This window comes from Lathyrus oleraceus, chromosome 7 (genome assembly GCF_024323335.1).
Source record: "Lathyrus oleraceus cultivar Zhongwan6 chromosome 7, CAAS_Psat_ZW6_1.0, whole genome shotgun sequence".
Classification (NCBI taxonomy): domain Eukaryota; kingdom Viridiplantae; phylum Streptophyta; class Magnoliopsida; order Fabales; family Fabaceae; genus Lathyrus; species Lathyrus oleraceus.
Genome location: NC_066585.1, coordinates 512355982 through 512428070, shown reverse-complemented (window position 1 = coordinate 512428070; position 72089 = coordinate 512355982). Strand labels below are relative to the sequence as shown.

General features: G+C 33.8%; 2 protein-coding genes across 3 annotated transcripts; one reads left to right on the top strand and one right to left on the bottom strand.

Moving 5' to 3' along the window:
* Positions 1 to 27068: 27068 nt before the first annotated feature.
* Positions 27069 to 42298, bottom strand: LOC127101074 (non-specific lipid-transfer protein 2). Of its 2 annotated transcripts, none has more exons than XM_051038403.1 (2): positions 41891 to 42298; positions 27069 to 27271 (listed from the first exon to the last, which is right to left on the bottom strand). In XM_051038403.1, the coding sequence occupies exons 1-2, from the start codon at positions 42238 to 42240 to the stop codon at positions 27259 to 27261; spliced, it is 363 nt and encodes a 120-aa protein (XP_050894360.1). In that variant the 5' UTR covers positions 42241 to 42298; the 3' UTR covers positions 27069 to 27258. The 2 variants fall into 2 exon arrangements, with proteins under 2 accessions (XP_050894360.1, NP_001413934.1); NM_001427005.1 differs by lacking the exon at positions 27069 to 27271 and adding an exon at positions 41528 to 41781 and having other exon boundaries at positions 41891 to 42288.
* LOC127108262 (uncharacterized) lies at positions 35264 to 39390 on the top strand. The gene is made up of 15 exons (XM_051045700.1): positions 35264 to 35464; positions 35575 to 35643; positions 35736 to 35832; positions 36028 to 36234; positions 36332 to 36447; positions 36523 to 36627; positions 36708 to 36880; positions 36957 to 37130; positions 37481 to 37791; positions 37932 to 38002; positions 38150 to 38340; positions 38589 to 38722; positions 38841 to 38938; positions 39031 to 39126; positions 39217 to 39390. Exons 1-15 carry the CDS (start codon positions 35264 to 35266, stop codon positions 39388 to 39390), a joined length of 2217 nt encoding a protein of 738 aa, XP_050901657.1.
* Positions 42299 to 72089: the final 29791 nt, after the last annotated feature.

Below are 72089 nucleotides of genomic sequence, written 5' to 3'. Positions count from 1 at the left end.
AAGATTGGGGCACTCCTGGAAGAGTCTGTTAAGAAGGGGTTGATTGAATTGCTACGAGAATATGTTGACGTGTTTGACTGGTCATATGAAGACATGCCTGGTCTAGATACTGATATTGTGCAACATTTCCTACCTTTGAAACCTGAGTGCGTACCTGTAAAGCAGAAGCTCAGAAGAACTCATCCTGATATGGCAGTGAAGATCAAAGAGGAAGTTCAGAAGCAAATTGATGCGGGGTTTCTGGTGACTTCTACATATCCTCAATGGGTGGCCAATATTGTGCCTGTGCCTAAGAAAGATGGAAAAGTCCGAATGTGTGTGGACTATAGAGACTTGAATAAGGCTAGTCCGAAAGATGATTTCCCTCTACCACATATTGATATGTTGGTAGATAATACAGCTAAATTCAATGTCTTCTCATTTATGGATGGATTTTCTGGATATAATCAGATTAAAATGGCACCCGAGGATATGGAGAAGACAACATTCATCACACCTTGGGGAACATTCTGTTTTCGAGTGATGCCCTTCGGTTTGAAGAACGCCGGAGCCACGTATCAACGAGCTATGACTACCTTGTTTCATGATATGATGCACAAGGAGATCGAGGTATATGTCGATGATATGATTGCAAAGTCAAGAACGGAAGTTGAACATGCAGAGCACCTGTTGATGCTTTTTCAGCGTTTGAGGTAGTTTAAGCTTCGTCTGAATCCCAACAAGTGTACATTTGGAGTCCGTTCCGGTAAGTTATTGGGCTTTATTGTTAGTGAAAGAGGTATTGAGGTTGATCCTGCAAAGGTCAAAGCAATACAAGAGATGCCTGCGCCCAAAACTGAGAAGCAAGTTCGAGGTTTTCTTGGCCGCTTGAATTACATTTCCAGATTCATATCCCACATGACTGCCACATGTGCGCCGATATTCAAGCTCCTCCGGAAAGATCAGTCCCATGATTGGACCGAGGATTGCCAGAAAGCTTTTGACAGTATTAAAGAGTATCTGTCTGAGCCTCCGATTCTATCTCCGCCCGTGGAAGGAAGACCATGGATTATGTATTTAACTGTTCTTGAAGACTCGATGGGTTGTGTCCTTGGTCAGCAAGACGACTCAGGAAAGAAAGAATATGTTATTTACTACTTGAGCAAGAAGTTCACTGATTGTGAGTCTCGATACTCAATGCTTGAGAAAACATGTTGTGCTTTGGCTTGGGCTGCTAAGCGCTTATGCCAGTATATGTTAAATCATACGACTTGGTTGATATCCAGAATGGATCCAATCAAGTACATCTTCGATAAGCCTGCTTTAACAGGGAGGATTGCCCGTTGGCAGATGTTGTTATCCGAGTATGATATTGAGTATCGAGCTCAGAAGGCTATTAAAGGTAGTATCTTGGTTGACCACTTGGCACATCAGCCGATTGAGGATTATCAGTCAGTACAGTATGACTTCCAAGATGAGGAAATTCTGTATTTGAAAATGAAAGATTGTGATGAGCCTACGCTCGATGAAGGGCCAGAACCTGGTTCCCGTTGGAGCATGGTATTTGATGACACTGTAAATCAATATGGAAATGGTATTGGGGCAATGATTATTACTCCTCAGGGTACACACATTCCTTTTACAGCAAGGCTAACTTTCAAATGCACGAATAATATGGCTGAGTATGAGGCCTGTATTATGGGGTTGGAGGAATGCATTGATCTAAGGATCAAGCATATTGATGTGTATGGTGATTCGGCCCTCGTTGTTAATCAGATTAAGGGTGAATGGGAAACGCGTCAACGCGGCCTCATTCCATATAGGGATTATGCGAGGAGGATTTCAACGTTCTTTACTGAGGTTGACTTCCATCATATTCCTCGAGACGAGAATCGGATGGCAGATGCTCTTGCTACACTTGCTTCAATGATTGTGGTTAGACTTTGGAATGAAGTTCCCAATATCACTGTGATGCGCTTGGACAGACCAGCTCATGTATTTGCAGTTGAAGAAGTGAAAGATGATAAACCGTGGTATTATGATATCAAATGTTTTCTTCAGAGCCAGATTTATCCGCCTGGGGCATCTATGAAAGATAGGAAGACTCTGAGGAGATTGTCAAGAAGTTTCTACCTCAATGGTGATGTACTTTATAAGAGAAATTTTGACATGGTGCTGCTCAGATGCGTGGATAGACACGAAGAAGACCTGTTGATGACTAAGGTCCATGAGGGTTCATTTGGTACTCATTCCAATGGACATGCCATGGCTAGAATGATGTTGAGAGCAGGTTACTATTGGCTGACGATGGAGTCTGACTGTTGCAAATATGTGAAGAAATTCCATAAGTGTCAGATTTATGCGGATAAGATTCATATTCCCCCGACACTTTTGAATGTGATTTCATCACCATGGCCTTTCTCTATGTGGGGAATTGACATGATTGGCATGATAGAGCCAAAAGCGTCCAATGGACATAGATTTATTCTCATAGCAATTGATTACTTCACTAAGTGGGTTGAAGCAGCATCATATGCTAATGTGACCAGGCAGGTGGTCGTGAAGTTTATCAAGAATCAACTCATATGCCGATATGGTGTGCCAGATAAGATCATTACTGATAATGGATCTAACTTGAACAACAAAATGATGAAAGAGCTGTGTAGATCGTGCATCATAATTCCTCTCCTTACAGACCCAAGATGAACGGGGCTGTTGAAGCTGCTAATAAGAATATCAAGAAGATTATCCAGAAGATGGTTGTCACGTATAAAGATTGGCATGAGATGCTGCCATTTGCTTTGCATGGATATCGTACATTTGTCCGCACTTCAACAGGGGCAACCCCTTTCTCTCTCGTTTATGGCATGGAGGTTGTGCTCCCAGTAGAGGTGGAGATCCCATCAATGAGAGTCCTGATGGAAGCCAAGTTGACTGATGCTGAATGGGTTCAGAGTCGTTATGACCAACTGAATTTGATAGAAGAAAAGAGATTGACTGCCTTGTGCCACGGTCAATTATATCAGCAAAGAATGAAGAAAGCCTTTGATAAGAAGGTCAAGCCTCGTGTGTTTCGAGAAGGTGACCTCGTGCTCAAGAAAGTCTTGTCTTTCGCGCCCGATTCCAGGGGCAAGTGGACTCCAAACTATGAAGGTCCACATATTGTTAAGAGAGCCTTTTCAGGCGGTGCTTTGATACTTACAACTATGGATGGGGAGGATTTCACTCGTCATGTGAACTCAGATGCAGTCAAGAAATACTTCGCCTAAAATAAAAACAGAATTGCTCGCTAAGTTGAAAACCTGAAACGGCGGCTTAGGCAAAAATGAGCGTCTCGGTGGATTGAAAACCCGAAAGGGCGATCCAGGAAAAAGTTAGAGACATGAAAAAAATGAATATATGTATCCCGCTAGAATGAGTACCCCATCCTGGGGCAATCTAGGCAAAAATTAGGGATTTGGCAAGTAACTGCATCCTGACAAGACTTTGTTCTACAACTGTCATCCGTCAGAGATTCTCGCTCATTCATCATTCAACCAAAGCTTCAAATACATCGAATTCAGAATTGGTGGAGAAATGGTCATTATGTTCAATGTAGCCCTTTTCCAATATATATCACCAATTTCAAATTTGTAAAGATCTATGGAGTCTTGCCATTTGCAGACTACCATTCCATCAAATAAATTTGAGCCTTTTATCCAATTATTTGCACTCTTATTTGTTTCTATCCAACAAATGTTTTACATGTTTTAATTGAAAAAAATATATCATTGTTTTGAATAATCGAATTTTTCATAATTTGTTTTAAACAAAGTGAACATTCACAATGATGAAAGGATACTTAGGAGGTCTTCAGTGCTCTCCCAAAGATGGTATGATCCCCAGCAGGGTGAGACATTGGTTCATATTCCTGGCATGCTTCTATCCTCTCCCTCCGGAGCCTTGTATGGTTTTTCTACCGAGCAGAGTGTGTGGTAAGATATTCATCCCTCTTTCCTCCTCAGCAGTTGTGATCTTTGGTGGTACGATATTTGGAAGATTCCTTTTTGGTGGTTGTTCCCCATAGATTTCCCTTACCTCCTCTGATTGATTCCCCGGTAGAGTTGCTTATACGGCGGATTTTATATGTGCAATAACTCTTGTCCCCAGTTGGAATGACTGATGTTCATTCCCCTGCAGAGATCTTTGCTTCCTGGTATCTCTTGCCCTCATCAGATTGGATACTCTCTAGTGGGCCTGGCCTTCTCTCTTGAGATGTGGTACCAGATGTTTGTGAACTTATTCTTTGGAGTTGTTTGTGTTAGGAATGTCTGTTTGTCAGCATTCATCATACATAAACCACGGATGTATGCATATAGTTTTCAAACATTCAGATATTCATGATTGCATTCTTTGCCATATATCTTTGTTTGTTATCCCCTGCTAGTTGGTAATACATTTCCCCGAGCAGATGTCGGTGTCTGATCTCCCCATATAGAGTCAGCCCTGTAAGCAGAAAGTGTTATCCCCGATGGAGTCTGTGGTTTTCTACCCTTATACCGGTAGTTGTAAACCCTATTTCATCCCCTTGCAGAGTTAACCTCTTGTTCATCCTAATCAATGACGGTTACCTTTCCGTGGTTTTCTACCCAGTATCCGGTAGATGTAATCCCCAGGCAGTTTATCCCCAGCGAGTCATCTTTCATATACCGATTGTCGGTAACGATTGTTGCTCCCCTTGATTGGTCATCATTATATACCTAGTTTCGTTATCCCGATGCCTTTCTTTGTTGGTCGATTTATCCTTTATTAACCCAGTAACCGGTTGTGGATAATCTTCCATGCGAGTATATTATCTATGTTCTGACGGTAATAGATAATATATCTCATGCACTCTTTGGTCGAAGACTTTTGTTCTTCCCCAGTTGAGTAAGTTTCGTATCCCTTTTTGGAATCGAATGTCCATCCCATAATCGAGTTTGCTTTTAGCCCTCTTTTGGATGATGAGTGTCTTGGGAATATTCCCCAATTCACGCTTTGGTTGGTCACCTATTATATGCCCAGTAACCGGCATCCCTGGTGTTCTTTCCTTCTACTCCCTATTATGACTTTTTGTCCCCTGTGGAGTCAGATTTCCTGAGTTGAAATATACCTTCTAGGTCTTCCTCAGATGATTTGGTTGATTGATATCTCTCACCCTTATACCGGTCTTAGATATTCATTCTCCCCGAGCGTGTTGTTTTCTCACCCTTATACCGGTGTTTGGATCGCATGTCTCTTTGAGCTTATTACCCAGTAACCGGTAATACCTCATTTGTTATTTCCTCAGCTGAGTCCTTAGTGGACATCCCCATCTGAGTCCGAATTTTCATCCGGAGTATCCTTTGTGGATAACTTTGTTGTATTGGCATATTCCCCAATACATGCATCCCAGAGTCTCTGTCCCGTCGAGTGTATTACTCACATGGATTGTCAGTTCTCCTAATTTCTTTTCTCTTTGTGAACATATATCTCCACAGAGTATTACCTTCTGCATACATACATTTGCATCATGAGGTCTCTTAGGGACCAAAATTTGTCTCTTTGTGATTATTTAAGCCCATTCTATCTCGTCGAGACGAAGATTTTAACCTTCACTTCTCCGGCTAGAATGACCTTAAATAGGGGCATCTGTAAGACCCCAATTTTGGCCCTAAGATCCCTCATGGCATCATAACATTGCATTTGCATTGCCTCAAGGATCATAAGCATCTTGGTTTCCCTTACCTTTGGATGGGATCTCTTGAGAGTTGGTTTGAGATCACCAAGCATGCTTGAATTGTATATTATTGCTTTTCTTATTTTGTTCACTAACTAAAAGCACAAAAATATGTCACTAACATCTTTTGTTTGTAGCTTGAGCAATCACAAGGTCAAAAGCTTCAAGGAGATCATTGGTGCAAAGATATGGCCAAGAGAAGAGGAAAGCAAGCATGGTAATGGTTCCCAAAGCTCTCCTCCATCAAATATTCCTTCCTAGCATCTCAATTCACCATTTTTGATCAAAGCAAGTCAAAGGGTTTAAGGTTTGTCTCCCAAGGAAACCCTAGTTCATCTGTGCACCTACAATGCCTTGCTCTTGAAGCAACCTCAGCCCATGATCAAATACAATCAAGGGAAGTTCTTTAATTCATCATTTCATGCATATTTGAACTTATTTGAGTGTCCTCAATCATCAATTCATCAAGATATGAGTCATGGACTTGAGAAGTTGATCAGTCAATTCATATGACTATTTTGAAATGCACTGAGATCTAACTTTTTATGTGTTGGTCAAATGGAGATGATCCCAAACGCAAAAATGCTCTTAAGGACAATATGAACAACTTTCATGTTCATCCAAAATTGATTTGAAGCTTGGAAGGTCATCATCCATTCCAAGAGATTATAGGTCATTTTGACTGAAACCCTAATTTTGGGTCAACTTCCCAAGAACATAACTCATTCATTGTTTATGATTTTGAGGTGGGATCAAATGCATTGGAAAGCTTAAGATGTCTACTTCAAATGTTATGTTGAACAAAATTTTAAAATCTCAAAATAAATACATGTGATAATGCAAAACATTATAGGTCACTTTGGACCAAATGCATTGAAAGTCAAAAAGTCCAACTTCAAGTGCCCATAACTTCTTCATCAAAAATCCAAATGATGCAAAATTTAAGTCCATTTTGATTATCTTGAAAAGATATACAACTTTGATGTTGTAGGTGTTTTCATTTGAAGATTTCATCATCAAAACATAGGGGCTTGAACATTGGCCAAATTTGGAAACCTCACCTTTGCATGTTTTGCACCTTACACTTTAAACTCAAAATTCACTAATTTCCACACTTCAAATGGATTTTTGCCCAACATAACATTTGTTCCTTACATCAAGACCTTTCCAACCATTACTCATATGCTCATGTTTGGATTTGGAAAATGGCATTTTCGAAGAGGAGAAGTTTTAGGCATAATTGTGCATAACATATTGAAACTCATTACACAAGCTTGTGCATTGCCAATTACACGTTCATTTCAGCTCAATTATACTTCAGGTTGCATTTGGCATTGAGTTTGGGCCTTCTACATGATCATGCAAGCCCATGCAATGAATATCCATTTGCCATGCACACGGATTTGATCACACTTGCCTTGCCTCTCCATCTATAAATAGAAGCATCATTCCATTAAAAAATGATCCATGAATCAACCTGAAATGCTGCTGAACTGAAAACCAAACCTCTCACCAAAGGAACTATTTCACTTTTCTTCAAATTTTTCAGATCCAAAATTCAACTAAATCTGGTTGAATCTTTAGATCTAAAGTTCCTAGACCTTCATCCTTTAGTCCATTATACTTCTGTTTTGCCAAAGGAAGCAAGGAAAAGAGCTCAGATCTTCACAATTCAAAGTTGTTCTTCAACTGGTTTTTCCCTCAAAACTCATTAATCTATGATCTATTTGCCTGGCTATTGTGTTTTCTAAAGTCCTCACTTGAGAGGCAAGCCAGTGGTGGCTTTGATTTTGTGTTTTGATGAACTGCAATTTATGTACCTGAATCTTCCAGCTCAGATTTCTTATTCTATAGAAAGCTTGAGTACAATTCAAGGTTACAAGGGTGATGTACATCACCCCAGCTTCATTTTGATGTATGGATCGTTCCATTTGGTTACCTCTTGTTGCTCTGCAATTTTTGAACGTGGCCGGAGTTTGGCCGGAGAAGACGGTGGCGCTGGCCACCGTCTGGTCTCCAGATTCAGTCTGGATCGTTCATCCATTTTCCCAGATGCATTCTCCACTGTCCAATGTTATGACCTTTAATAATGTCGGGTGTGACGCGTTTGACTCTTGCCTATGGTGGAAGCGCGCATGTGGAGCGTCTGATCAGCCACGTCAATTAATGAGGCTTTATCAGACGCTCCTTGTTTTTTTGATTTTATTATTTTCTGTTTTAATTTCTTTTATTTCCATTATTTTCAAAAATTTATATCTTCTTTATTTTAAATCCAAAAAATATGGGATCAATTTCATTCTTCTCCAAATGAATTCTAGTTTCTAATTTTGATTTTTATTATTTTTTATTTTGTCATTTGATATTTTTTATGAATTTTCTCTTTTCTGGTTATTTTTAATTCATTTTAAATAGTTTTTGATATTCAAAAAATACAAAAATATTTTCCTAACCTATTTGAATGATGATGGATCTATGAAAAATATTCTCATCAATTTTCTAATTGATTTGAGATTTATTTGAGATTCTAGTTCAATTAGGTTATTTTTATTCATTTTTAATTGATTAAAAATAGTTTCTGACTTTTAAAAATGCTGAAATTTTTTGTCAAACTTTGTTTGACCTTGTTGAGCTTGGGATAAGTCACTTGGACCTTTCAAGGTTGATTTGAAGTGATTTTGAAGTTTGACCTTTCTTTTATTTTTAATTCAAGTTTATTTTATTAAAAATGCCAAAAATATTTTGCTTATTATTTGACCTCCAATCTTCATCCCATTTCTGGTTTTTCATTGTTTGACTTTGACTTTCAATGTCATTTGGTCAACACACATGGATTGGTACATTTTATTTCACCTTATGCACTTTATTCTTTCCATTTCCTTTTCCATTATTCATCTCTTTCTTCTTCTTTTTCTTTTTCTTTGATTAATGAATTGAAGGTTGATAAGTTAGCATTGATTAGGGAGACTTAATCTTCCTTGATTCAAATCTAATTCATCTTGATCAATTGATCAAGTGAATGGCTTTGCATTAAGGATAGGTTGTTTCCTAAACCATGCAAAAGACTTAAACCAATACAAGATCAATTCTCTTTTCTTTTTTTTGGCATGGCAAGTTGTTGGAACTTGGTTCACTAATCAAGACTCCTAACTTGTGTTGTTGCCTACATTGTTATTGACCGACCTCAGATAGTTGTGACTTCTACATAAGTCCAATTACGATTGCTTAACATAGCGCTAAATTTGCCTTATGGCACACTAATTACTAACATTAACCATTAACAATTAACATCTACTTTTTGCTCTTTACTTTTATGCAATTTACTATTCTTGTACATATTATTCATTTTCTTTTCCCCTTTGCTCACTTGAGCACATGTTTATGTTAATGCCATTTGCCTTTTGCTCACTTGAGCACATAATTGTGTATATATCTTTGTGCTTGTGTTTGTCTGTTTGTTGTGCACCAAATGCAAAGAAATTGGACAAAATGGACTTAGATTTTAGGACTTTACCCAAGCTAATGGAGTTTGAAGAGCAACTAGGCCTCATGCCTTTAGAATGCTTAAATGTCAAAGAGCAACTAGGCCTCATGCCTTTAGAATGCTTAAAGCTTGAAGATGAACATTGAAAGGACCATATTCTAAACTCCCTCTTGTCCATTCTTTGATTTGTAAATAGAACCTTTTGATGTGTGTGTTTTTTGTGCTAGGGATTCCCACTTGAGCCAAATTGAGGAACCATTACCATGAACTTCTAAGGGAGAAGAATCCAAGATACATTGAGGAGTCTTTCCAAGAGTTCATTTGATTGATTGCTTGAGTTTATGCTTTGTGTGATTGCTTATTCCAAAGGATGGGAGCTACTTGGATCATCAATATGATCTCAAGAGAGGAACTCCATTGTGGTCGTATTCTTTATCCCTCACCTCTTGTATGTTTAGGACTTTAGTCATTATTCTTCTTCTCTCCACTCTAACCCAAGCCAAAAGTTTTGTGCAAACATTTAACACTTGTTTTCAACATTAGAAACCTAAGCCTTATGCTTTTGATTTTCAAACTTTCTTTTCTTAATACTTATTTTGAATCGAATCTTTAAGCCAACTTTGACCATTTTGTAAATACTTTTCATTGGTAAATACAACTCATTCAAATACCTTTTTTGTGGTTTCAATGGCCACTTTCTTAATCAAATTTTTCATAACCTTTAGCTATTAGGTTTGAGTTATCCTTGAGGTAGATGTAATACTCACCTATATCCTTAGTGATGGACAATGAGTCTTCCATGCTTATTATAGGGTTAACCCCTCACTAGCATGTTGAAGTTATCCTCACATGGTGGATTTGTGGTTTTAGGTTGAGTTTTCTGCCTTGGATAACAGAAGACCTTAATGCTTTTGGACCAATCAATTCACCAACTCATTTTTGAGATTTTTACCCCGAACTACGAGGTTTTTATCCTAATCTTTTTTAAGATGGTACGTAGGCAATGGGTTCATCCATCCAAACACAAAATGTAAATAACTTGTATATTCTCTTCTCATCTCTTCAATCATGTTTGCACAAATAAATTTTTCACAAGACAACAACCTTTACAACAAATATGAAAAGGGCTCCCTAGGAGTACCTAGGATGTTTTGGGTGCCTAACACCTTCCCATTGCATAACTAACCCCCTTACCCAGATCTCTGACTCTCTTTTACTAGTTTTTGATTCGATAAAACGTTTAGGTTTTTGTTCGCTTTCTAACCATTCCTTTGGATAAATAGAAGTGCGGTGGCGACTCGACTTGTATGATTTACCTTGGATTTAGTCAATATCTCTAATGGTAACGAATACCCCGCTACAGGGAGTATACTCAGCGACAGGTTGAGTTGGCTCAGTAGAAGCATCAGCCTGCAGAAAGAAAAATGTGTAAGAGAAGGCAACAAAAATCCAAAGGAATAAATAGGAAAATGGGTAAATACCTGTGTCGATGCAGGGAAGACTGCATCCTGATTTGTGTTCCCCAAAGCAGTAGCGGGGGAGGGACCAATCGACGGTGAAGCTTCCGCGGCTGGAGCAGGGACCGCACCAAGGGTGGAAGTGTCGACCACAGGGGTATCGGCATCTTTGACAGGAACCTCTGAAGGAGGCATTGTATGGTGCCTCTTCTTTTTGTTTTCGCCACTCTTGGAAGGAGAGTCATGTTTTTTCCTTTTGTGGCCATGGTGGCTTTTGGATTTATGTTGGGAGGTGTGCTGGAGACACGAAGAGAGGTTATAAGCAAATAGTCTAGTCAAAAGAGCAGACGAGCCGACAAGAAATACCTCAGTGCCCGCGGGAGCAGAGCGTTTGTGTTTTTTGGATTTTTTGGAGGCAGAAGAGACAGTAGGTTCTGTCGAACGTGGTTAACCCTGCACATAAGTGAAACATTAGCAACCACATAATGTCCCCCTTTAGAAGATAAGAACGAATTGAAATGCTTCAGAGAGGGGCATACAGAAGAACTGGGTTTCCTCAAGACTTGAGAAATGGGGCGCCCATCATCGTCAAAAGATTTCTTAGGAGCAGCCTGCAAGAAGAGAAAAGATGGCTAAGGATAAAAGTAAGGGTCAAAGGAAATAGTAATTCAGCCAGAGTCGAACCTGAGCCTTTTGTGTCGAAGGAGCAGGTTGGTCAGCAGATGCAGAACCTGTAGGATTTAGAGGGAGCGCTGCAAATAAATACAAGAAATGCAAGTGAGCGACGAAGTCCAGTTAGAAGGGAGTGTTAAAATTTCCAGAAAAGCGTTACCAAGTTGCGTGGTTTCAAACACGCTAACATATTGAGGATCAATATGAAGCGGCCTTGAGTATTCAGGCAGATAATACTTCGTTGGGACCATTCTGTCAGCTTTTCTCTTTTTAGAGGCGTTCTGTATGTACGAAATGGGACAATAGAACCACACCGGAACCAAATGACTAAAGGCCAAGGCCAAGGGACTAGATGGCAGGGGAGGGAACTTGAGTTTTCCGAAGTGAAGGGCGTAAAGATATTTGTCTTTCACGTAACCAGGAATTTTGAGTTTCGAATGTTGGTCGGTTACTTTCGCTTTTAGTTCGACCGCAGCCTCCCAGATGGTCCCATGAAGATTATCTGGTCGATACACAACTTGGAAATAATTCTGAAAAACACGAATCTGTTTGACATGGAGAGCCTTACATTTGGTCGACTTCGCCTGCAAACAAACAAAAGCCTCAGTTAATTCAAAAAGTTTGGCATCAGGATCGCCAACATAAAGGGTAAAATAGGACTGCCACCAATCATGGAATTCTTTGGTATAGTAGTAGGCTGGTCGAAAAGAAAGAGAAGGAAGACGTGGTCGGTTTTTCCAAATATTTTCAAGTTCTTCTTCGACCTCACTCCAAGGTTGACCGCAGAGGATATTAGCAAGTAGCTCCTGAGAGGAGAGCAGAGACTTGGGAATGAACTGGCAAAGGCCAAATTCCCTGGCCACAGGGTTAGGCTGATAAGCCACTAGGCCAGGATTGCTGCTGGCAGTCTCCGCCGACAAGAAGCGAGGGACCAAAAAACGCCTCCAAATAAGGAAGGATTCATTCCTATGTTCCCCGTCAGCCGGAGGGAAAGGTCTGGTAAGCCACTCAGGACCCTCAGTTCGGCGGCTAAAAAGGGCCATAGAGGGTAGCAAATCGACGCGAGTCAACATGATGTTGAAGATGAGTTGAAACACTTGAAGGTCGGGGAAATTCTTGTCGATGGGTGTCAAGGGGATCAACCGTTTCCAGATAAGATGTCGTTCCTCTAGGGGACACGCAACCCTCCTCATTCCATAGGGGACTACGTCTTTGGAGAAAGTGTCATTGAGCCACAATTGCAGAAACCAGAAAGGGTCATGGACCAATACGTTCTTCTTTCTGGAGTTCTTAGGTCGAAGAGTCTGATCTGGCAGACAACCTCAGATAGAGACTCGTAGAGAGAGGCTAATATCAGTTGGCCCAAGGCAACGTCACGCTCTTGGTGCAATTGGGTTTCCAGGAGAGCAAAATGTTTGGCTACCTGCATAGACCTTGAGCAGAAAACAAAGCGGGACAGCCAAAGGGTCAAGAAAGCCACATGTTCCTCGTCGGTCACGGGGCCTCCAGAAGTGGCGTGATGATAAATAAAGTTGTTGTATGTTGGTTTGTGAGAGTCACCAACGTCGAACCTCAAGGAAACTGGCGCTACAGCTTCGCAGTGGAAGACTTCGCCAGTCGGTCTCAAGTCAGTGATGGCAGCAATGTCTAGAAGGGTCGGCGTGATCATGCCACACCTAGTATGGAAAGAGTTGGTCGAACTCTCCCAGAATTGAAGGCCGGCTAATAACATGCCACAAGACTGGGGAGGGCCACAGCGGGCAATCTGTAAAAGGGTATAGATGCCTGTCCTTTTCTAGTGGTCGATGTTCTCCGTTTCCAACCGATCCATCCAAGCACAAAACTTAGGACAATTCTTGGGAGGAGCGGTCCTGAAGTTCCTATCGACGTATCGAAGGGAGAAGGGTTGTTGAGCGGAAATCACACGTTCAGAAATGTGACTGGCGGGAAAAAGGGAAGAGTCGTTTTTGGTAACCTCTGGGTGTTGGTTTTCTGGGAGAGGACCTAGGAACGCTAAGGGTTCATTAGCCAGAGAGAGAGGAATCAATACCTGAGAACGCCAGATCTTCTCCTTTTCTTCTACCAATGGAGGCTTAGGGACATACTCCCTGCCATCAATTTTGGTGGGGCGCGTGAGTTCAGCAGCAGAAGGTTTGTTAGAGTTGGCCATGGAAAGAACAGAAGGTTTCTTCGTTGTGGAGTGGAAGAGTTTTCACAAAAAAGGCAGAAGACAAGTGAATGCTGAATCAAGAGAGGAAAAAAAGAGAAGAAGAAGAAAGAATGAGGGTTTTATATCCCTTAAACCCTGAGCAAAGAAGAGGGAGCGGTTAAACTTTCATGGCCGACACGTATACCCATGTTCCCACGCCTACAGACACATGAAGGGGAGAGGGCAATCGAAAAGGAAAACACGTTCAGTCATGAAGACGTGAAATGACGTAGATTTGATTTTGTGCGGCTCGAGGAGAAAAATAAATGTTCGTCATGATTGTATGACGTCACCCATGTGGGGTAAACAAAGGGCCCACTAAGTAGGAGCGGAAACAGTAAGGGGTAAATCGACAGTTTCAGAGATGCCATCATCTCATCAACGTCGACAGTCGAAAATGGCATCTCTGGGGGGCATTTTGTTACCATGAAATATTTCTAAGGCAGACTGAGAGCACAATTAATGAAAGAGTCCTGTGAATGTGGAGGTCATACCCTACCAAAAGATAAAGAGATGTTGGAAGCAAGCAAGAAGAAAAAACAAACCAAAGGACGAAGCCGACGGGGAAAGTTGGCCTCGTCGACAGGCCATTCTGTCGACCGACGCAAGGTTTGGGACTTAAAGAATTATAGTCAAATGTACAGAAGACAACTTCAAAATAAATAGCAGTTCCAAAAGGAATAAGAGTGCCATAATGTGGAGCAGTTAGCAAGACATGGGTGCGGCGGTTAGGCAGATCGTGTGACATAACATCTGCTATTTTCTAAGAGTTTAACTTATGAGTAGTTTCCTCTAGTTTAGTATAAATAGAAGAATCCCACAAGGGGATCAAGGTGTTCACTTTGTACTACGAAATCACTTGTAAGAAAACTTCCCATTCCCAGCGCGAGGAAGCAAGAGTTTTTTCTGAGAGTGCCATGTACGTGAATCACCACATTTATTTCAATGCAACTTCCCTACTTTTCAATTGTTCCCGTTGAACATTTTATCTTAATTTCTTTTACTTTTGAGTTATCATTTTACGTTGTCGTTTACGCTGTCGACACTGATTCTATTACGATAATAGAGTTCACCAAAAGCGTGTTCGTCGTATACATCTTTTGAATGTTATAGCGTTGTCGATCAAGAGTCACCTATAGGCGATAACATTGTCTAAAACCGTTCGTATGGAAAAACCCTACGCTTGTCCGACACTTTGTTAGGAGTCGTTCCTCACAAAGTCATTCCGTCGAAGTTTGGACAAGTCTCACTTGCACTAGCACATTTCCTAGGATCAACTGGTCGATCCTGCAAGTAACCCTTCGTTTTAAAGCCTAGGGAGGACCAGCGGTTGTTTACCATTTTCCACAGTAAACAGGGTCATGACAGTACAAGGGTTGTGTTGTCAAAGAGTTATGCGATTAGGGTTGTGACTGCGCAAGAGTTGTTCTTTAAAGTATCAAGTGTTGATGTGAAAACCACCTTGACCCCCGTCCGCTGAACGGTCAGCGGAACCACCGTCCACTGACGGGGCAGCGGAAACCCCGGCTAACTCTGTGTAGTGTGATCAGTCGCCAAAATTTAATTTGGTTTATTTAATTAAAAGAATTTAAATTAATAATAATAACGTGTTTATTATTATTGTCTTGTGTTGATTGATTATGGCCTTAGTTTTCCTTTATTTTGTTTTGGGATTTTAAAATACGACCTGCATGTCGTGCCTCTCTTTTAATCTCTTAATGTAACTTATTTTCTCATCTCACTCTCTCGTATGTAAAATGAGTTTCTTTTATGTAATGTAATGTTATGAAGAAAGAGAAGAATACAATATCAAAGGAGGACAACCTTGAAGATCTTGCTTGGAGAAGCTTAGATCGTTATTAGGTTAGCTTAGGTTCCTTCATTGGCTTGGGAGAACAATTGAGTTAGGGGCCATAAATGTTTCATTTTATATGTATGTTAATGCATATAAATGTATGTTGATGCATGTGAGAGACGATTTATATGATAAATAAGTCAGTGCGATCAGAATAACTACAAATTCCCTCAAATTAAATATTAAGTTTATGTTTTCCAAGTTTTAGCACTCATCAAGACTAGTATCGAATAATGTAGGTTTCGCCTACGCGAGGTGCATGTTCTATATTAGTAAGGTGGGATGGGATAATTGTAATATCTAATTTCTAAAATAATGAGTCAAACTTAACTAAACAAATTATAATAAGATTATATACGTTTAGAAGCAAGAGTTGAAAATAATCCATGTGATGGATTGAAATAAGGAGTTATTCACCCAACTAAAATAGTCGAGTGTTGTGCTAGATACAACTGGAAGGAGTTCCTACATAAATAACCTAGTTTTATGTAATCCGCCTACACGGACTTAAAACAAAGTGAAATATGGATCTCGACCCACTAGAAAATCTTCCAACGGGATTTTCTGAATCAAATGATGAAGGTCATTTGTTTTGAGTAAAATAGTGGGAGCATATTTAATTAAAGGCCAAATTAAATATGTTATTTTAGTGATACTTATATTTTCATTTTTTTCATGTAGATTACCATGACAACAAACACCTCTAACAACATTTTGCGATCAATCCTTGATAAGGAAAAATTGTCTGGGATAGATTTTCTGGATTGGCACCGAAATCTGAGGATTATTCTCAAGCATGATAGAAAGCTGTATGTCTGGGAGAAACCTATTCCTGAAGAGGAACCTCCTGGTTTTGCACCTAAGGCAGAAAGAGATGCTTATAAGAAGTATGTCGATGATTTTCCAATGAAATTGCTTGGCTCATGCTAGCTACCATGAACTCAGAGTTGCAAAAGCAACATGAGAACATGATAGCGTTCAATATGATCAAACACCTTAAGATTCTCTATCAAGAGCAGGCAAGGCATGAAAGGTTTGAAGTTTCAAAAGCCCTTTTTTCAGGGCAAGTTAGCTGAGGGAGTCCCTGTAGGTCCCCATGTGCTCAATATGATTGGGTATATGGAGAACCTTGAGAGGTTGGTTTTTCCCCTCGGAAAGGAACTTGCGACTGATTTTATCTTGGAATCGTTGCCAGATAGCTTCAGTCAATTTGTCATTCATTTCAACATGAATGATATGGACAAAAGTCTTCTTGAACTGCTAGGCATGTTAAAAATTGTTGAGCAGAATCTGAAGTCAAAAGGGAAGTCCACTCTGATGATCGTAAATGGAAAGAGGCAGAACAAAAGACCCACCAAGCAGGGTGGTAAAGGGAAAGGCAAGGAAGTTGCCAAACCCAAACTCACTTCTCCTGCTTTGAAGCCTAGTTGAGGCATAGTAAAGAAAGGCACCTGCTTCCATTGCGGTAAGACCGGACACTGGAAGAGAAACTGCCCAAAGTACCTAGAAGATAAGAAGAATGGAGTAGAGACTTCAACTTCAGGTATTTTTGCTATTGAAATTAATTTATCTACTTCTGCATCATGGGAATTAGATACTGGATGTGGTTCTCACATTTGTACCAATGTTCAGGGGCTAAAAAGGAGTAAAGATTTGGAAAAAGGTGAAGTTGACCTACGTGTTGGCAATGGAGCAAAGGTTGTTGCTTTAGTCGTAGGAACTTATGTATTGACTTTACCTAGTGGTTTAACAATTCAGTTAGAGAACTGTTATTATGTACCTGCAATTAGCAGGAATATTATTTCCATTTCTTATTTAGACAAGTTTGGTTTTTCATTTATAATAAAGAATAATTGTTGTTCCATTTATTTGAATGATATATTTTATGCTACTGCACAAATAAACAATGGACTATATGTCTTTGATCTTGAAATGCCTACTTATAACATTAATACTAAAAGGATGAAACCTAATGAGTTAAATCCAACTTACCTTTGGCATTTCCGATTCGGACCCATAAATGAGAAACGCATTTCCAAACTCCATAAAGATGGACTCTTGGACTCTTTTGGTTATGAATCATATGAGACATGCAGATTTTGTTTAATTGGAAAGATGACAAAGTCTCCATTCACAGGAAAAGGTGAAAGATCTAATGATCTTTTGGCCCTCATACATAGTGATGTATGTGGACCATTGAACATACCAGCCAGTGGAGGTTTTCAGTACTTCATCACATTTACTAATGATTTTAGTAGATATGGTTATGTGTATTTAATAAAACACAAATCAGATTCCTTTGAAAAAATCAAGGAATTCAAGAATGAAGTACAAAACCAAATAGGTAAGAATATAAAAACTCTTCGATCAGATCGAGGTGGTGAATATTTAAACCTAGAGTTTGATGACCATCTGAAAGAATGTGGGATTCTGTCCCAACTTACTCCTCCTAGAACACCCCAATGGAACGGTGTATCTAAGAGAAGAAATCGAACCTTATTAGACATGGTCCGATCCATGATAAGTCACGTCGATCTTCCAAACTCCTGTTAGGGACATGCACTATTGACAGCAACTTACACACTTAACCGTGTTCCATCTAAAAAGGTTGAGAAGACACCATATGAGATATGAAGTGGTAAGAAACCACAAATGTCTTACATGAAGATTTGGGGTTACGAAGTTTATGTGAAACGACAAATTTCAACTAAGCTTGAGCCCAAATCTGACAAATGCTTATTTGTGGGGTATCCTAAAGAAATAATAGGGTATTACTTCTACAATACTTTTGAGGGAAAAGTGTTTGTCGCTCGAACTGGAGTTTTCCTAGAAAAGTATTTTATTTCCAGAGGAATCAGTGGGAGGAAAGTAGAGCTTGAAGAAATTCAAGAATTACAAAACATTGATACACCTAAGGAGGAATTAGAGCAGGAAACACAAGTAGTTATGGAAGAGCAACCTGCTCAAGTAGAACAAGACCAGCGTAGGTCAAGCAGGATACATCACCTACCTGAGAGATATAGATATCTCATAACTAATCAAGGTGGTGTATTACTCATGGATCAAGATGAGCCTGTGACCTACCAAGAGGCTATAACTGGTCCTGAGTCTGAGAAGTGGCTAGAAGCCATGAAATCTGAAATGGATTCCATGTACACAAACCAGGTTTGGACCTTGGTAGAGCCTCCTGTAGGAGTTAACCCATAGGATGCAAGTGGGTCTTTAAAAAGAAGACTGACATGGATGGTAAGGTATATACCTATAAGGCAAGACTGGTTGCAAAAGGATATAAACAAATTCATGGGGTTGACTATGATGAAACCTTTTCACCAGTTGCAATGCTTAAATCTGTTCGGATTTTACTTGCTATCATTGCATATCATGATTATGAAATATGGCAGATGGATGTCAAAACTGCTTTCCTTTATGGGAATCTTCTTGAGGATGTGTACATGACACAACCTAAAGGATTTGACATACCAGAATAAGCCCAAAAGATATGTAAGTTACAAAGATCAATCTATGGATTGAAGCAAGCTTCCAGAAGCGGGAATCTTCATTTTGATGAAACAATAAAACAATATGGATTCATCAAGAATGAAATGAGCCTTGTGTCCACAAGAAGGTTAGTGGGAGCATGATCGTCTTCCTGGTATTATATGTAGATGACATATTACTCATCGGAAACGATGTCCCTACCCTGCAACAAGTAAAGTCTTGGTTGGGGAAATGCTTTTCTATGAAGGACCTAGGTGAAGCAGCCTATATATTAGGAATCGGGATCTATAGAGATAGATCAAAAAAACTACTTGGCCTAAGTCAGAGTACATAAATAGACAAAGTGCTGAGACGTTTTAATATGCATGATTCCTAGAAAGGATTCATACCTATGCAACATGGTCCGTGTCTATCAAAAACACAATCCCCTCCAACTAAGGAAGAAAGGGATCGCATGAATAAGATTCCATATGCATCTGCAATAGGATCTATCATGTATGCCATGTTATGTACTCGACCAGATGTCTCGTATGCTTTAAGTGCAACGAGTAGGTACCAATTTGATCCCGATGATGCTCATTGGGTAGTTGTCAAGAATATCCTTAAGTATTTGAGAAGGACTAAGGACTCATTCTTGATATATGGAGGTCATGAAGAGCTTGTTATATTTGGATACACCGATGCTAGTTTCCAGACAGATAAGGATGAGTTTAGATCGCAATCTGGTTATGTGTTCTGCTTAAATAGTGGTGTTGTGAGCTGGAAAAGTTCAAAGTAAGATACAGTTGCTGATTCTACAACCGAGGTCGAGTATATTGCTGCCTCAAGTACAGCAAAGGAAGTTGTTTGGATCAAAAAGTTCATTAGTGAACTTGGCATAGTTCCTAGCATTGTGGATCCCATTGATCTCTATTGTGATAACAATGATGCTATCACACAAGCTAAGGAGCCTAGATCTCACCAACGATCCAAACACATACTTAGGCGTTATCACCTAATTCAAAAGATAATAGATAGAGGAGATGTGAAAATATGCAGAGTACCTACACTTGACAAAATTGATGACCCACTGACAAAGCCTCTTGCGAAGCAGAAGCATGATGGCCATACTAGATCTATGGGCATTAGGGGTATGCCTGATTGGCTCTAGTGCTAGTGAGAGATTGTTGGTGTAAGCCCTAGGGGCCAATACTTTTGGTACTTGTATCCAATTATTTATCAATATCTTTATTATGTTTGTTTAATAAAGTTCCTAGAATAGCTAGTCCGTTTAATGTATCAAGTGTGACTTAATCATTAGATCCCATTAAACATAAGGACACTATTCTTAAAGTATATGTAGTCTAGTTTTGTTGTGAAGTGGGATAACATTAAAGCATTAAGACTATTATGTATATATATTGATGATCACATCTCATGGATTATGGATAAGGAGTTATCAAGTCTTAAACATAGGTATGAATATTAGGAGTAATATTTATACTGGATTGACCCGCTATGAGAATACTATATAGAATGTTATGCAAAATTTCATAAGTTATTCTCATGGTGATAATGGTGTATACCACCCTTCGACCTGAAACCATTATGGACCCTAGATGTGGGGTTGAATGTTTTATTGCTGATTAAATGTTGTTCGTAACTGGATGACCATAAAGACAATTGATGGGTACTCCACGAAGAATGTTGAGGGACATGAGTGACCTAGATGGAATTTGTCCATCCTGCGTAACAGGATAAATGTCTAAGGGCCCAATATTGAACTGGACAAGGATGAAACGGTCTATGTCTTATGTTTAATATAGACATAAGGGGAAAAGGGTAATTGTACACATAAGTATTATCACAAAAGGATTTGTCCGATCACATGACATTTTCGTGTCTTGGGTAACACTGATGTGTTGCTAGATACTGCTCACTGTTTATTATGTTAAATATGTGATTTAATATAATTACCAATGTCCCAAAAACCTACAGGGTCACACACAAAAGGACGGATTGATGAGAGATAGAGTAAATAAGAAACAATGTAAGGTACAATGCACTTAAGTGAATTATAGAACATCGTAAGGTACGTTACACTTAAGTAGAATACGCAATATGGTAACGTACCATGCGCCTAAGTCACTTTGGTATATCATAAGATATGGGTCACATACACTTAAGTGGTTTTTTTAGCTTGCAGCCCACACAAGTTGTTCTATAAATAGAATCCTTGTGCAGAAGAATTGTACTAGATAAAATTTAGTTTCTCTCTCTCCCTCACTCAAAGCCTTCATTTGTAGCAGCTAGCATTGAGACTGAAGGAATCTGTTCATGTTGACTGAGTAGAGGCGTTGTCACCATTCAATGTTCGTGATCACTCCTTAGATCTGCATCAAAGGTTTCAATCACCACAAGAGGTAATGATTCTATCATTGATCATGCCCATTCGTAAGGATCACTAAAGGAGAAATTTTTTAATTTCCACTGTATTTTGGATCGCTATTCTCCTTCACATGGACCCTAGGTGGAATCTTATCATGACAGGGTATAGCCCTTCTATGATAAAATTTCAACAAGATCTCCCTTAGGGAGCCTTCGTATGAACGAAGTTTCACGTTCAGGTTCTAGAAGAGGTCCCTAGAGTCATGGATCAAGCTCAAAGTTTCATAAAAAAGAAGTGCTAGCCAACTCATGACAAATTCTTTAAACCGATCTACTCTAGGTGGAGTCGTCATTAAAAACCTTATGGGATAAGAATCCACAGCGAAAAAAAAGGATGACCACTTACTTAACTTATGTTCTTTCTCAAGATCGGGGATAGAGCTTACTCTCCAACAGAAATAAAACCCATGAATCTTAAGATAATAATATAAAATTATTAAAGAAATGAAATAAATGAATAAAGTAGTGTCATAGAATAAAAATAAAACAAAATCAGCAGACAACCCTAGAACCGAAGGGTATGCTTAACTCTCTTTAGTTGTCTTTAGTAGAGTCGTCAGCTGTCGCGGCTAGAAAATTAGAGAGTTGCCACCATATTTTATTCGTTCCTAATGAACAAGGAAATAATGATAAAACCTAAAAGTAAGGATAAGACGTTAGGGTTCGGGAGTTGGTTAAGTGAGAGAAAGGTGCTAGGCACCCTTCACTTCCATTGTACCTAATAGGAGTCTTCTCTAGTTCTAGGGTTAACGGTGTTTGTCTAAGGGATGTCCATTTAGATGATTTATTCTTGCCTGGTTACTAATTTATTTATTTACAAGAGAATTACTTTATTATGTTTTTAAGAAAATATTTTTATTTACAATAAGGACCAAAAAAGGTTTGTTTTTTATAATTGTACTTGCTTGAGTGTTTCAACTTTATGCCTACGCACCTTCAAGAAATATGAAGGATCAGAGTACCGTAGTTCGGCTAAAAAATGAATGTGGGTTAGTTGATTTTAGATAATAGTGTGAGGTCCCATTTTAGCAGTTAAACGTATGTATGTATGCTTGTACGGTCGAGGCTTAGACATTGTTTGTTTTTGCGTTAAATGAATCAGACTATCCTTTTATGAAAAAAAATTGAATTGGGTGCATAAGGGCACAAAAGAGATTTGATGAGGGGAGATGATTTTAACTTATGAAAAAGTTTTTTTTTTCTGTCTTTTGTTATTTTATATTATATATTTTTTATTAACATCCTAATAGAAAGAAAAGAGACATTTTTTGTATTTTTAATTTATATTAATAATAAAAAATAACTAACTTACATTGATAAAAATGGAAAAAAAATCTAATATAAATAAATTCATTGATTAAGATTAATTAATTATGATAGAATGTAATATTTTTTATATATTTATAAACTTTATTTTTATTATTTTTTTCGGATTTGATATTTATTATTTTTGTGATTAAATATCATAATAAGAATAAAAGAAACATATTTTCTTTTTTATTTTTATATATTAACAACTTATGGAAACTAACATGAATTGATTTAATAAAAATGAGGAAAAATTTAACAAAATTGAATTAACTAACTATATCTAATTAGTTATAATGAAGTTTAACATTTTTTTGTATTAAAATGATTTTTGAAAGTATATTTATTTTTTTGATATTTTTATTATTAGTGACTAAAGGAAAATCATAATTTAAAACTAATTAATGAAATTAAACCAACCTAAAATGTTTAAAATATGCTAATTAATTACCCTAATCTAAAATATTAAAAACTAAATAATCTGATTGAAACTAAAAAACAGTCATTCTTTTTGTTTTTTATTTTTAATCAAAAGACTTAAATGTCCTAATGAAATAAAATAAATATTTTTTTTTTGTATTTTTTTGAAATTAATTAAACATTTGTGGAAAAAGTGAAAGAAAAAAACTATTTTTTATGTTAATAATTAAAATAAAGCATCCTAAATTAATTTTGATGAAAAGAAAAATCAAATAATAAAAATAAATATATAATTGACATTTTGATGTTTTGGAAGATTTTGTTTACAGAGTTATTGATTTAAATTAAAACAGATTTTAAAAAAAAAAAGATTTAAGATATTAGTTTTAAAAATTTTGATTCAGGATATTTGTTCAACAAAAATTTGATTTATAATATTTGTTTTGAAAATTTGATTTGTGATATTAGTTTTATAAAAATATTTGACTTATGATACAAGATTAAAATTGATTTATGATTTTAGTAAAAAAATTGATACGATTTTTTATTTGAATTTAATTTGAACATAATTATGTTTTTTCAAATAGGGTGTGATTTTGGTGTGAAACAAATTGTGGTTTTTGATCTACAAAAAAATTATGGTATTTAATTTAAAATAATTATGATTCTTAATTTTAAAATAAATTATTACTATAGTTTTATTTAAAATGGGTTACGACTTAGTACTAACATAAGTTTTTTTTGCTTGGATTGTTGTAGTTTAGATTAGTGTTTCAGTGTTGTTCTTCGATGCGAAGAGTAAGAACTTTAAGTATGTCAAAAATTTAGTAGATTTACCGGATTAGAAAGGTTTTCATGTGATTTGATCTTATTTGTTTCTTAGGGATCAAGTCAATGAATATAGATGGATTCATGGCTTATTTAAAATGTAAGCGAAAAATGATTAAATTAAATTTATTTTTATAATTTTAATTAATAATAAATATAATAATAATAATAATAATAATAATAATAATAATGAAAAATAGTGTAATAAAGATAATAATAAAAGGATTTTGAGTTTTTTGAATTTTTTATTGATTTTTCTTGATATTTAGACAAAACATGAAAAATGAATAATATGATAATAATTAAAAATAAATTAATAAAAATTCGAAAATTAAATATAAAAAATAAAAAAGAAAAAATTTTAATTTTAAAATAATTTAAGTGTAGGTAAAAATATAAAAAAGAAGAAAAACTTTAAAAATGGGGAAAATTTAATGTGTGAAAATGTTTATTCTATTTATATCAAATTATTTGGTTAAAATATTTAATTATAACATTAAAAGATGAATCAAAAATAAAATAAATAAATATTGTATATGGATTCTAACCTAATATATTATTTTGATCTTGTGCCATGAATCAAAATATTTGATTGTATAATTTTTAATTCAAAACACAATTGTCAAAAATTAAATGAAAAACAAAAATAATTAATAAAATAATATAATAGAAAAATTATAATTATAATTAAAATTAAAAAAATTCAAATTAGCACTTTTGACTTTTTATCTTTTTTTTAATAATCACAATGTATTTTTTTACCATTTTTTTTTTGAATATTTTTTTAATAAAAAGTAAAACAAAGTGAAAATTAATTACTTAAAAAAATTATATTAAATAAAATGAAATTAATAATAAAATGATAATAAATGATTTTTTTTCTTAATAATAACAATAATAACTATACTAAATAAAGATATAATAATGTTAATGGTAAAACTTAAATAAATTTAATAATAATAAAATAACTCTAATATAATTATATTGTTAGTGGAAAAAATGTAAGGAATATAATAATGCTAATAAGATAATCGTAATAATAATAATAATATAATTCTAAAAAGAAAGACGCAAAAAGTCTAAAAATATCAAAAAGGAGAAAAATACTAAAAATGTGAATGGTGGAACGCTAACTTAGAACGTCGTCCTTGTAACTTCTTATACATGCTTTTCTATCAATTGTGCAATTTTATTCATTTGAAATAAAGCGGCACTAGAAAATATATGAATGATGAATGAAATTTGTGGTACGACAACCTTCAATGGGAGTGTTGGTCTTCCAATACAGGTTTTGATCTCCTTATATAGAAATAACTCTAGTCTTTTTCCTTGTGGATTTTTTTTCGTCCAGAATCTTTGCACAATATGTTGGATATTTGATTTGATCCTTGAATATCTCCAACAAGATATGATTTGTTTTTAATTCAAATTCAAATTTAAATCTTCATTTAAATCTGAATTAAACTTCATTCAACCGTCAAACATATCATCTAATCATATTGTTAAATCAATAACAATAAAATCTTTGATCAATCTTCTGCAGATCCTACTCCAAAACGCACATTATATCATTGAAGCGTCGCGCGCATCATGTGGCTTTTTTCCAGCTTCATACAACTTGAGCAACCTAGACCAATCTTGAATATTTGGACACTTCTCCAAATTATTGTTTTACTAAAATGTAATCAATTCGAAGGTCCAATCCAATAGGAACAACAATCTTCCCCTTTAAAAAATTATGAAAAAATAACTCTTTAAGATACAAAAACATTTCTTCAATTAGAACAAGTGACAACCAATAGAACAATTGGATCTTCAAAACATTTTAGCAGCAGCAACTTCCATGTATCAGAGTTAAGCACCAACAACAATAGAAGTCAGAAGCATTAACATTCAGATGCTATCACATAGTCCATTCAGTTTGCTCCAAACCAAACTGACAATCATGCAATCAGTCACAGATTTAGTCATGCATGAATCTAGTATCTCATAATTACAAATTGTTGTTTTGCTAAAATGCAGTCAATCCAAAGGTCGGTCCAACAGGAATAACAATTTTTTTAAAATAACCCTCACTTTGCTAGAGAGATAGAAAGAATATTTCATCTAAAGTAGCATGTCATTATTGTGGTGATAAAGGTCACATTAGGCATCTTTCCCATGTTAAGAATGTCAAAGTTCCTAATGGTACCGTGACATGGATACTAAGTTTCCTTATACTAACCCTTGAAGACCCATGTGCAATTGGGTACCTAGTTCTATCTATTGATATTTTGTATATAATTGTTTAGGAATCTTAATGGATTCTAACGACAAGTGAAGAAAGATGTACGAAGAAAGATGTATTCAATCATATTTTATTAATTGCATTGTACTTTTGCTATATTAGTTGCTTTGTTTGCTAACATTGCTTATCTAGTAAATTAAGTCATAGATCATTGTAATTGCTCTGCCCTTAATTCATCTTAATTTCTCTTAATTGTTTTGTTTGCATTGTTGTTATTAAATTATTTCTCTTAATTGTTTTGTTTGCATTGTTGTTATTAAATTATTTTTTGTTGCATTAAATTTGTTTCCATTAAACCCCCTTAAATTAAATGGTTTTTCTCATTAATTTTTTTAAGCATAAGAAATTACATATACCTATTAGTTTATTTATTTTGATGATATTATATTTAGTTATTGATAAATCATTTTACAAGCAGTTTGTTAGTATCATACAGGCAGTTTGAAATGTCATGAATAGAAAAGTTCACCTATTTCATAAAATTACAAATAAAGAAAATCAAATTTGGCACGTTTATGAAAGATTAAAAAAATAATCCAACTATCATATAACTTCAAATGTACTAATAAATAAAAATGAAGAAGACGTACATATCAATATTTGATGCAAGGTTTGTGAGACTGAGAGAGATATCTCCCTCTATAACAATGTTTGAAAAGGACGGCTAAGATCATCTCCCTTTTTATTGGACAGATGAGGCAAATACTATAAATTCAATTATGAATTCCTCACTGTATTTTTTATTTTGTATAAAAAAGTTCATGTTAAAACAATAATTTATCTATTTACAAAATAAATTTTGTATCTTTTAAATTTTAAGATTTTATTGATAATTTGTTTTTCAGGTAAAAATCTGATAATTATTTTTCTAGACGATAAAGTGATCAAAATTAAAATAAAATTCATCAAATAACCAGGAAATGAAACAAAATTATAAGATTTCGTTATATGTAGATACAATCCAAATCAGTCTAGTACAACATGTAACATGAGCCTTCATCACTCTCATGGGATATTATTCTTAATAATAGTATTTATTGGCACTCTCATATACTAGTGAGAAGTTTCCATATGATAACCCTGAAACCACACCATCATCTTCAAAACTTAACACTGTAAATATAAACAAATAAAAAAAACAGTTAGTAATTAATTTCATATTTTCACATGCTTCAAAATAAACCAACAGAGAAATAAGAGTGAGTGTTATAATAAGACATACGTGTTACAGTTGGTGGAGGTACTGATCTTGTAAGGAATGCTAACACCGCATTTACCAGGGAGAGCAGCAGCATTGTTAGTATTCAATTTAGAAATAGAACCGGCAGCTGATTTCAAACAGTTACAGGCAGCCTGACGATCAGGCGTGGTGGTGGCGGCACCAAGAAGCTTCTTCACTCCAGCACAGCATGACGGTGGAGGACTGGCGTTATTAGGAGCTTCAAGATAAGTAAGGCATGGAGCCAAATCACCGGTTACAGCTCCACATGACAAAGCAGCTTCTGCATAGGCGCAATAACTACCATGCACATCACCAAAACAACACATGCTAACTTCATGCTTCTTGCCATTTTTGTTTTCTTTCTTTTCAATTCTTTTTCTTGGTTTGTTTGAATGGTATGTAATGTCTTTGTGGGAAGGGATTTATATAGAAAATAAGATAAGGTGTGAAAGAGGAGTAGATTGATGAATTTTTGGTGAATGTCCATCAAAATTAGGTGGTAGTTGTGGGTTGAATTAATGATGTATTGGACACTTGTCTCATTATCGTATGTTTTTATTTAATACTTTGATGATAATGACTGTGGTAGCCGTATATCAATTATCCACTGTCCTTCTTTCTCTTCTTTAGTTTCTCTTTTTTTTAAACTTTTTCATACTTTGATTTCTATCTTCCTTTTTTTAACCTTTCTTGCTTTATCTTATTAAATTTGTTGAAATAGAACTCATATATTAATACTATTATTTTAAAATTTATCATTACCTTAATATCACATAATAACTGCTATGTTTATAAATTAAAATTATCCTAAATTATTATTATTTAATTCATATTTATAAGAGTGAATATCCAAATAAAATTTGTCTTGCTCTAAGTACATTCTAAAAATCCTAAAGCTAATTTTTATTTGTCTTACTCTAAGTACATTCTAAAAACCCTAAAGCTAATTTTTATGAGGGGTGGAGTAAAAACAAATATAGAACCATTCTATGGTAAGGAGTCTTTCAATATATAGATGATTTTGTTATTGTTCTATTATCTTAAGACCACACATAACATTGCATTGTATATATAATATGGCATTTCATTACATTAAACTTTTTAGCATATCACATTTTATTCATATGCATGCCATGCATTGCATTAAAAGAAATATAATTTCGTATATCTGCATTCATTTATGAATTCACATGTTTTTTTTCAATAACAAAAAAACAAACACAAAAATTCTCCATAACCAACAAACTGATTCTCCGACACTAGTATAGAATCCGAGCAATTCTCATAAAATTATGGACGAATAAGAATAAGGACAAGAAGGACTAAGAAAATTTGTTGATGTAGTAAAAAAATATATTATGCCTAGAAAAAAATGTATGCTAAGTCGAAAACTCGAAAGGATGGTTTAGACAAAAAGGGGCATCCTGGTAGATCGAAAGAAACTCGAAAGAGCGATCCAGGCAAAAATTAGCGATTAAAAAAAGACAAAAAGACTGCAACATGCGAGCTTGCTCCACAAACAAAAAAAAGACAGAAAAATCAATAACATTCTTCCAAATGCAGTAGAAGTCGAGAAACCAAGGTGAAAGGGGTTGGAATTAAATTAGTAATAATTAATCACATATACATGGTCTACATATTATGTCATGTACTTTAATGCGGAATAGATGTACTTTAATCCTAAAAGTTAGAAGACAAACAACGAACACTTGTTGGCTTATATGGTTCTTCTTCGATCAGTACTCTTAATGTCTTGAATACTCGTCAGATGGGGAGAAGAGATAAATTATTTGTGTACGGTATATTGGGGATCATAGCCTATACGTAAGGTGTTGGTCAATTAGGATTCTCATTATTCCGAAATGGGTCATCCTGACACCCAATCATATTTTAGCCCATATCTAATTAATTAATTAATTAATTATTAAATAGAAATCTAATTAACCTTTTAAATTTATTTGACCAGTTAATCAATTAAGACTCTTAATTTAATAAATAGATAATTAAATTAAAAAATATATGTCCACGTAATGATTATTGGAATATAATATTTAAACAATATTTAAATTATAAAATATTCCAACAATCTCCCACTAGGCACTATATTTTTAATAATTATATTACAATTCTTTAGGCGCGCCTCCAAATACAATTTATCTTTAGATTTCAACTTTACAATCTGATGCACCTCAAAAATTAATAATGGGATCACCACGGTTGTTGTCACTGACGTATAACGTGACTGAACTCCGATGACCACTACATCAATGTATTTGATGACATAGATCTATATGGATGAGTGGCATGAAAATTTCATGTAGTGTGATCTCTGAATCATATGCATATTTCCAACTGAAACTGAATTCTTTATTGAGATCAAACTGAAGTTTACAAATTCAATATTTGCACAAACGATACAGAAATGGTTATAACATTAATAACCTCAATGATCTTAGTTTCTGCATATAATCTTAATAAAAAGTCTGTATCGATATCAAAACAATACTAAAAAACATAAATAAAGAGTGACTCCCACTAATCTAAGATATCCTCAATGATAACAATCATATGAAAGATCTTATATGTCAAGTATTTGATTAGTGTGTCTTTAGCTTAAATTCTATATGTATATATTCTAGTTTCAACAATAATAATTTATAAGTCAATGAGCCTTTTAAAATCTATTGTTGAAATACTATATGATATTCTTACAACACAATATAACTTGAGTGATATTTCTAATCCTTATATTTAATTATAACCGGATGACATAAATGCATACCTTCATTTATTTTGATTTAGAATGTCTATTTGACATCTAAAAGATTGAAGTCTAACATACTAATGATTTCCCCATTCTCCAATCTCCGATTTGTGATTACAAGCTCTTTTGTTCTCTATAAAAATCCTCATTGTTGCCCTTTTTTTCTTTCAACAATTCAATATTGATTTGTTCAAGTGTACGTATTTTCCATATACATATAAGAAAAATTATATATAAAATATTTACAAACAAAACGTAAGAAAATACTCAAATTTTCATGTTTACTTTAAGGTAGTTATAGACTCAATAGTATAAATTAGTAATTGAAGTATCCCAAATATTGTTGTATTTCATATTGAATTTGCTTTCAACCTTATTGATGGAACTCTTTTGTGATATCCCAATGGTACCCTGAAAATAATCTCTAATTACCAAAATAGCTTAATACAAAAGAGGTTTTCCCAAGATCTTTCATCGCTAAATTTTCATTAGATATTTTTTGGTTTCACATAATAAACTATATTATTTTTCACTTAATATAATAAAATTGACATGTTATATAAGAAACATAAACTTACTCCTACCAACATTGTAATACCCATAATTTTTTTCTCTTATTCATCTCAAAACTGAATGAGAAAACTAACTTTAGAATAATCATCTTAATATCAAATAAGACAATTATTATCATAATATTCATCTTAAAATAAAAGGAGACAATTACCTTATGAAGTATTGTGGTATCACTGAGACAATTTCATTAACTCATAAATACTTTTTATCTGTTCGGAAACCATAAACTTTATATCTATTGACACAAAAAATTTCTTTCGTTGCACCATATTGTATTTCTTAATGTCTCCATCAAGAAACACTAACTTGATATCCATCTTATGAAGCTCCAAAGTTATAACAAGTAACAAGTGTCACAACTATCATAATATAGTCATTCAATCATATCAAATATAATTTCTATTTTCAGTCAGTTCTTTATGACACTTGATGCTTTAGTTCTTGAGGATGTTGAGTTTGACCTTCAAGAATTAATTTCTTAATTTGATTGAGAGAAAGAACAATAATGTCCGTATGAGAGTCCAAATTTGCTATATAATTAGCAACTATATAAATTGAGTTAGAATCAATTCTTTCCCACTCACTTTTGTTCTTTGATTATATATCTTCCCAAACTCAATATTCTCAAGACAATTGTCACAAGTCATGACTGAAGTAACTATAATAATATTTAAATTTAAAAAACAAATTGAATCCATCATTTAAAAAAAATTATCATATTAAAACAAAACTTTATTCATTCACCAAATTATCTTTTAAATACAAATTTAGGCTTATAATGACAATCTAAAATAGTTAAATATAAATAAAAATATATCAATCTTCACCAAATTTATCCCCTTTAAATTGATGTATCTTTCAACACCATTGAACATTTGTCAGTTCATATCATATTTTATTATTATACTTTATTTGTCCTTATCCTTTGAGGTATTTATCGAATGAGCACTAATTATGCAAAGAGAATATCATATTAGATTTAACCAAATTAACCATTCATATTAAGTCTTTAGGCAATAAAATCAATTGCTAGTAGTATTTTTTTCAATGATCAAACACTGACAATTAATATTTATAAATAATAAATTCATAAAATTATTGTCACATGTTTGCATTATATGTGTGAGTACAAACAAATAAATACTTGAAAAATTTACACTCATACAACATATATGTGAATAAATTATTATATAGATTTTCATCTTTACTTATAAATTAAAAGACTCAAACAGGGTATCAAATATACCATTAATTCTCAATGTTTGATTGCAAAAATTAATTGTAATCCACAGAGATAAAACTAATAATTACTACATATTTATCATCACATGTACAGTTATACACTACATCTTTTATCATTTTGATTGAATCAAATTTACATAATAGAGATTACTTTTGCAACATGTTGCTTAAATCAACCCATTCAAAATTATTAGACATTTTAATAAATTCAATGGAAAGAGTCTTAAATTTACAAGGCACCCACAAATGTAGATTGTATTCATTTAGGATGTCGTTTAATAATAATAATAATAATAATAATAATAATAATAATAATAATAATAATAATAATAATAATAATAATAATAATAATATTTCTTGAAAGTTCTTGGTGTGAGAAAAAATTCACAATCAAACATAAATTTTATGAATTTATATAAATTGAATGATTAAAAAAATATTATTGTATAAAACTCAATAACAATAAACTCAAATAATATAATCGTGATAAATGTATAACTTAAAATTAGGTAAATATTAAATATTTATATATCCAAAATAAGTGCCAAACAAATTCACATATACACCAAATAATTATTTAAATAAATCATTTTAGAATTAAAAAAAAAAATCTAAAATCCAAAGTAGCCCAAATTTAAAGAATCAAATATTTAGCTTTACCTTTTAACTTTGAAAGACATTCAAAAAATTTCCATAAATAATATATATTAAAAAATTAGTATTTGTCTTATCTTTCAAAATCTAAATTCGTATGCAGATTTTATGTGAATCGAATTGAAAGATAAACAATAATTTAAAATCAAATAAAATGATTTAATAATAAAACTTTTTTTTTCAAAACCAAGAATCAAATTATCAAAATAATTTTTTAATTCAATATTTATCTTTCCCAAATAATTGACATAAATATATACTCTATAGCCACAAATAAAGTGTTGAAAATAAAAATCCATAAAATATATATATTTTTATGATTCTCAATCATCGATCATAATCATATATGTGATTTCAAATATATTTAACATAATATATATTAAATAACATATCCCCAAAGAAAATCAAAATTTTCACAAATACTTTTCTTTCAAAAAAAATAAAGATATTATCTTAAATGAAAATTTTTCCATATAATTAGCAAGTCAAATTCAAAAACTTATTTGATGGAAACAAATTAGATTTGAATCAAATCTAAAATTTGTGATATATATCACAATAAAATATTTAATTTCAACTGAAAAACGTATTTCTAATATATTTCTTTGGTTTTTATTTTATACAAAATCATGATCAAAACAAATATGGAACATGCATACATATTAATTTATATGGAAGAACTTAGACCATACAAATCGTTTCAAAACAAATATACACACAATCATAAATTTCGTACTATCACAATAATTTAACGAAAACTTCCTAAAAATATTATCATAAAAATTTTATGTCTTGAAATAAAATTTATACAATCATGAATTTCAAATATATGTTTCATAAATTTCAAATATATGTTTCATAATTGCATATCCATACAAACAAATTGAAGTTTAGTGGACAAATCTCAATAAACTTAACATGTAGACTTGTTCTAGTACCACATGTTGGAATTAAATCAATAATAATTAATCACGTATACATGTTCTACCTATTATGTCATATATTTTAGTGCGTAGAATAGATAATACGAACATATATATAATTATAGGATTTACGACATGTTAGTTTATGAGAGAAGGGATTGCATGAATACCTGGACCTATTGAGAAAGCTTTTGTTGGCGGTAATCCTAAAAGCTAGAAGACAAACAACGAACATATGGTGCCTTGTATGGTTCTTTCTCAACCGGTACTCTTAATACCTTGAATACTCTTCAGATGGGGAAAGGGACCATAGCCTATATATAAGGTGTTGACCTAATAGCCTATATATTAGGGTTTCTATTATTCCGAAATGGATCATCCCGACATTCACTCATATTTTATCTCATATCCAATTAATTAATTAAATAATTACTAAATAGAAATCTAATTAGCCCTTTAAATTTATTTGACCACTTAATCAATTAAGGCTCTTAATTTGATAAATAGTTAATATAATTAAAGTATATATGTCCACATAATGATTATTGGAATATAATAATTAAATAATATTTAAATTATAAAATATTCCAACAAGAGGAACTTGAGGAAGAAGACTCATTTGATGTCAATGGAACCTGGAACAATGTTTAAGCCTGAGGGAAATTATCGACCTCAATCTTGAAATGGGTAAAGACCGACCAAAGGATGAATCAGACATGAAAGCTCATCCTCAAATCTGATGATCATTAGGCCATATTATCATTCTCATTTATTCCTTATTTACTAAGTGATATTTTTATTTAATTTATTGCTTTTGAATAGGAATATTAATGAATTGATCATGCATCTTTTGAATTAGTCATTTGTATTCACTCTTCTGTATACCATTATTCTTTACTCGCAAGAAGAAAAAATATATCAATGCTTTTTCATTCCACTTTTTCTTTCGTCAAATTTTTGTGTTAGCAAATGTTGGATGGAGGATGATTGTAAGCAAAATAATTGAGGTCATTGAAGTACACTTTTGTTAGTAAGTCCTAGTTTATGATGTAAGACATTGTTTCACTTTCCAAAATACACTAGTACAAAAAGAATAATATAATTTGTAAATTTACACCCGTTTTACAAAAAACGGGTGTAAAAAGCAAATGCGGTGGCAGTTTTGTAAATAAAGTCTTATTTTGAATTTTAGTACGTAACAATAGACACCCTATTTTTAAATAACGGGTGTAAATTCAAATATTATTTATTATCAACTCTATATTACACCTGATATTCAAAAAAAGGGTGTAAATTTAAAAATAAAAATAAAATATTCGTGCCTTAAACAATAACTTTTATTATTCTTATTTGTTTAATCTTAAATTTTCTTAAAAAAATAATAAATTTTAATATTAATATATAACAATAGACACCCTATATATAAAAATAGGGTGTATAATTATAACAATATAAATGACTAAATTTATATTAAACCCGTTATATTAAAATAGAGTGTAAATTTTGGAATATTAATATAACAATAGACACCCTATATTTAAAAATAGGGTGTATAATTATAACAATATAAATGACTAAATTTATATTAAACCCGTTATATTAAAATAGGGTGTAAATTTAGGAATCCCTAAGTACAATTTATCATTACCGCCTAAAATATAACCCTGACTTCTCATGTTCCAAAACAATAGTAATAATGGGAGACGAGTCACACACACAGAAAAAAGATGGTGTTTGACGGAGAAGCCGCGTCGTCGCTGGTGAAGGAACTGAGGGTGAGTTTCAGTTCCGGTAAGACGCGAAGTTACGAATGGAGAATATCGCAGGTGAAGGCTCTTTTGAAAATGATGGCTGAACGAGAGGATGAAATCGTTGATGCTCTTCGTTCTGACCTTGCTAAACCGCCACTCGAAACGGTCGTCTACGAGGTAATGTTATCTTCATGCTTAAGTTAATTCAAATCATGAAAGTTATCTTCCTCAATTACAGAGTAAGTGTTGTTCAACTCTTAATTAACCGATGCGATTTTGTTTTGCAGATTGGTATGTTTAAAAACTCATGTGAACTCGTGCTCAGGGAATTGAAACAATGGATGACACCAGAAAAGGTTATTTTTTACTTTAATTTCTACATTTATATTGCTTATATATATTGTTAGTTTATTTGATATATCATATGAAGTTTCTTTAATTATTTCAGGCTAAAACTTCAATCACAACTTTTCCGTCTTCGGCTGAAATCATACCTGAACCACTTGGTGTTGTGTTAGTCATCTCCGCGTGGAACTATCCATTTTGTAAGTCGACTTGAGCCGATTGGATTGACTTATTTGAATTTATCTGTAATTATACAAACAACATATAGATAATTTATATGATAATAATCTATATGTTAGTATTAAAATGTTTTTTAGTTGATATTTTCAGCTTATTGTTTCTTTGATGATGATCTATGAAGAATATAATATTAGTATTATTCTTTGTCTTTCTAGTGTTGTCCCTTGATCCAGTTGTCGGAGCTATAGCAGCTGGTAATGCTGTGGTTCTAAAACCATCAGAAATTGCTCCGGCTTCATCTTCACTGCTGGCGAAATTGTTAGGGGAGTACTTGGATAACTCGTCTATAAGAGTTGTGGAAGGAGCGGTGGATGAAACTACTGCCTTGTTGCAACAAAAGTGGGACAAAATTTTCTACACAGGTTTGTCTTGTTTGTTATTATTGATCTGTTTTTCATGGATGGCTGCGAGTTTTGAACAAAAAATGGTACTAGCATAAGTAATTCTTGAATATATCAGGTAATGGAAAAGTGGGACGGATAGTGATGGCTGCTGCTGCAAAACACCTTACACCAGTTGTTCTTGAACTTGGAGGAAAATCTCCAACTGTTGTTGATTCAAATGTCAATTTAGAGGTATTGAGTAAGGCCGAGTTTGTGTTGATTAGTTTGAGTTTATCTATTGACTAAAACCGTGTTTGTATTCACAAGGTTGCTGCAAGACGGATCATTTCTGGCAAATGGGGCTGTAACAATGGACAAGCCTGCATTTCTCCTGATTATCTTATAACAACAAAAGAATTTGCTCCGAAATTGGTATGAAATTTTCTTTGTGTAATCAAGAGTTGTAAATCTTTGTCTGTGTGTATCTAATGGTTGGTGCTTCTCATTTCCAGGTAGACGCGTTAAAGACTGAATTGGAAAACTGTTTTGGAAAGAACCCAATAGAATCCAACGATTTGTCGCGCATTGTGAACTCTAACCACTTTGCTCGCTTGTTAAAGTTCTTGGACGACGATAAGGTTTCTGGCAAGATTGTTTATGGAGGTGAAAAGGATGAAAGCAAATTGTAAGCTCTCATCTTGTTTCTTATTTTGAGTTTAAGATAGTGAAATTCAATGGATTTTGACACAAGCAAATTACAGGAGGATTGCTCCAACTATTTTATTAGACGTTCCACAAGATTCTCTGATAATGAGTGAGGAAATCTTTGGTCCATTGCTTCCGATAGTCACGGTAAGAATAAAAGCACACAAAAAAGAACTCATTTTATGTCATTTAGTTCAAATTTCATCTGTCTTCTTTGGTTATTTTTTACAGTAAAACTTCCAATGCCTGATATGAAGCTAGAGTTTTATTGTTATAAGTTTGTAACCATTTTGATTTCCAGTAATGAGTTGATGAAACTTGAAATTTTAATCATGAAGTACTGCTTATAGCTTGTAAGTAGTTGTTTGGCAAATTGCTCTTTCATGAACTTTCTATTTCAAAACCATGCTGTAGTGTTACTCTCTAAATTTGCTGTGGGTAAATAGTCTTCTACCTCTTACTTGCTTTCAATATTACTTGATGAGCATAGGTTTTCATGTTGTATCTTACCATTTCACTTTAGATAAATATTATTACATTAAGACCTCATTTGGTTTATAAACTTGTATTATAACTGCAGATTTGGTTCTGCCAGAGCCGTAAACCGGCGCTACATCAGTGATTGTGTGCCTTTGAAAATCCGCATACAAGCATCGGCAGGTTTTGTTAGTGCCAGCGCTCTTGGAATGGCCTGTGGTCCTGCATTAGCTGGCTTACTGCAGACGAATTTTAAGATTTACAATGTTACATTTAATCAAGATACTTTGCCAGGGTGGGTTATGACTATTGCTTGGCTTATTTATTCAATATGGCTGTGGATCTCTTTTGTGGAACCTTCTAGTGAATTTGAAGAGGACCGTAAAACAGATAAATCTCAGAAATCTAATGCTGGTACCTCTACTGATGACTTTTACTTTTTCTATTGTGATCTATCAAGATAGTTAATCTGTATCATGCCATCTCATTGTTAATCATTATAGAAAATCATCTATGACTGCAATATATCCTTGCACTATTTTCATTCTGTAAAGCTCCAGAGGAATCTCGTCAGCCAGCCACTTCAATTGGATCGGCATATAGACTCCTTACACCTTCTGTAAAGGTTTGTGAGCAACTCTAAATGTCATACTATCAATCCACTAGATGTTTTGCAAGTTATTTATGTTCTAATTGTTTGATCTTGCAATTCACAAAGTTCCAATTGAATTCAAGATAAACGGTCCTGACCAAGTTTACTTAACATCTTCAGGTTCAATTATTGATATATTTCATGCTCAAATATGTGATGGAGATTTTACTAGCAGAATCTAGTGTCATCACAACATACTACTTTAAGTGGTCAACTGGCACAGTTGCCATTTTTCTTGCTGGCCTTGGTTTGACAGATCTTCCTATAAACATTATTGTTGGAAGCTATGTAAGCAACTGGTTTGACGACAGGTAACATATAAGAAAAACTCATGTCTCATTTGATTGCACCCTTAGAAGCTTATCTAGATTTTGTAGTAAGATGCATGATAGTAAATTTTGAACTTCAATAGACAAAGCAATATAAAGATCCAAGTGATTATGATTTTCAATATAGATTTCTTTTGCAAGATCAATTTAGAACCTTAAATTTGTTGAAAATTGAAATATTATCCTTAAGAAGCTAAAGATATAACAGCTTTCTATTGATCTATTTGTAGGCAAATTCTGTTGGCATCAGAAATCATGGTTTTAATTGGCATAGTCTCGGCCTTTCATGTAATCATTCCATACTCTGAGCTGCAGTACATCTGTTCAGGTCTTCTCATGTTTGTTTCTGCTGAAGTACTTGAAGGTAACATTTTACTAGTAATTTTCTTTTCTATTTTTGGTAACTGCCGAAATTGAAAAAGAAAATTCCGATTTTATAATTGCAAGTGATATATTTGTAAGTTATCATTATAAACATGTAGTATATTTATTACTGAATTGCACTTATGGTGATAAAATTATAGTTGTACATGCTCTGAACCAACTAAAATTGTATGTGTTTCTATGTCGAGTGAAGAAAGTTAGTGTTGGTACAAATTTTGTGAAAAAGGAAAAAAGTTTGTGATGTTGTTGTTTTTGGTGGCTTTAATGTAACTAGGAGTTTATATGCAGGGGCATCAACAAGATAACGGATGGGCATGTGGATATTATGTCATGAAAAATATGTTTGACATTATTGATGCTTGTATTGTTGAAAGATTCAATGAGGTATTTTATATTACATATATTTAATGAAAAACATGTAAATTATTGTTTTAACATGTAGTTGTTTAATTTATTATATGTTTGAACTTGCAGATATTCACAGACACCTCATCATATGAAAAAGAGTCAATTGATCACATCCGACAACTTTGGGCTCAATTCTTTTTGCAAAAGGTTGAAGAGCAAGAGAACCAGGAAAAGAAAGATTTAATGACAAAACAGAAGCGATTAAAAAAACTTATATATAGATATATTTTTGTTCCATGAATGATTTATTGGTACAAGTTACATGAACAAAGTGGTTGAATTTTTTTCTTACATGAATACAATTTTTGTTGATGTATGACTTGGTGCAAGATTCTAAAGATTAGAGAAATGTTTGTTTTGGTTATTTTTGTTTTTTATTGAATATCCAGGAATATATAAAAATATTTGGTTTAATGAAATTTCAAATAAAATATTTTTAAAAAAATTGAGATATTTTACACCCTTCATACACAAAATAGGGTGTAAATGTGTTAAAATTAAATGTAATTATAAGATATTTTACATTTGATATATCAAAAATAGGGTGTAAATATTTGTCATTTTACACCCGTTTGAATTATAATAGGGTGTAAATTCGTTTAACTTCAATGTATGTAGGTGACAATTTACACCCGTTTTATATTAAATAGGGTGTAAATGTCCTAAAATTCAATGTATATATCTACCAATTACACCTTTTTTTATCTAAAACAGGGTGTAATAGGTGACAATTTACACCCGTTTTATATTAAATAGGGTGTAAATGTCTTAAAATTTAATGTATATATCTACCAATTACACCCTTTTTTTAAATCTAAAATAGGGTGTAATATATTCTCTTTTTACACCCGTTTTAAAACGGGTGTAAATTCTTCATACATATCTCACCCTTTGAATTTACACCCTATCATAACGGGTGTAATATGTATAAAAAACGGGTGTAAAATCTTCTTTCTGCACTAGTGATAAGAAGTAAGGAGATTTAATACCTAATCAACTCTTTCGAACTTGAAAGTTGGTGTTCTTTCTCTTAAAAAAACCGATCTTAACTAGGGATATGATGGTCTTTTTTTTTCAATTAATTCGGCTAAGCATTCAAATTCTAAGATAATCATTTCAAATTGTAGAATTTTATCGATTCTATGATCAATTTATTTGGATAATATTTTTGATTATATTTTCAAATAGGTATTGTTGAGTTGATCACAATCCTTTAGGTTGTGATTGGATTTTAAGATCAACAGTACCACATAAAACTCCAAACAATATCGATTGCACACTAGGTGTTCGACAAATTGTTCTAATAGATTTTTTTTGTGAATTATCAATGGAAGTAGACTAACATGTTGCTTTGCATTCAATTAGTTGAGATTAGTTGTGTTTGTGAATCATTATCATAGCGTGATTACTATTACGCATATCCAAACTTTTTGATAGCGGGTTTGATTAGACGATTTTGATCCGGGATACTTCCGTTTACCCCCGATAAAGATCTAGCTAATCATTAGTCGATCGGAGTCCCATGCCGTTGATCGCTAGAGCTATGCTACAACCATTATCTAGGCTCTTCTAACACTTTCATTCCCTTTTGTGAACTACTGAGCGAGCCGCCACTGACCACATATCTTAGTCAATGGACTACCTCCAACTCCAATATCTTCCATTGACTTTCCTGTTGCTTTTTGGCATTCTGATTTCTGCAAATCTCGAAACCTGACTTCCTTCTCTTTATTGCTTGATAACCTAAGGCATACTTCTACATTTAGAGTTGGAAAGATAATTTCCAGCCCCAAAGTATGTCTAAGAACCTTAAGTAATATTGGGATGAAAAACATATTGAATGAGAGTCGACAGAGGTGCCAAAGCAACTCTATCGAATGGTGGCATTTAGCATTCGAACCAACGGCGAGTGGCGGGAAGGTCGAGTGACGTCGAATAAAGAAGTTTTAAAGATATAGAAGTATTTTTGTTGATTAAAAAATTGTTACATTCAATAGATAAAAGGTAGTTTTTAAAAAAAATATTTGCATATGTCAAACAATAATTCATCTATTTACAAAATAATTTTTGTATCTTTTTAAATTTTAAGATTTTATTGATAATTATTTTTTATGTAAATAATATGACAAAAAAAATTTGATGATAAAGTAATAAAAATTTAATGAGATTAATTACTATACACTGTTTGTGTAAAAAGTTTTACACAATCGATTTATCACTATCACCCGTTTGCATTACTTTATAGATTTTTAAAATAAAAGTCAAACTTATTTTAATATCCAACGGCTATGATCAACTGACGGTGTAAAATCCTTTTACAGTATCAGTGTATTTCAATTAAATTTATATTTAAATTAAAATAAGATTTATCAATTGACCATGAAATAACACCCCAATTATAAGATTTCATTATATGGAGATGTATATTGATACAAGGACACACATGAAGCAAGTGACAATCCAAAACATTCTAGTACAACAAGAAGATAGGACCACATATAAGATAAGCCTTCATCACTCTCGTTGGATATTATTCTTAACAACAGTAGGACTTATTGGCACTCTCATATACTAGTGAGAAGTTTCCATAAGATAATCTTGAAACCGCACCATCATCTTCAAAACTTAATGCTGTCAACATAACAAATAAAAAAAACTAGTCAGTAATTAATTTCATATTTTCACATGTTTCAAAATAAACCAACAGAGAAATAAGAGTGAAAGTTATAATAAGACATACGTGTTACAGTTGGTGGAGGTACTGATCTTGTAAGGAATGCTAACACCGCATTTGCCCGGGAGAGCAGCAGCATTGTTAGTATTCAATCTAGAAATAGAACCGGCAGCTGATTTCAAGCAGTTACAGGCAGCCTGACGATCAGGCGTCGTGGTGGCAGCACCAAGAAGCTTCTTCACTCCTGCACAGCATGGCGGTGGAGGACTGGCATTATTAGGAGCTTGAAGATAAGTAAGGCATGGAGCCAAATCACCGGATACAGTTCCACATGACAAAGCAGCTTCTGCCATAGGCGCAATAACTACCATGCACATCACCAAAGCAACACATGCTAATTTCATGCTTGTTGCCATTTTTGTTTTCTTTGTTTTCTATTCTTTTTCTTAGTTTGTTTGAATGGTGTGTAATGTCTTTGTGGGAGGGGGTTTATATAGAAAATAAGATAAGGTTTGAAGATGAGTAGATTGATGAATTTTTTGTGAATGTGCATAAAAATTAGGTGGTAGTTGTGGTTTGAATTAATGACGTATGGTCCATTATCTATAATTATTGAGCATTTGTCTCACTATCTTTAATTTATTATTTAATGATATGGTACACAGTTAGATTGGACGATAATTACTGTAGTTTCCGAATTCAATTTTCCACCCTCCTTCTTTCTCTTCTCTATTTTATCGGTGCTTTCTGCGCTTTGTATGATTTTTAACTTTCTTATATAGGATTATCTTATTAATACTACTATTTTAAAATTTAGTATATTTTTTTAAAAGCAAATATTAAAAGAGGGTGGGATATATAGAATGAAACTTGTTTCGCCATAGTTTTGAATGGTTTTAGTGTTATGATTCGAGATTTTGATCTTAGGGGTTTTATTAGAAAGGACATCGTCCCTCCTAAAGTACGTGTTTTGTCTAATGCCTCTTTAGAAAAAATGTTCAGAACATGTATGTGAAATTTTACATGACCATAGGATAGAAAGCAATTTTGGATTGTTTGAAAGCAGCACATGTTCAAAATTTCCTCCTTGCTATTATTATTAATGGTCATGCCAACATATGACCCTGATAGAATATCATACAATTCTTAAATATCGATTTATGATTCCCTTATTTCTTGTCGACAAAGTTTTCTCTGTTTTTCGTAAGGTGTGCTTGGATATATTTGGGGTGTCATTTGACATACTTTGGCGTGCCACGGTACCTGTGAAGAAAGAGTCACATGTGAATTTTTGTACTGACCACGTGAGGGATGATCGACACTTAGGCCAACAAATGTTTTAGTGTACGAGTGGATAGGAGAGAAACATGCATATGTAGACTTGATTTCAGTTTTGACAAACATTTTAAAAATAAATCGAACACGCTAGGTTAAATTACACGAAACGTAGATTAATAAAATTGATGTTTGCAAGCTTGATTTTGAAAATTTTCGTCAACTATTTTGACACACATTTTACAATTGATTCAACCGATTTTCCTGTAGATACAAAAATTTATTTCGACTGACATTCTAGACATTATGCGGTATGAAATACATGTTATGTTATGCAGAGATGCAACAATTATGATGAATGCATTGAATCGTTGATTCACGGTCAAAATCGGGATGTGACAAGTTCTACCAGGGTTTCATCAAGGGTTCCATCTAAGGTTTTTATCAAGGGTTCCACTAGGGTTTCATCAAGGGCTCCATCAAGGGTTCCATCTAAGGTTTTTATCGAGGGTTCCACCAAGGTTTCATCAAGGCTCCATCAATGGTTTCATCAAGGTTTTGTCAGGAGTTTTTATCTAGGGTTCCACCAAGGTTTCATTAAGGGCTCCATCAAGGGTTTTATCAAGAGTTTTTATCAAGGGTTCCACCAGGATTTCATCAAGGGTTTCATCACGGGTTTTATCAAAGGTTCCACCAGGGTTTCATCTAAAGGTTTCACCAAGGGTTTCATCAAAGTTTGATCAAAGGGTTTCATCAGGGTTCCACAAAGGGTTTCATCGGGGTCCCACCAGGGGTTATGTTAGAAGTTTCGTTAGCAGCGATCGGAGGATCACTACAATCCTACTTGAATTTCGTAAAAAATGATCAGAGGATCATCGGAATCATACACAGGTTTCACCAAGAGGGGTTGAAACCTACCAAAGATTCTGGTTCCATCATAGTGTTGCATGGATTCCCCCAAGGAAGTGGTTCAAATATTTGAGTTCCATTAAGGATATTATTCGGGATCCATTAGATTGGTTATGTGAGTTTCACAAGGGTTCCACCAAAAGTTGGTTTAGATACCAACGAAGTACAAAAGGCATCAAGTCTTTATACATCCCCAAAAAATCTACTAACTCCATGGACAAAATTAGGGTCCCTCTCTATATTTAATCGTCTTCCGTCATGAGAGGATGAAGACTCGCCATCACCATCATCTCAATTTAAATTTGATTAAATAGGGACAGTTGTCTTACCCCAAAATTTGTCTGCCCTTCATATGTTTTCTAACGCCACTTTATTTCGAATAAATGAAATGACACTGTTTTTTTACTGAGTCCCAACTTTATTTTTAAAAAAGTTTGTTTTTTTATTTTTATTTTTTTAAAACCACTGATGGATTTTCTTTTCTATTTCATTAGTGCCTTTTAATTTGAAATTTAAATTATTTATTTGAATATATATATATATATATATATATATATATATATATATATATATATATATATATATATATATATATATATATATATATATATATATATATATATATATAAAATCTTTTACTAATAATTTACAAATTTTTGTAAATAATATCCACTACTATTTCGATCACAGAACATACTAGTAATATATTGACATGTGATACTTCCCTAATTATTCTGCATCTTGTATGATTTTCAATAAAAATATACAAAGTGTTGTACCATAGAATAAATCAAAAAACTTAATATATGAAACTATTAATATGATATTTAATTAAGTTTTTAGGCAACACATAATTGCATCAATTAACTCTGGTTGATAAATTATGACTATTTATTTACGTTTTATAAATTATATTATATATCACATATATTTGAAAATAATTCATATTTTACATAAAAAAGAAATCAATTTATTTTAAGTAATTGTATATATAAGTATTTTATCAATTCAACTCTTAAATTAAAATTTTAAATTGATAACTTTTATAATTTCTTATAAAAATTCAATGAATATTGATTACACGTGCATTTAATCTTGTTTTCCAATTTAGACATTCTTGAAAATATTTTAGAAGTAATAATATAATAATAAAAAATCATGCAATACATCTATAATTTTTTTTACAATGTATAACTTAATTTTTTTTAACAAACAATACATATAACATAAACTTATACTAGTATTTATTATTACATAGATTAAATGGCCCCACATCCTTAATTTTCTGGATCTACCCCTAGATCCTACAAACAAAAACCATCCCACGTTACACTACACAACCATTGCATGTGAAAAATAGTAATGTATGTTGGTACAAAGCAGAGAGAAAGAATGGTAAAAGATCTAGTCTCATCTCATTTTTAGTTAACAATTAATTTCTTTTTATTTGATTTAACTATCATTTAACTATCATTATTTTTATTTTTATTTGACATTTGAAGCATAGGCTCAAACCTAATAGTATCAATCTCTTCATATATCAAAACTTTTTTAATTCATGAATTGAATAGTTCTTTTTTCTTTTCAACAAATATTTAAACTTCTTGGTGCTTTTGTTACGGATTTGATAAAGTGATTTGGTCTTCAACGCCATTGACTCAACGTCGCAGTCACTCTGTCGACACTTCCTCTCAAACTAGAAGGTTTTAGGTTTATTTTTTTTCCTTTTATCATATAAATGTGTGAGTCTGTCTTTGGCCCATGTGTATGTCCATTTAATTGATTTTGTTCTACATGTTAATTAATTACATTTACACGGTATATTATAACTCTTAGATTAATTTTTGTGTCATTCAGCAGAAAAGTATATTAATGTAATTTTGTTTGATACTTGAAAAGATTAAAAAAGATAATATTATAAAAACACCCAAAATATTAATTTAGTTAATTCTCTTTTATTAACTCTTTTTTCATTTTATTAATTTCGACCACTAAGATTATTAACATATAAAAGTAATAAACTCATATCTTATTTTACTTTACGTTAAAAACAAAATAAAAGTCAAAAATATTTCTTTACATATTTAAAATATTTCTTCTCATTTTTAATTCTAAAAATTTAAAAAGACAAAAAAATATATTATATATTTTATATCTTTGTTTTTTGTTTAAAAATTAATCTATTAGGTCTAACTTAATCTAGTTTATTTTCTTCTAAATTCATTTTAAAATAAATTTATTTCTTTATAATAAGAATAGTAAAAAACAATAATAATAATAATAATAATAATAATAATAATAATAATAATAATAATAATAATAATAATAATAATAATAATTATCTATGTAAATATGAATTTATTTTCTAAATCAAATTAAAACTATATTTTGCAAACTAACTTGATTGTTTGGCGTCACACCTTATCGATAAATAATTCAACTAAAAACTTAAAATCAATTCAAACACAATCAAATGTTATTTTCTCTGTCCTTGTGCATTGATATTCGCTTTTTTAAACAAAAATTTCTCCGCCCTGGTGCTTGAGATATTTTCACAACTAAAATCAACAAACATACAATATTTTCTAGACGGATTTCAGTACTTTGATCATTCATATTGCTTGAGGGTACGTAGGCATAGAGTTGTAACACTCTGGTGAATACAATAACAAAAACCTTTTCTCTGTCATCTTTCCTGATTAAATTTTTCTTTTATTAAAATGATAACCTAATTCCCTGTAAATAGGTATATTAAGCAAAAATAGATAACATAAGAAAACACCCCATAGATAACACCTCCCCCTCACTAAATCGACTCCCGAACCCTAATGCACTATCCTTACCTTTTAGGGTTTTCTCATTATTTCCCATGTTCATTAGGAACAAATAAAATATGGTGGCAACTCGGTAATTTTCCAGCCGCGACAACAATATTCCATCTTAAATATCTTGAGTATCTCACTTGTATATCTTCTTTGATGCATCACCAAATCTCTACTACTCTTGTAGAATTTGATGCCAAGAAAGTATGAAATGTCTCCCAAATCAAACATTTCGAATTCCTTGCTAAGGTCACCTTTGAAGTCTTCGATCTCTTTCTTACAATTACCAGTTCTTAATAAGTCATCGACATAGAGATATAGTATAAGCAATTCACTCTTGCTTCTTCTTACATGTAATCCATGTTTAGTTGTGCACTTCACAAATTCGTCCTCCCTTAGAAAGCTATATATCTTCTTATTCCAAGCTCTTGGAGCTTGCTTAAGTCCATACAGGGCTTTGTACAACCTGTATACCTTGCTTTCTTCGACTTGTTTCACAAACCCAACTGGTTGTGCAACATAAACTTCTTCATCTAAGAGGGTCATTTAAGAATGCACATTCACATCCATATGACACATATGCCAGTTGTTCGTGTTTGCTAGACTAACAACCAACCTGATTATTTTGATCCTAGTAACAGGTGCAAAAACTTTGTCGATTCCTTCTTTTTGAAGAAATCCTTTCGCCACAAGTATTTCCTTGTGTCGAGTTACTTCTCCTTTAGGATTCAACTTCACCTTGTATACCCACTTCTCATTGATTGCCTTCTTGTCTTTAGGCAATTCGACAAGTGACCAAGTGTTGTTGACTTCAGTGGACTTCAGTTCCTCATTCATTTCTTTCATCCACTTCGAATCCTTCAATACCTCGACTGCATTGACTAGTTCATCATATGCATAGAAAGCATAGTGTACCAGCTCACCTTTATCATCAACCACATCATCTAATGTAATCACACATTCTTTCAACCTTACAGGCATATGTCTTGTTCTTTGAGGTCTGTTTGTGCTTGTTTGACCTCTGACTTCTTCTTGTCGAACTTCTCTTTCGAATTCACTTGTTGGGTATTCACATAGGATTCATACTGAATCCTTCTTGACATTTTCAGTCCAATCACATTCCTTAAGCTCATCTATGATCACATCCTTGTTGATCAATAATTGCTTGTTCATCAATATTGTTTCAGAATTCTCCATAGGTTTGGTGTATTTCCACATTCAGGAATTTCGTCTTAATCCCAACATCTGGTATCTAAGCACTAGCTGTGTGATTCTTGGGAAGCATAATGCTCTGATTGATTACACCTTTTGTTCTCCACTCTTCACTTGAGTGAATCAACCAACCTTGATTTCAAGATGATTTTGTTGCACGATGACTATTGAAGAAGAAAAAAAAGATGAATTGAGGAAGAAAGGAGAATTTAGGGTTTGAGAGAAAAGGGGAAGAAGAAGAAGAATTCTGCAGAGTTTTTCTTTCTGCTTTCAAACTGAAATTTTATTCAACTTTTTTCTATGCAACTGCATTACAAACAACGATAAGTACCTCCTTATTTATAGGTTGATATTGCTTCCACACCAACCAATCACCAACTAACCTAACTAACTAAACTAAAACAAACAAATAAAATTAAGTCAAAATTATGTCGAGATACACTTTAATATTTCGACAACTCCTTTCGAACAACATGCTTCAATATAAGAAATTACATTTTCAAATATATATATATATATATATATATATATATATATATATATATATATATATATATATATATATATATATATATATATATATATATATATATATATATATATATATATATATTTTTTTTTTTTTTAAAATGAAAGTTATTGTCGACCAAGACTTTCCTCATTTTAAAGGCATTTATTATTAATCAAGTGAGTGCCTCTATCAAATTTTCATTTATATATAAATTTTTGCTTTTAATCAATATCCATTAAATAAATGGTTGTTATCCTTTAAACATGACACGATATATACTCTCAAGAGAGGTAAACACCACTTAACTTTTTTCATTAATGAACCATGGATAAAATTAATACGACCTTTAGTATTTTAAATTGACATTATCAAAACAATAAAATGACGAGAAAATTAGAAAGAAAAAACAAATTGATCTTTAGAATTGACTTATCTAACACTGCATCGATGATAATAAAAACAGGCAGCATTATGTCGACAGGGACGGTTGCCGACCATACTGTGTGTCAGCAAAGTTGATAAATTTCACCATAGGTGTTCCTTAATCACGGCACCGAATTCATACCCCACGATGTTGTGGTACCCATTGAAATTCAAACTGTTGCTATTTTGCAGACTGCAATACATTTTTTGTTTGGCAATAAAGTTAGTCAGCCATGGATCCATAAATAATTGATTGGAGCTTAGTTAACTGTTTAAATATTCATACAAAAAATATTTTTATTTAAAAAAATTTAAAAATAACAAAAATTGAACACACTTGCTTCTAAGTTTAATCTCTCTAATTTATTCACTTGAGAATAGATTAGACTAGAGAATCAAATTTAGAATATTTTGTAATCAATTGTGTAAATGTTCATGTTGTTATAAATATAATAAATACAATGAGGAAAGGCATCCCGCCAGAATTTGTGACATCCATGTCACCTTTATCAAAGAGGAAATGAGACACCATAAAATCTTTATGATAACTCTCAAAGGATCCGTCATGGAATAAATCATTAGAATACAACACCATAAAATCTTGGAGGAAATTATGTGAAGATTTCATAATACAATTCATAACACATTGGAGAAAGTTGAAGAGAGTAGTGTTCCTTAGTGGGATCCATTAGAAGAAGAATGATACCTCAAATACATGTAATAATTGTGAGGTCATAGTAATTTCACGTGTAAAAGCATGTATAATTGTAAGGATAGGGTGATTTCAATGTGAAATATGATTTTCCACAATATCTTGAATTCCATTATAACTCACTCTAATTCATGCAATATTAGTCATAAAAATGGTTTAAATGCTTTATAAGTATCTTGGAAAAAGTAGTATCATAGGGTGTCACCAGACACAGACACTTATTTTAATGTTTCGTCTATTTCTTATCTTCAATTTCAAGCATTTTAGTAAGTTTAGAAGGACCATTTATTTAGCGTTAAATGTGAACAAAGGATCCACTGTCATTAAGTGGGTTCCCGATTTATATGAAGGGATATGTAAGTCATGGTAACTCGAGAACCACTTATGAAACTAATCTATATCCAAACTTATCAAAATAGAAAAATCTTGATCACCACAACTTAATCATAACATCTTGATCTTCAAGTACCAACATTTGGTAAACAAGTTTTGATCTTCAAGCACCATCACTTGATCCACAATATGTCAGTTACCACCACTTGATCAACAACTATCAAGAATCATCACTTGATCAACCACATATCAATCACAAGATCCACATATAAAGCACCATCAATTGAACAATAAGATGTCAAGCATCATCATTTGATCAACATATCAAGTGTCATCACTTGATTAATCTTCAAGCACAATCACATGAACCAACTTAGACTTGAACAAGACTGATGAAGAATTCTCTTAAGAGTCTTGTCAACATCAAAACCAAAATAATACATTGTTAGAGTCTTCATACCTGTAAACACATAGATCCACATTATCCTTTTTTTTTGATGAAAAATAATCTCTTAAGGAGTTGGAATAACAAAGAAAAAATGTTATAAAACTTGGAGTGATTAAACTCCCCCTACAAACATAGAGAGTATACCCTACTTCCCCTGAGAGTATACTTTTGCCCCCTTGGCGTTATCAAAAATTTGGGGAAAATTAAGCAGATAGACTTGTATATGAATTATTCAAGCACATATATCATAAGAGATGTGCATAGACATTTAATGGAAAACATACTTCATCAATTGAAATGACGGAATTCAAATACAGAAAGGGAAATAACAAGGAATTTAAAAGACTATGAAAAGAAGGAAAAACATAGGTGAGATAACTATTTGTTGTCATTAATATCATCATCTATGATTATGTATTTTTTGTTGTTGAGTTCCTCTTGATGATAACCATGTCCTTTATTAATTTTTGAATAGCCATAGTGTTTTTCTGAGATATTTTCAGAAGGTGTTAATGATTGAATCATTTGTTGTATCTAGATGGATACTTCATTTATGGATTTGTTCCATAATTCTCCTTGAAAGATATGAACCCTCATACTACTGAGGGATGAGTAGTTAATACTATAGTGATTGAATCCATAAATTCCCCTTGTGTTGACTCTTAGAGTATCTATAATATTGGTGATCAAGGCTCTATATCGTGACCCTGTTGATCGAGACTGCTTGTAGGAGGTCATATGGAGAAGCATCTCGTTGATCCAATTTGTTTGAAACTGTTGGGTAAGCAGCCACAAAGGGACCATATATTCTCGAATGATGACTTCAAGATTATCTTGTATAGGGAAGAGTATATGTGTGATAAAATAATGTTGGGTGAGAATATGGAGCATAGAAATGGTGTATATGGGGGGAGGGGGTTGAATACACCCTTTTGAAAAATTTAACCAATTTTTGAAATGAAAAATCAGAGTTTTTGATGTGGAAGTCTTATAACAAAAAAAGATAGACTTTATGCTTAAATTGGAAATTAACCACGTATACAATTACCTAATTAACAAATATCTTTGATTGATTAGAGATAATATCTAAAGAGTTACATGCTACGATGAATTGTCACTTTGTTAATTACACAAGATATGTTCTTTACAATATCCAATTTCTATGAAAGTTTAACACAACAGTTTGTAGAATTTAATCAGAACTAAAACACAAATAGATTTTGATTCTAACAAAACCTAAATTTATATAATAAATAACTACCAACAGGTATTAACAATAAATTACACTAAGAAAGGTTAACCTAAACATGCAATAGCCTACGAAAAATTAAAATGAGAGAGAGAAAGAGAGTGTGAACACTAGGATGTATAGTGGTTCAGATCTATCTTCCTGCATGAGCCTAATCCACTCTCCAATTGTTTCTCATTAAAAAAATTTCTTCAACTATGTTTTGAAAAAAATTACCTGAGTTCATACAATCATTAATCCATAATAATGCTGAGAAAATAAATCTTTTATCTGGATCTTAACTTGTACACTGCCTTTATACTGAACTCTTTGTGAAATCTTTACTCGGTTATTGCTTCTTTAATCTTCCAGATTCACCAATATTCTCCAAGTCTCCGTGTATGGTAATCGCCCATGATCTCACTAATTTCTTGAGCAATGAATTGTCTGAAGATTGAGAAGAACCGCTACCTTGTATGTAGGCTTCCTTATAACTCTGCCAAGAGATTTTGAGTTTTCAAAGATATGGAAGTTGTTGTTGTTATGTTCTTGGTTATTATAAATTGAGATGACAAAATAATTTATATGTGCTAGAGATTACGCACAAAAGTATGTGAAAAATGGTTCTTAGATTCGAGTCAAGAACATTTGTTGATTTGAGTCAAGTGAGCAAGTAAAGTGGAACAAGATTAACATAACAAAAGTGACTTATTTCCTGTGATTCGAGTCAAATTATATGTATGATTCTAGTTATACAAGCTCATAATTTGAGTCAAGTAGAAACCCTGATTCGAATCAATTTGAACTGAGCCGAATAGTAAAATGTGAAAAAACTATGTGATTCAAGTCATTTGTAAAGTGTGATTCAAATCAAACTGGGAAGTGGCAAATAGGATTTGTATGATTCAATCATGTGCAACTTGTGATTTGAGTCACAGTGTTGTATAATTTTGAATCAAGTTAAAATTGTGATTTGAGTCACAGATGCAAAAGTCTCCGGCTTCCATTCCCTGCACATAGACCTTAATATTTTCTTAGCACAATCTCTGCCAAAAACGGACTTTCCTAAATTGTTGATTTTGTTGATTAAGTGGAAGAACCTAGTCTTCATGGATTCCACGAATTCTCCGGGATCCACACGAAATAGTTCGAACTCATCTGTTACCATGTTGATCTTAGAATCCTTGACGTCATTTGTTCCATTGTAAAGGGTTTGAATATCGTCCCACATAGATTTTGCGCTCTTATGATGTAAAATAGAGTATAATACTTTCACACTTAAAATTGAGATAAGTATGTTACTCGCTTTCAAATCATATGAAGCCTTTTTGGTTTCATCATCTATCTAATCCTTTGGGTGTTTAACATCTACCCGTAGATTTTTATAAATTGATAATAAATGTACATACATATTTTCTTTCCAATAATGATAATTATCGGCATCTTCACCCATATTCCCAAAATTTTGAGTCACTTAGACCTGATCAAAATACCAACTTTGATACTAATTATTGGGTGAGAATATGGAGTAGAAAATGGTATATAATGGGTGAATAGACCCTTTTGAAAAATTTGACCGATTTTCAAAATGAAAAATCGAAGTTTTTGATGCGGAAGTCTTATAGAAAAAATAGAGACTTTATGCTTGAATTGGAAATTAATCACTAATATAATTACACAATTAATAAATATCTCAGATTGATAAGAGATAATATCCAAAGAGTTACCACCTGTGATGTATTGTCACTTTGTAAATTACACGAGATGTGTTCTTTACAAAATACAATTTCTATGAGATTCTAACACCACAGTTTGCAAAATTTAATTAGCACTAAAACACAAATGAGTTCTGATTCTAAAAAAAACTAAACTTGTGTAATAAATTGCTACCAACAGTAATTAACAATAAACTACACTAAGAAACGATTACCTAAACATGCTATATCCTACAAAATTAAAATAAGAGAGAGAGAGAGAGAGAGAGAGAGAGAGAGAGAGAGAAGAGAGAGAGAGAGAGAGAGAGAGAGAGAGAGTACGCCCGAATGTATAATGGTGCGGGTCTATCGTCATCATAGAAGCCTAATCCATTCTCCAATGGTTTCCCATTGAAAGTTGTCATTCCACTATGTTTTGACAAAAATTGCACGAGTTTATACAATCATTAATCCAGAATAATGATGAGAAAACAAATCTTCTATCTGGATCTTGACTTTTACATAGCATTTAGGATGAACTTTCTGTGAAATCTTTACTCGATTCTCGCGTCTTGAATCTTCCAACTTCACTAATCTTCTCCAACTTTTCGCGTGTGGCAATCACCTCTGATCCCACCGATTTCTTCACGAAGATTGAGAAGAACGCATACCTTGTCTGTAGGCTTCCATACAACTCTACAAAGGTCATCATAGAGAGAAGAACCTTTTTTTTTCACCAGATTTTGTCACCACAAGTCACAACAATCCCAATGATAAAGTTTTTACTGGTTTGTCAACAAATGTGAAAGAGGGGGAGGATAAGTATCTTTATGGCCAGTAGTTGGTTTCTTATAATTAACATCCCCTTGGACCTCTTTCTCCTTCAAATATTGACTTTAGAACCTTATCATGTGTATGAATCAATAGTGAATCAAGTTTTTAACGTAACCCCCAAAGGCGTAGTGGTTTTTTAGTGTTTCTTTCATCCATCATTGGTGGATTTGGTGTTTGAGTTCTAACTTGGTTCATATTTGTTGGTTACTTGTTGTATTAGTAGCACTACTACAAAATAGACGTTTGGTAACACCCATTTTACAACGGTTTTCCTATTAACCGTGGTAATAATTTTTTGGGGCGTTTTTTTTTTGTGTATTTACTAAAAGATATTTCACAACGGTCATTGATACCAACTGTGGTTAAAAGTGGCGTCTGATCATGAGTTTGAATCTCAGCACCTACAATTTTGTTTTTATTTATTTTTAAGCCACTTTTCACCACCGTTGGAACTTTCAACTGTCGTGAAAAGTGGATCCTGGTCATGAGTTCGAATCCTAGCACATACAGTTTTATTTTTATTTATTTATTAAAAGACATACAACAACGGTTGATTAAAGTAACTGTTGTGATATGTTAAGACATATAACAATGGTTGTTTAAAGTAATTTTTCTGATAGGTACAATTTTTTTTTTAATATTTATTAAAGTAAGCATGTTTATTGAGTTTCTTCGCCATTCTTAAATAAATCTTTGTCGGCCATTTAGTGAGTATCAATGCCCAAGACACTACCATTGGTGATCCGCATGAAACCTAAAACTTAGATGAACTTTCAACTTAGAAGAACTTCATCTTCTACCTCCAAACATCTTCTTCCATTTATGACTCTCTATTTCTCCACTAAATTAAACTCGAAGACATTCTTTCTTCCATAAGCAAAACTCAAAAACATCATTTCTTTCATTAACAAATTCCAGAACTCCATCACCTCTTCTCCCACTTGAATGAGACAAGGAAAACATGGATTCTAGTTAGCAATGTTAGTGTTTTTGTTATTTTGTTGTTGTTGTTGTTGTTGTTCTATTGCTGCATTTTTATTTTATTTTATTAAAAGTCATACAACAACGGTTGTTTAAAGTAACCATTGTAATAAAGTGAGACATACAACAAAGGTTGTTTAAAGTAACCGTTGTGGTAAGTAGCGTGGTGAAAAATGTCATATATACAATCATACCATACCTCACAACGGTTGATCCAAAGTGGTAGTATCCATTTTCCGACTGTTGTGATAGATATTTTTCGTAGTAGTGTAACTATTCGATTTTCCTTTTCTTTCTGCTTATTTTTGTTCTTGGTGATTGATTGTATTAGCTCCATCATTTTATCTTTTAGTTTTTTTTGTCTGTTTTTTTTTCTTTGGAGGTTTTTCTCTTCGTTATTAATATAGTAATTGATAAAAAAAATGTTAGTAATATTTTCCGTTACCACGTTTAAACAATCCAACTTATTAGTAAAACCCATTTTGTTGTAGATAAGTTTATGCAACTTTATCCATAATAAATGTAAGTTAAATATGAACTTAATTGTATAAACTCAAATCTCCTTAGACTTACGAAATGACATTAATATCAAACAAACTTGCTTTTAACTTTGTTTTTAATTGTGATACATTGCATTTTTTTAAGGGTATTTTAGATTTTTCTTTCACACTATTAAATTAATAAAATCACAACTTTTGTTGCATTAAATATATTTAATAATATCGTTATGAAAAAGACATATCAAATTAACTTTTCTAGCCTCTTATCTTGATTTTTCATTTGTGATACAATGATTTTTTAAAGATGTTTTACTATTTTACAATATTATATTGATAATATCATAAGTTTTTTTTTGCATTAAATCAATTTAATAATAGCATTTATATATTAATTTAATCATTAATTATTATATATGTTATAAAAGAAAAATTATCTTTGAACCACAACTAAGATTTAGATTAAATTAATATTTTAATAACTATTGTATAAAAAACAATAATCATAATATACTTTAATTATACTTTTAACGTTAATATGTATACACGGGACAAATGTTTGTTTGGCATTGATCAATAAATTAAATTAATAAAATTAAAAAATAATTATAACATAATTTACTAAAATAAATTGATTCAACAGTCCTTGTCCTTAAAATGTTGGAGTTTCATATCTTTTAAAATTTTCAAACTTAAAATTATAATATATAAAATATCAACGTGACATTTAAAATAATTCAAAATAAAAATAATAAAATCATATCAGTATTTTTGGAATTAAAACAAATAAATAATTGTTGAGTTAGCGAGCCACACAAATCCTTTTGTCCAATCAAATTCCAAAATATTTAAATGATCTAAATCTTTATATTGCAAGATTGTTTTTGCAAAAAATAGTTTTACAGGGGCATAAATTAAAATTCGCCTATGGCACGGGGAAATGATATTAACCATTTATAAAATTATTCATTAAAATTAATCTCTTTTAAATATTTTTAAAACAAATGAGAATATTTATAATATAATAATTATAATTTTTCATACTTTTAACATTTTTTATTATTTCATTTAAAAATTAATAACTAAAAATATTCGTTGACACATCCCGTTCATACACGATTTAGTCCATATTTGATTTTGATAAAATTTTGAATAATTAATTTTTCTTAAAAGTGAATTGAATGTTTTATATTTTGATACATAGTTGAATTATAAGAATTAAAAATCATGTTAAGACTCGAAATCTACCAATGATTGTGTCTTCGAATTATGATAAATTATTCAGGGAAAAATAATTCTACCAGAAGGCAAATAAACATACTAAAATTGATTATAAAATGGTAAATCAAACAAAGAATTATTATTTTTATATCTTAAAGAGAAAATTGATTCTAAAATACTAATTTAAGTTTATTATGAAAATTATATAAGAAATAAATATTATTGATTGAAGAGTTAGTTAAAATTATAATTATTTTTAATATTATTCAATAAAAAATATGAACAATTACAATGCAATTCCTACAATTGTGTTGCATATTTTAATTTTATTCAAGTTGTTTATCAAGAAACAAGACACTTAAAAAGGTATTCTAGCATACAATTCTTACAAAAATAAATGTTTTTCCCTAATAAAATAATTAAATTTAATATTTTCAATAGCTTGTAGATAAAAATAAGATTATTTATAATAAAATATTAATTAAAGTGAAATATAAATCATTGATTTTTATTATAAAAAAAAGGACAAATAGTCGTAACAAATACATAAAAAATACAAGATAGAAATATTTGTAACAGGTAAATATAAAAAAAAATATAAAATACACATTTGTCATTGTTACATAGCAAAATAATACGCAAATATTTTTTATTTTATTAATGCGAAATAAAAACAAAAAATTAAATTCAAATTCAAAAAAACAGTCTCCTCCAATATGTAGATTTTGATAGTGGTTTTGCAACATGACTCCTCCATAGCAGGAGTTGTAGAGACTCTCAGCACCACCTCTCACTCTATTGAGGTTGTTGTGCACCTAGATCATCGTCGATGGTCTTTGCCGTCCTTGGTGATTTCCATTGATTTGTATCTTAACCCCTTAGGATCCGTTGTCTGTTGTCCACTATTCAGAAGGAACTCCGTGCCAGAATGGATAAACAAGACACTGTCAACGACAACATTCAGAACATGCTAGCTCAATTGCTTCAGAGAATGCCTCCGCCTCCCAACCCCTAGGCACTTAGGATTTTGTTTGCCTGTTGTTTTGCTTGTTTCTGATGTTTACTTGTTCTTTTTGTCCTTTGTCTCTGTTGCCTTTTTATCTGAATACAATGTTTTTTCTCTTGAATTATTCTTTTCTGCTATGTCTTTTTGATTCTGACAAAAAGGGGGAGAAGTCATTAATAGCTCTGACGAAAATACTGTCTAAATACCTTAAGCACTCTGCAACATATTTTTCTTAAAAATAAATTTATCTAACACTAGACTTAAGAAATTGCAGAAGGTATCAAGAAACCTCATTGCTTGGAAGCTCTGGTAAGAACTTCTGAACTCCCTAGCCTATCTCAGGGGGAGCTCTTGTCTATCTGATCTGATATTGTTTATGTTTCATCTGCTAATTAAGTTTGTTTTGTCATCATCAAAAAGGGGGAGATTGTAAGAACAAAAATTGTTCTACAACAGATTCCATGATTTTGATGATAACAAAGGATGAAACCAAAAATGGCACCCTAACGAAAAGTTTCTAAGTGTGCAGGATTCTAAGGAAAGAAGGAAGAGATCTGATGACGTCATCAGATACAGAATCATATCAGATACAAATTATCAGAAGACCAAAAGCATCTGAAGTATAAACACGCTCAAGAAAGTCTAACTCTGAGCAAAAACAACAAAATATCAGAAGCATCTGAACAAGAAGTACGCTCTAGAAGTTCTGACTCTGAACAACGGTATGTCAAACTCCAGAAGCTATCAGCGCTATCTGAAGAAACCATCAGAACTTAAAAGAGATCAACATCAGAAGTTAGATAGCAAGATTCCAAGATTCCCAGAAACACGAAGACTCAGATCTTGGATTTCCTAATAAGGAAAGAGTAACGTTAACTTCAAATAAAGGCTTGGAAATGGATTTCCTAATACAGAAAGAGACGTTAAACTCCAAATTCAAATGAAAAGGAACTATTTTTGGAAAGTAGTCATTCGAGGAGAGAAAGTTGTCTTGGCAAGAAGCTATATAAGTTATGGCATTAATTTAAATTATTGGCCATCACCTTCAACGACTACTTCACTCCTATATATAAAGGACTGCAAATCAACATCAAACACAAGAATTTACTGAAACATCAACACACATAAACACATTTTATTCTCTCAATCTTCACGAAGCTTTTGCTTAGAACGTGAAACACTTTGTTCTTGCTGTTGTAATATTTGCTTATCTTAGAAGCACTCTAGATTACATAAGTCTTTATCCTTGTTTTTATTTCCTCAAGTGACTCTGCGCAGTCTGTATACTTGAGAGGACTAAGAGATCTTTCTCTTAGACGTCGTTTGTAATCAATCTTTCAAGATTAGTGGATTAAGTCCTTGTTGAAGGCGAAATCACCTTGGCCGGGTGGACTGGAGTAGCTTTGTGTTATAAGCGAACCAGTATAAATTCCTTGTGTGATTTTCATTTTTAAAAAAGCGCTTATTTTCAAAACAATTCAAACCCCCCTTTCTTGTTTTTCTCACCTTCAATTGGTATCAGAGCTCCGGCTCTGTTATTGATTTTCTAATCAAACACTTAACAGTGTAGAGAGATCCAGAACGAGAAAAACTATGGCCCACACAAATGAAAAGGATAGTTACAATGCTAAGCCTCCTGTCTTTGATGGAGAGAAATTCGATTACTGGAAAGATAGAATTGAAAGTTTCTTTCTAGGCTATGATGCTGATCTCTGGGACATTGTCACAGATGGATACAAACCTCCTGTCACAGAGGATGGAGCTGAAGTTCCCAGAAGTAAGATGTCAGATGATCAGAAGCGAGTTTTCAAAAATCATCACAAGGCCAGAACCATACTCCTCAATGCTATATCTTACAACGAGTATGAAAAGATTACCAACAGAGAAACAACCAAAGACATACTTGACTCTCTGAGGATGACTCATGAAGGAAACTCTCAGGTCAAAGAGACAAAGGCTCTGGCGCTTATCCAGAAATATGAAGCTTTCAAAATGGAAGATGATGAAGCCATAGAGGCAATGTTCTCTAGATTCCAAACTCTGATTGCAGGTCTCAAGGTTCTAGACAAAGGATACACAACTGCAGACCACGTCAAAAAGATAGTCAGAAGTCTGCCAAAGAAATGGAGACCCATGGTTACTGCTCTGAAGCTGTCAAAGGATCTGAACAATATCAGTCTTGAAGAACTTGTCAGTTCCCTCAGAAGCCATGAGATAGAACTAGAGGAAGATGAGCCTCAGAAAAGGAACAAGTCCGTAGCATTAAAGTCCAGATATGAAAGACGCAAACCTGACAGAACCAAAGCTCTCCAGGCAGAAACTGAAGATACTGATGACTCTGAACCAGAAGATTCTGATGATGAAGAAGAATTGTCCCTCCTGACCAGAAGAGTTAAACAACTCTGGAAAAAGAGGAACAACAACTTCAGAAGACCAAGACCCAGAGGGGATCGATCAGAATCAACCTCAAAAGGTAAAACTAACAAAGATATTACTTGTTATGAATGTAAAGAAACGGGTCACTACAGGAATGAATGCCCCAAGCTAAAGAAAGACAATTCTAGAAAAGAAAGCTTCAAGAAAAATACCTTCAGGACAAAGAAAGGATTAATGGCTACCTGGGATGATAGTGAATCTGGGTCATCAGAATCTGACTCTGATGAACAGGCCAACGTGGCACTTATGGCTACCACATCCAGGAGCAGCTCAGATGAAGAATTTGAAGAGGTATTTTCTGAACTCTCTCGATCTGATCTAGAATCATGCTTGTCAGAAACTCTTAGCTCATATCAGAAATTAAAACAAAAGCTTAAAAACATAAAAGGCTATCTTAAAGCAAAATTTGAAGAATGTGGCAAGCTTGAGATGACAATTCTAGCGCGGGAAGATACAATCAGATCTTTAACATTAGAAAGAGATGGAGCAAAAAGAAAAAGCTTAGAATTAGAAGAAGCGTTGTCTCAAGCACCACAAACTTCAAATAAATTAATTTATGAATACGAAGAAGCCTTTCAAGAATTTCTGAAAAATGGAATAGGTAGGAGTATTATGGCATCCATGATTTATGGAGTCAGTCAGAACAATAAAAGGGAATTGGGTATGATCCTAAGGAAGATAAAACTTCTACTAGTGACCAACTTAAATCTCCATTTTCGTATCACTATACACACACACAAGAACAAAAATTTGAAAATGCTAGAAAACCCAAAGTTATAAGAAACTCTGGGAAAACTAATCAGAAAGGACCCAAGAGATTCTGGGTACCGAAAGATAAGATTGTTTATGTTGCAGATATCCTATGCAGCAAAGTTCAGACACCAGTCATGGTACCTGGACTCTGGATGCTCGCGACACATGACGGGAAGAAAGTCTATGTTCCAAAGTCTGGAACTTAAAGACGCTGGGTTTGTAGGCTTCGGAGGAGATCAGAAAGGAAGGATCAGAGGCTCCGGAACTATTGGTAATGGTACTCTTCCCTCTATATCTGATGTCCTTTACGTAGAAGGATTAATGCATAACTTGTTATCCATAAGTCAATTAAGTGATAACGGTTATGATGTAATCTTTAATCAAAAAACATGTAAAGCCATTAATCAGAACGATGGCTCTGTCCTTTTCACAGGCAAGAGGAAAAACAACATTTATAAAATTAATCTTTCTGATTTAAAAGAACAAAATGTTAAATGTCTGATGTCGGTTCATAAAGAGCAATGGGTATGGCATAGACGCTTGGGCCACATTAGCATGAGGAAACTTTCTCAGCTAAATAAACTCGAGTTAGTCAGAGGCCTACCTAAACTAAAGTTTTCTTCAGATGCTCTATGTGAGGCATGTCAGAAAGGAAAATTTTCAAAAACGTCTTTCAAAAAGAAAAATGTTGTTTCTACCTCTAAGCCTCTGGAACTTCTCCACATTGACTTATTTGGTCCTGTGAAAACAGCATCAGTCAATGGAAAGAAGTATGGACTAGTCATTGTTGATGATTATAGCCGCTGGACATGGGTGAAATTCCTAAAGCACAAGAGTGAGTCTCACTCTGTATTCACTAGTTTCTACTCCAAAGTGCAAAAAGAATTTGACTCTAAAATTATTAGAGTCAGAAGTGATCATGGTGGGGAATTTGAAAACAAAGATTTTGAGGAATTATTTGACTCTAATGGAATATCCCATGATTTCTCCTGTCCTAGAACTCCACAACAAAATGGAGTTGTAGAGAGGAAGAATAGGACACTCCAAGAGATGGCCAGAACCATGATAAATGAAACTAATGTGGCAAAGCACTTTTGGGCAGAAGCTGTAAATACAGCGTGTTACATTCAGAATAGAATCTCTATAAGACCTATTCTGGAAAAGACTCCCTATGAACTGTGTAAAGGAAGAAAACCAAACATTTCATATTTTCATCCTTTTGGATGTTCTTGCTTTATCTTAAACACTAAAGAACATCTGAACAAGTTCGATTCCAAAGCACAGAAAGGTATTATGTTAGGATACTCAGAACGCTCTAAAGGCTACAGAGTATACAACACAGAAACCAAAATTGTGGAAGAATCAATTCATGTCAGATTTGATGATAAGCTTGACCCTGAAAAGTCAAAGCTAGTTGAAAATTTTGCAGATTTAGAAATCACTCTTGCAGGATCTAATAAAACTCCAGAAGCAACTGTCACTCAGAACTCTGAAGAAATTAAATCTCCAGAAATCCCAAAGAAAGTCAAAAGTCGTATCAACGTATCTGAAGATTTGATTCTGGGAAACAAGGACGAACCTGTCAGAACCAGATCTACCTTCAGGACCTCTGAAGATACTCCTCTGGGACTAGTGTCTCTGATTGAGCCTACGTCCTGTGATGAAGCACTTCAAGATAACGACTGGGTTTCAGCCATGCAAGAAGAATTAGATCAATTCACAAAGAATGATGTCTGGGATCTTGTTCCAAAGCCCAGAGGCACTCACGTTATTGGAACCAAATGGGTATTCAGAAACAAGCTGAATGAGAAAGGAGAAGTCGTCAGAAATAAAGCTCGACTGGTAGCTCAAGGTTATAGTCAACAAGAAGGTATTGACTATAATGAAACCTTTGCTCCAGTCGCAAGGTTAGAATCTATTCGTCTTCTTGTATCTTTTGCTATTAACCACTCTATCAAATTATATCAAATGGATGTCAAGAGTGCATTCCTTAATGGTTATATTTCAGAAGAAGTGTATGTAAACCAACCTCCAGGTTTTGAAAATCCAAATTTTCCAGAACATGTTTTTAAACTTAAAAAATCTTTATATGGACTTAAACAAGCTCCCAGAGCTTGGTATGAACGTTTAAGCAATTTTCTTCTGGAACACAATTTTATCAGAGGGAAAGTTGACTCCACACTCTTCTGTAAGAACCTTAACAATGATCTCATGATATGCCAGATATACGTTGATGATATTATTTTTGGTTCAGTTAACGCCTCTGTTTGTCAAGAATTCTCTGAGTTAATGCAGGCAGAATTTGAAATGAGCTTAATGCAAGAACTAAAGTTCTTTCTGGGAATTCAAATTAACCAAACTTCAGAAGTTACATATGTTCATCAAAGCAAATACATTAAAGATGTTCTAAATAAATTTGATATGGCTGACTGCAACTCTGCAAAAACTCCCATGCATCCGACATGCATTCTTGAAAAGGAAGAAGTAAGCAAAAAGGTTTGTCAGAAGCTCTATCGAGGTATGATAGGCTCTCTTCTCTATCTGACTGCTACTCGTCCTGATATTCTCTTTAGTGTCTGTCTCTGTGCCAGATTCCAATCAGATCCTAGAGAATCTCATTTAACAGCAGTTAAGAGAATTCTCAAGTATCTGAAAGGAACTCCTAACCTGGGCCTGATGTATGAGAAAACATCAGAGTATAGACTTTCGGGTTACTGTGATGCAGATTATGCAGGAGATAGATTAGAACAAAAAAGCACATCTGGAAATTGCCAGCTTCTGGGAAACAATCTGATATCCTGGGCTAGCAAGAGACAGTCAACTATTGCTCTATCAACTGCAGAAGCAGAATACATCTCAGCATCACTATGCACAACTCAGATGCTCTGGATGAAGAATCAGTTAGAAGATCTGCAAATCTTCGAGAGTAGCATTCCTATCTTCTGTGATAATACTGCTGCCATTTGTCTAAGTAAGAATCCCATTCTACACTCCAGAGCTAAACACATTGAAATAAAACATCATTTTATCAGAGACTATGTTCAGAAAGGGATAGTAACATTGAAGTTCATTGATACAGATCATCAATGGGCAGATATCTTTACTAAGCCTCTAGCTGAAGATAGATTTCTTTTTATCTTAGAAAATCTGAACATTCAAAATTGCCCCGAATGAAGTGTGGCTCTGAAGATGTAAAATGAGACTCTAACATAAACAAATGTGCTTCTGCCTCTGACTCTGATACTTCTACCAGTTAAGAAGATATCTGAGTTAGAAATCTCCATGAACCAATCCTTTGGTATTCCTGAAGATCAGATACATCAAAACACGTGGAGCACTTAGCGTCTAACTTTGGAACTTCTAGACAGCTGTCCAGAAGAAATTCAAAGGCCAGACGATTGAGATCTCCTCGAGCAGTGTGCATACTGTTGGGATTAGACATTCATTAATGAGCCTTAACCATTTTTCCCCCAAGCGTGTTAACTTGTGTTTTGTGCCAACGCTGAATTGTGTGTCGTTTTGCATGTGTTTTCGTTTAGGGTATTTAAACACTCCTCTCACATTTCACACACTTATCACTCTCACTCACTCTCAAACCCTCTCTGAAGCATTTCTACAAACACTTCATCTTCATCTTTTTCTTCATCAACTATGGATGCTCAACAACAACAAGTTTTCAACTTTTCTCAACAAATGGAATCCAACGCCACAGCCCAAAGTTCAAGCATTTCCACTCCAACAGTTACAGGCGTTTCCATTACTCCAGTTTACAAGGAACCCCATGTTCTTGATCGTGAACCCCACATAAACCTAGCAACTCCCTTTGAGGGACTGGAAGTTCTGTGTGAAACTCTAGTGGACTTCAACAACATGAAGAGAAATGGAGTAGATCTTACTGAAGAACTCCGTCTACAAGGGTGGGAAAACTACTTCCAAAGGCTTTATGGCCCTGTTTACCCAAATCTCATCAAAGAATTCTGGAGATTCGCTGATGCTGATGACCATTTCATCGTCTCCTACGTATTGGGGGTAAAGATAGTAATTACTGAAAAGTCAATTGCTTCTTTACTGAACATGGAGAAAGATGGAGGAATAAGGATCTACAACATCAACCCTAGGTCAAGGCGTGTTGCTCAGGAAATAAATCCAACCATTTTCAAACTCAACACTGAAGGTAATCCTTCAAAGAACAAAGAACTTCATCAGAACCTCAGAGTTTGGCTCAAGATCATTCTGGGAACCATTCATCATCGCCCAGCATCAAACTCCTCTGACTACATCAATACAGATCAGAAGTGCATTCTGTATTGCATTCACAAGGGGATGAAGCTCTGCCTTCCTGCACTACTCTTCAGATATCTCAGAGACTCTGTAAGGGAGACAAGAAACAACATGAAACCCAGATCCTACATCCCTCTGGGAAGACTTCTGTCTGATGTCTTCATCGAAAATGGGCTTGTAGATCATCTGGAGAAGAACAAGCTTATGGATGATCTGGCAATAGATACTGGAAAGCCTCTGAACGCCAGAAATCTCAAGAGCATGGGAATCTTGAAGAAGATTCAAGTCAGACCCATGCTGGACACCTCCTGGGACGCCTTGAAGGATCAGAGGAAGCTGCCCCATGGTCTTGCAAGGTTCTACAAGAATGAACCCAGAGACGCTATCCTCTTCTATATGCAGCGTCTGAAGGATGAAGGAGTCGACATCTCTGACTTCAGACTAGATGACTGTCTAGATTCAGAAGAAGATTTTGTTAGGTTCAAAAGAGGTCCCTCTTCAAAGAAGTCTTCAAAGGCAAAGAGAGCAAGGATAGGAGAAACCTCTGAAACAAGATCTCCAGCGCCTCTGCAAGTAACTACTGGTAAGTCTACTCCCTCTATTCCCTCTGAACATCTTATGGCTTCTTCTAATCCTCTCCCAACACCACCTATATACACATCCTCTGAAACCCCACCTTCTACAACCAGAACCTCACAACCTCTACCCAAATTTAATCTTGCCCATACATCACTACCTCTATCTGAAGCTGAAGAAATGAACCAAACCAGTTCCTCTTCATCTTCAGCCCCAGAATCACCTCCATACCTTATCCTCTCCTCTGACCCAGAATACTCTGACCCTAACTCTCCAACCCTAGCCCAAATTCAGGCTCAAAACCTCGCTTCACAACAACCAACACAATCTGAAGTAACTTCATCTCCCCCAGAACAAACAACCAACATCCCTTCTGAAGACCAACCTTCTGAAGCTCAAACCTCTGACCTCCACACCTCTGATATCACCCCTCCAAACACCTCCGAACCTGAACCTGAACCTGAACCTCTAACATTAAACCTCAGCCCTCCAACCTCTTCACCTCAAACCTCTGAACCTAACCTTTCCGTACCTACCCTTGAGGAAGCCATAATGCTGGTCGCAGGGGCTTCAGTACAAAAGGTCAAGTCTCTGACCATTAACTCTGAAGTCAGTGATGATCCTGACTCTGTAAGGACACACTGGAACAGAGTCATTGGCTGGATGACCTCTGAGGCTTTTAAACTGAAGAACATCTCTGAGCAAGTCAGAAATGGCTACATCAGAGATGCTGAGGCAAGACTACAGGAGAGACTTGCAAGAGAAGCTGAAGAAAAAGCCAAAAGGCTGGAGGAAGAAAGAGCAAGGGAAGCTGAAATCCTAAGGGCAAAGGAAGCTGAAGCTAAAGCTCTGGCCGATGCTGCTGCTGCTGCCGAAGCTGAAGCACAGGCTGCTGCCGAAGCTGAAGCACAGGCCGCTGCTGAAGCTGAAGCAAAGGCTGCTGCTGAAGCACAGCAGGCTCTGACTCAGGGGGAGTCCTCATCTGTTGTTCCTATGGTTCTCCAGACGCTGGAAGAACTGAAGAAAGATCAGAAGGAACTCCGTGCCAGAATGGATAAACAAGACACTGTCAACGACAACATTCAGAACATGCTAGCTCAATTGCTTCAGAGAATGCCTCCGCCTCCCAACCCCTAGGCACTTAGGATTTTGTTTGCCTGTTGTTTTGCTTGTTTCTGATGTTTACTTGTTCTTTTTGTCCTTTGTCTCTGTTGCCTTTTTATCTGAATACAATGTTTTTTCTCTTGAATTATTCTTTTCTGCTATGTCTTTTTGATTCTGACAAAAAGGGGGAGAAGTCATTAATAGCTCTGACGAAAATACTGTCTAAATACCTTAAGCACTCTGCAACATATTTTTCTTAAAAATAAATTTATCTAACACTAGACTTAAGAAATTGCAGAAGGTATCAAGAAACCTCATTGCTTGGAAGCTCTGGTAAGAACTTCTGAACTCCCTAGCCTATCTCAGGGGGAGCTCTTGTCTATCTGATCTGATATTGTTTATGTTTCATCTGCTAATTAAGTTTGTTTTGTCATCATCAAAAAGGGGAGATTGTAAGAACAAAAATTGTTCTACAACAGATTCCATGATTTTGATGATAACAAAGGATGAAACCAAAAATGGCACCCTAACGAAAAGTTTCTAAGTGTGCAGGATTCTAAGGAAAGAAGGAAGAGATCTGATGACGTCATCAGATACAGAATCATATCAGATACAAATTATCAGAAGACCAAAAGCATCTGAAGTATAAACACGCTCAAGAAAGTCTAACTCTGAGCAAAAACAACAAAATATCAGAAGCATCTGAACAAGAAGTACGCTCTAGAAGTTCTGACTCTGAACAACGGTATGTCAAACTCCAGAAGCTATCAGCGCTATCTGAAGAAACCATCAGAACTTAAAAGAGATCAACATCAGAAGTTAGATAGCAAGATTCCAAGATTCCCAGAAACACGAAGACTCAGATCTTGGATTTCCTAATAAGGAAAGAGTAACGTTAACTTCAAATAAAGGCTTGGAAATGGATTTCCTAATACAGAAAGAGACGTTAAACTCCAAATTCAAATGAAAAGGAACTATTTTTGGAAAGTAGTCATTCGAGGAGAGAAAGTTGTCTTGGCAAGAAGCTATATAAGTTATGGCATTAATTTAAATTATTGGCCATCACCTTCAACGACTACTTCACTCCTATATATAAAGGACTGCAAATCAACATCAAACACAAGAATTTACTGAAACATCAACACACATAAACACATTTTATTCTCTCAATCTTCACGAAGCTTTTGCTTAGAACGTGAAACACTTTGTTCTTGCTGTTGTAATATTTGCTTATCTTAGAAGCACTCTAGATTACATAAGTCTTTATCCTTGTTTTTATTTCCTCAAGTGACTCTGCGCAGTCTGTATACTTGAGAGGACTAAGAGATCTTTCTCTTAGACGTCGTTTGTAATCAATCTTTCAAGATTAGTGGATTAAGTCCTTGTTGAAGGCGAAATCACCTTGGCCGGGTGGACTGGAGTAGCTTTGTGTTATAAGCGAACCAGTATAAATTCCTTGTGTGATTTTCATTTTTGAAAAAGCGCTTATTTTCAAAACAATTCAAACCCCCCTTTCTTGTTTTTCTCACCTTCAAAGGTTTGATTTGATTTTGTATCAGACAATTTTGCTTGAAAGAGTTATATGGCTTTCACAATTTGGTTGTGTTTCAGGTTATTTTATGGACATCTCATGTTGTTCATATTTTGCAACAATATGTTATTGATGAGATGATTTAATTATGTTTTTGTGGTCGGTTCATTTGCCAATTGTTGTGAAATATAAAGCTGAAAGTGATACTTTATTAAACCAAAGACAATGACCTTATATAGCCTTACAGGAGAAATAAAGAAATAACAGAAGCAAACTAGAAACTAGGAAACAGACTCCATTACGTAATTATAGATGACTTATTCAACTAAGACAAATTCAAACTACAACATACCCTCCCTTAAGCTTAACTCTCATGAATTAAGCTTAATTCAGACAAGTTAACAATTTCAAGTAATGCTCTCAGCTTCTCAAACTGCTCCAGCTTCAACGACTTCGTAAAAATATCCGCAACTTGGTTTTTTGCTGCACAATACTCCAGCTTAACAGTTTCCCCATTCACCAGCTCTCTAAGATAATGAAACCTTACTTCGATATGCTTACTTTTCCCATGAAGGACTGGATGTTTGGACAAAGCAATCGTCTAACTTGTAAGACCCAAATTTTGACCCTAAGATCCCTCATGGCATCATATCATTGCACATTGCATTTGCCTCAAGGATCATAGCATCTTGACTCCTTAACCTTTGGGTAGGACTTGTGTGAGTTGGTCTGAGACCACCAAGAATGCTTGAATAGTATATTATTGCTTTTATCATTTTGTTTACTAACCAAAATCACAAAAAATATGTCACTAACTTTGTTTGTTTTGTAGCTTGAGCAATCATAAGATCCAAGGCTCCTAGGAGACCCTTACTCATTAGAATGGCCAAATGAAGTTGAAAGAAAGCATGACAATGGTTCACAAGGCTCTCAATCATCATATATTCCTCCCAAGTATCTCAGTTTGTCAATTTGATCAAGATAAACCAAAGGACTTGAGGCCTGTTTCCCAAGGAAACCCTAATTCATCTGTGCATTGATTGTGCCTTGCTCATGAAGTAACCTCAATCCATGATCAAATATAATCAAGGGAATTTCTTTCATTCATCATTTCATGAATATTTGAGCTTATTTGAGTGTCCTCAATCATCAATTCATCAAGATTTGAAGTTTGGACTTGAGAAGTTGATCAGTCAATTCATCTAACTATTTTAAAATCCACTGAGACCTAACTTTTGATGTGTTTGTCAAATGAAGATGACCCCAAGAGAAAAAATGTTCTTAAGAACCATATGAACAACTTTCATGTTCATCAAAAATTTATTTGAATCTTGTAAGGTCATCATCCATTTCAAAACATTATAGGTCATTTTGACTGAAACCCTAATTTTGGGTCAACTTCCCAAGGACCTAACTCACTCATTTTTCATGATTTTGAGGTGGGATCAAATGAATTGGAAAGTTTAAGATGTCTACTTCATTTTTTATGTTGAAAAAATGTTCATAATCCTAAAAGAAGTACATGTGATAATGCAAAACATTATAGGTCACTTTGGACCAAAGTCATTGAAATGTGAAAAAGTCCAACTTCAAGTGCCCATAACTTTCTCATCAAAAATCCAAATGATGCAAAATTTGAGTACAAATTGATTTTATTGAAAAGATATACAACTTTGATGTTGAAGGTTTTGTCATTTGAGGCTTGCATCATTGAAACAGAAGGGCTTGAAGTTGGTCCATTTTGGCAAAATTCTCATACACATATTTTGTACATGGAACTTCATGATCAGTTTTCATTAATTTCCCAACTCCAAATGGATTTTTGTTCAACATAAAAATTGTTCCTCATGTCAAGGCCTTTCCAACCATTACCCACATGACCATGATTCATTTTGGTAAGGTGCATTTTCGAAGAGATGAAAGTTTATGTTCATTTATGGAAACAATGTTAAAAATCCATGCACAAGCCAATTCAATCACACTTGTACGTCCAATTCATCTCAATTACATATGAACACTCAATTGCCATTGCATTTGGGCCTCCCATGCGCCTGTACAGGCCCATACATAGAGGCCCTCACTTCATGCACACATGAATTTCACCTTGCTTGCATCACCTTGTGCTATAAATAGAGATGCTCAGCTTCACTCCAAATCAACCTTAAGGCGCCTTACATGCTGCAGAACTGAATCCCCACCTCACTCAAAGGAATTTTTTGCATTTCACTTCAATTTTTCAGTCTCAATTTTCAACTTCCTTGGTTGATTATTGAGCTCTAATTCCTTAGCCTCACTTCCTTTCCATCTCAAGAACACACTGCTATCAAGAATTGGGAGAGATCGTGATTCATAGAGATGCACTTCAAAGGTTGTTGTTCAAACTTTTTCAATTCGAATCTCACTGGATCTTGTTCATTTCTTGTGTTTGTTGGCTCCTCTGAAGTCCTCTCATAAGAGGCAATTGAATTGTGTATTTAATTTCACGAATCCATCAAGTTCAGATTGAACACCATAATTTTCTCTCTCAGATTTCTCCTTCTATGAGAGTCTAGAGGAGAAACCAATGGCACAGGGGTGATGTACATCACCCCAGCTTTCTAATGATATGAGGATCGTCCATTTTGGTTGAGATTTCATGACCTGCAACTTCCACCGGAGCTAGCATGCTTGCCGGAGAAGACGGTGGTGTACACCACCGTCCCCGTTGCCAGATTTAATCTAGGCCATTTGATTGCATTTCCAGATCTAATCATAGCCTTCAAATCTTATGACTTTTAATAATGCTATGTGTTTCTCGTTTGACCAAAGTCTATGATGCGCGCGCGCCTGTGAGCCATCTGATGTGCCACATCATTTAATGAGATTGATCCAACGCGTCAGGCTTTTTGCATTTTCTGATTTTTCTATTTTATTTTCTTAATTTTATTTTATTTCAAAAATTCATATCTCTTTCATTTTAAATCCAAAAATTATGGGACCAATTGCATTATTTCCCTTTTTAATTCTAGTTTCTAAAAATGATTTTTAATATTTTTTATTTTTCCATTTGATATTTTTTGTAAAATTTCTCTTTTCTGGTTATTTTTAATTCATTTTAAATAGTTTCCAATATTCAAAAAATGCAAAAATATTTTCTTAACATCTTTGAATGATGATGAATCTATGAAAAATATTCTCATCAATTTCTTAATTGATTTGAGATTTATTTGAGATTTTGTTCAATTATGTTATTTTTTATTCATTTTTAATTGTTTAAAAATAGTTTCTGGTTTCCAAAAATGCTGAAAATTTTTGTCAAACTTTGTTTGACCTTGTTGAACTTAGGATGATCCATTTGGACTTTTCCAAGTTGATTTGAAATGGATTTGAAGTTTGACCTTTATTTGATTATTTTAATTCAAGTATTATTTTAATTTTCAAAAATAGCAAAAATATTTTATTTGTTTCTTGACTTCTAAGCTTCATCTTACTTCTGTTT

Excerpts from the sequence above, each read along its gene's own strand:
- LOC127101074 (XM_051038403.1), bottom strand. The coding sequence starts at position 42,240 with ATGGCAACAAGCATGAAATTAGCATGTGTTGCTTTGGTGATGTGCATG.
- LOC127108262 (XM_051045700.1), top strand. The coding sequence starts at position 35,264 with ATGGTGTTTGACGGAGAAGCCGCGTCGTCGCTGGTGAAGGAACTGAGG. Across the intron at positions 35,465-35,574 it reads TCGAAACGGTCGTCTACGAG|ATTGGTATGTTTAAAAACTC; the intron begins GTAATGTTATCT and ends TTTGTTTTGCAG. Across the intron at positions 38,341-38,588 it reads AGCAACTGGTTTGACGACAG|GCAAATTCTGTTGGCATCAG; the intron begins GTAACATATAAG and ends ATCTATTTGTAG.